Genomic DNA, 71,419 nt, shown 5'->3' on the forward strand with positions numbered 1-71,419 from the left:
CCGCCCCCCAGAATTTTGAAAACATTGTTTCTTTGCTTCTGGTTTTCAGCATTGCTACTAAAAAGCCCATATTTGATTAATAGTTTGGCTGGGTATAGAATTCTGGGGTGTAAACCAGCTTCCAGAGCTATTGTTGAGAAATCTAGTGCCATCCTGTAACCCCATCCCTTGCACATGTCTTGTTTTGTTTTTGTTTTTGAGACTTCCTTTCTGGAAGCTTTCAATAACTTTCCTTTATCCATGGTATTATAAAATTTCACAATGATGTGCCTTGATGTGGATCTTTTCATCATTTGCTGTGTTGAGCACGTGGTGAATTCAGTCAAGGAAACTCATGATTTTAGTTCTGAGAATTTTATTTTTGTGTTATTTCCTTAAATATTGCCTCCCCTGTGTTTTATCTGTTTTCCTCTCTTTGGAACTCTATTTGGATGCTGAATATCCTAGATGGATCCTCCAATTTCCTTATCTTTCCTTCCTACTTTCAATCTGTTTATCTCTTTGTTTGACTTTCTGAGAGTTCTCTTCGTGTTCCAAATGTTGTGTTATTTAACATGGTTTTTGGTCTGTTAATTTCAATTTTCAAGAGCTCTGGTTTATTCTAAGTTTGATCCCCTCCTTTTCTTTTTACGTTCTGTTTTGGTTTTTTGGAATGCAAAATCTTTTCATCTCACCCAAGATATTACATATAACTTTTTGACGTCCATTCACATTTAAGATGGGTCACCAGGAATGCCTAGCTGGCTCAATCCATCGAGTACATGACTCTTGATCTTGGGGATCGTGGGCTCAAGCCCCACGTTGGGTGTCGAGATTTATTTTTAAAAGTTTAAAAGCTTAAAAAATACGTAAACAAAAATAAATGGGTCACTAAAGATCAGATGAAAACCTCTGTGAGGTTGAATGGGGCTTATCAGTTGGTGAAATTCACTCCAGGGTAATTAGGTAGGGACCTAAGCATTTCACTGAGGGGACCCCCAACCATTGGGAAGATCCCCATTTTGTAGATGGGGAAACTGAGACAATAAGTAACTTGCCCATGCTCACACAGCTACCTGGAGTAGCTGAGATTCAAACCAAGGACATTTCCCTCCAGAAGAGGTGTTCTGTACCACATGCCACACACCCTTGCCGAGCCACATCAGTTGACACATATTAAGTGCTTTCTGTACACCAGCCCCTGCCCTAAGCACCTAAAAACACTAAATCAATTTAATCCTTGCCGCAGCCCTTTGAAGTAGGTACTATTAGTAGATCCGTTATTGACGAGCAATCTGAGACACAGAGAAGTTCAACAACTTGCTCAAGATCACACAGCTGGTAAGAGTTAGTGGCAGGACCTGATCTTTGGCAATCCGGCCCTGGAGCATTCTTGCTCAGTCTCCCACAGTCTCCAGTTCTCCCATCTGAAAGTGGCAATGTGTTTTCCAACACAGAGTTATTTTGAGGACGAAACAAGAGAACACATGTAAGAAATGTGTACAGGATAGCCCCTCGGCAAATGTTATTTTTATTAAAAGACATTCCCCTCTCTGGGGCTTTTAATGGCTTTAAAACCAGAAGCTACAGTTTGGGGCTCCCTGAGGCTTCCCTTGGCTGTGAACTTCATGGTTCCAAGAGCGGGCCAGGAGCGTCGGGGGGCCTAACTCAGAGGAGCATGGCTCGGAGGGAGTAGGAGTGGTGGTGGGAGACACCAAGACCTCACAAAAAAACGAGACGTGGGAGCCAGTGCACCATATTCTGGACTGTTCCATTTCCCAACTTGGGCCCAAAGCATCACTCCTGTGTTCCCAAATGGCTGTGAAGTTCAAATAACAGACTCCAACTGACACATAAAAAGGAACACATGTAACCACTTACAGGCCAATTAATATCGGGGCGGGGAGAAAGCCACGGGGCAGGAGGCCACTGGGGTTGCAGCGAGCAGAATGAGAGCCGTGCTTCCGGCCCTCTGGCTGAAATGGGCTATTATGTGTCATCAGGAACTTAAGAAGGGGGGAAAAACAACCTCTGATCAAAGTCCCTTTTGTCAACTTCTAACAGATTAATAGATGACAGATTTTGCACTTAGAGCTCTACTGCAAGGTCAAGGGCAGTGAAATGGGGCTTGTTGGGACTTTTCTCTTCTCTGGTTCAGCTGCTAGGCTGCAGAACTCATCATTCTGACAACCTGGCTGCCTGAAATGGGCCCTAAGAAGGTCTGCCTTCCCCGGGGTTTTTGTGGCGCAGAGTGGGACGGGGGCCCCTCCTTAGGACAGACAAGCCAGGTTTGCCTTCTGCCCACGGTGACTTCCCTCCTCAGTCTCCTGCTACAAGTCCTCTCTCCCTGAGGCCCCAAGCTTACCATGCCACTGCCCCCAGTTCCCTAGGTATGGCCTCAGGGTGGCCCTCCATGTGCCACAGAAGGAGGACACCTCTAAGCCTGGCCTCTAAGTCCCTCAGTCACTTGGCCTCACCCCCATCTCCTCAGTGCACTCGTGTTGGTCGCCCTGGATCACTCATGGCTCCCCAGACCCCTCTTGCCTTTCTGCATCCACATCTTGGCCTTCTCTGCTGCCACGTCTGTCTTCCTCAATGTCCTGCTAATCCAGCAAGGCTGTGCCAGGGTCAGCTCCTTTGGGAGGTCCTCTCTGACCCTCTGCCCTACCCTTCTAGCCCAAGGAGAGACTATCCTCTGTGACCCCTGTCCCTTCAAACATGCAGCCCGTGGTGTGTGCCTACTGTAGGGCCTTATTATCTGCTCAAAGGCCCATCATCCTCACTTGGCTGTCTACAGACTGGTGTGCATGCTCCCTGGCACGGAGCAGGGGCTCTCTGTTATATTCAGGTGGGTACATGCAGGACAATTCACCAAGGTGTGAGGGCTTGTGGAGGAAGACCCCAAGATCACCCAAATAATAGCCTCTCTGGCACAATCTGTGACTTGCTTCTTCCCAAAAGACTATGGTAAGGGTGACAGGATGTCACTGCCATGGTTAGGTTGTTATGAGGCAAGGGTGATAGGCTTTCAATCAGTATTATGGAGCTTTATATAAAACTCCAGGCCAGAATGAGTGTTTCTCCTCACTGGCCTGAGAAGTTAGCAGTCATGTCGAGGAAATCCATGTGGCAAGAAACTGGGGTGTGGTGGGCAGGTGGCTTCTAGGACCCAAAGGCGGCCTTCAGCTCACAGCCAGCAAAAAGCCGGGGATCTCGGTCATACAGCCACAAGGAAATGACTTTGGCCACAACCCCAGTGAGCTTGGAAGTGGATCTTTCCCCAGAGGAGCCTACTGATGAGACCCATCCTAGACCTTGGTTGCCGTTTTATAAGCTCTTGCACGGATCCAGCTAAGCCATACCTGGTCTCCTGACCAATGGAACCTGTAAGATGATAAACCTGTGTGTTGTTTTAGGTTGCTACATTTGTGCTAACTTGTTACTCAGCAGTTAAGACACTCATGCGGCGATCAATCTTAAAGATGCATTTTCTTAGGTATAGAAGACCCAAAGAGTCCCGGGGAGAGTCCTGGGAAGTTATACCCCTAAAAGTTGACACATTGGCCAGAAATTTTTTGCCAACCTATTCATAGAAGACTCTAGAACAAGTGTCTGAAAAGTGAACATGAGGTCAGGCCCTGAGAGAGCAACATAGGAAGATAAGAGGCCATAGTCAGACAGGCAATGGGGAGATCCTAAATCTGAAATCAGGTTCTGGGTTCCAGGCTCTGCAGATGATTTGCAACCACGTTTTGGACAAGCAGCCCCACTCTGGACCTCCGTGAGTTCATCCACGACCAACAACATTATGAATAGTGTGAGCTCTGCACCTCCCTCTGGCTTTGGCATTCTGAGTCCAAGATGGTTCAGTTTTACCGAAGAACTCCACATTTTAGAGTATATTCCATTTTTCACTGTTCACTCATGCAGAATAAGTTACTTCTGCTTTCCATAATTTTAGTATTGCTTATGATGAAAGATACACATTTACTAACTTCATTTAAAAAGAGAGAGAGTGGGACGCCTGGGTGGCTCAGCAGTTGAGCGTCTGCCTTTGGCCCAGGGCGTGATCCTGGAGTCCCGGGATTGAATCCCACGTCGGGCTCCCTGCATGGAGCCTGCTTCTCCCTCTGCCTGTGTCTCTGACTCTCTCTCTCTCTCTCTCTCTCTCTCTCTGTGTGTCTCATAAATGAATAAATAAAATCTTTAAGAGAGAGAGAGAGAGAGAAGAGCGAGAGAGACATAGAGTGATATAGGGGAAGGGATAGAAAACTATGCTAGAATCCCAGGCTAAAGTTGGCATCTACTGGCCTTGCTCTCCCACCCCCACCCCATATTTCCAATTAGGGAATATATTTCATATGTTTAAGGTAATGCTGATCTTGCCCTTCTTCCCACCAATAGGGAGGTTCACCACAGGCCAGTCAGAGTACCCCAAGTCTTTGGCCACTGCATTAGTTCAAAAACGAGCATGTGTGCCAAGCCTTTGCTGACAGAGCTGGTGGAGGAGACTGTCTTCTGGGGTTGCTGAACTCATAGGCTGTGATTTAGGGGACAGTTTAAGGTATGGGGCTGACTTACAGAAAAAGCCTATCTAAGATCTAGAAAGGGAGCCCGGGTGATATTAAGCCCTTGATCCCAGCCATTTCCGAAACCATCTGCTTTTACTTAACCTGATAAATTATCTTTTTATTTAAAGTAGTTTGGGTTGGTTTTCTGCCTCTGGTAACCAAAAAAATCTTAACTAATGTAGATAGTTATTCCAACTGAGCATATAATTTCGCCTGAGGTCTCTGGGAAGCCAAAGCGAAAAGGGCACCACACTGCATATCCCTCTCTGATATCACAAACCCCAAGCCCCATGAAAGAGGGCCTTTTCTCCAGGGCCCGGGCCATTTTCTCATGGTCTTTCACACTGGTGGCCCAGAGCAACATCTTCCACAGCTGCTTTAGAAATGACGCAGAAACATTCCTCATGTGGCTGGCTGCCTTTTGGACTGAACCTCGACCAAAAGACAAGCAACAGAAACGAAGCATCAGTCAGTGCTCATGAGGACCTCCTGGGTTTTCACCAGGAGAAGCCAACGGGCCATGGGGCTTGGGGGCTGGCCACGTATTGTCCCTGGTCCCTCTGTAGGGCCTCCCCAGGAGCACCTCCAAATGCTGTTCTGAAGTTTGACTAATCCGTCATCTCTTTGGTTGCAAGGTTGGTGTTTCCTTGCAAGGGACCACAAAGCCATATTACATTCAAAGTTAAATAAACAAACGTTTGAATCTGTGTTTTATTGGTTCCATACCATCTGCCATCTGGTTTGGGGGAGCAAGGAAAACTGTGGTTTTGTTGGTTTTGTGTGTGTGTGTGTGTGTGTTGTTGTTGTTGTTGGGTTTTTTTTTTTTTCCTTTCCCTGTGAAAATTCTCTAAGGTTGAACACTGGCAGCAGTCCGGGCTGGTTAAAAGCCACCTAGTTTCCCACATCTTAACTCTCTGCTAAATGTTGGAGGCTGGTCTGGGTCCCCATCTGCTAAGCAGCCTGTTGTGTGAAAATGAGATCTATGCATATGCAGAGCTCCACAGCCTGGCTTCCAAGATCTAAAGAATTGTTATGAGTGAACCACAAGAAGTGCTTATTTAATGTTGACAAGCTGCACCCAGACCAAAGGCTAGAGCGGGGCATATGGAAAAGGAACAGAGAAAACCTGGTGTCTGAGCACCCCGGGCTGTCAGGAAAGGCAGCTCCGCCTTCAAGCCCCTGGGTTGCTAGAGACGTCGAACTTGTAATGACTTGAAGGAGAAAATAGGCCCCAGACACTGGGTGGGAAATACGCCCCAGCCTGCCTGGAATCTTTAATCTGGAAATTGCAATGGCTGGAAGGGGTGGCGGGTGGAGGGGCACATTCCATGGTGGGGGTGGAGGTGGGGTGGAGGGGAGCCTGGGGGGAGGGCCTACATCTCTGCATCTCCCGTCCTCGTTGATCCAGCTGTTTTTGGCCAGCAGAGTCTGGAGCTGCTTGGAAAGGGTGGGGACACCCCTGGGGGAGTTCATGGGGGCGGGGGTGGGGATATCTAATAGGAAGCTGGGGGAAGTACTTGGATTTCCATGACTTTTAAACCAGGTCTTCAGCATCCTCACCTATAAAATAAAGACCGACCTGGCCAGGGTTGCAAATTCGCCTGCAGCGGGGCCAGGCAGATAAAAGGAGCAAGAGTGGTTGGCTTGGGGACCAAGGCAAACATGCTTTTGGCTGAAGGGTGGCGGGGACTCAAACCAGCTCCAGCGATGCTGGTCATGTGGGAACTCAGCCCAGTGTGGCCAGATTTCCCAAGTTCCCAAGAAAGGCCAGATTTTTTTTTTTTTTTTAATGTGAAAACGCGCAGTGTTACAATGCTGTCAGCTATCCCAGTCACTGAGGGAGAATCCCATCAACTGAAACCTGTCTGCAGCCCACACAGAGCCCGCAGGTCTGCAGCAGGTGACCTCTGTTGGAAGGACTAAAGGAGACAGTCTTGGGAGAGTCTTGGAAGGAGCTACGTCTTCCTTCGGTGTGGGAAGGCTGGTCCAGGCACATGGGCCTTGGACAACACGGATGCATCTCCAGGCTGGGTCTGCAGAAGCTGGGAGGCCCTCCCTAGATGTCCCTCCTCCCTAATCCTGAGCCTCACGCTGGGGGAATTCCAGCGCCAGGCCTGCCATTCCTCCTGGCCCACAGGGACACAGCCACAGCTCGGGGCCACTCGGGCTCTGAGCTTCCCGGGTCTCTCTGCTTTACAACTCATTGCCAGGAAAGAAATGTGTCCATATGACCATGTTCCTGTTGTATGTAACTCCCTCGGTCCCCACAGTTTGGTCCCCTTTCTATAGTGTCACAAGTAAGCAAGCTGGTAACCTGAACAAAGTGAGACACAGACATTTAATCTCTGGCCAGATGTCACCTCTCTCGGCACAGCGCAAAAGAGCCCTTGTAGTCTATTTTTTCCAGAGTTTTTTGGTTGTGTTTTCTTTCTGAGGTGTGAAAAAGTCTGAGGTTCAATGTATGCCCCTGATAAAGAAAACTCAGATTTTTTTTTGTGGGGGGGGTAATAAAATCTGCATATTTGTGTTTTAAACACTGTAGTCAAAACAGTACAACTTCCTCCTTCCCCCCCCCCCTTTGGCTTAATGAATATCATTTGTCCAGTAGGGAATCTTTATACTGTATGTCCCATGTATTAAAAATAAAGATATAGAAAATCTTAATAAGCTGTTCAAAAAAAAAAAAAAAAAAGAGGCAGGAGACCTGGTCTCCCATCGGCCACCATCTTGCTATGGGGTCTTGGTGAGTCATTCATTCCTCTGAGTTTCATTGGCCTCCACTGCCACACGGACAAGAGGGCACATAAAAACCCCTCCTGTTCTGCATTCCTGCAGAGGGAGCATGTAGGGTGAGAGCATTGCAGGGAGGAAGGGAGACATGCATGGTAAGAACTCCCTGGCCCCGGCGAGGTCAGAGCTGGGCTGGTGGAGAACCACACCTAGATCCCAAGTTTGTCACCTGCTGAAGAAAAACCTACCTTTCCAAGCAGTGACTCTCAGTGATTCCCAAACCTTTATGGGGGCAGAGAGTCTGGAAATGAAGGTGCTCCCTGAAGGACCTAGTGACAAAGGAAATGATTAAGTGGCTGATTTGGTGTCAGATCAGACCTGGACTTAGGCCAGGTTCTGACATGGAGGTAACAGCAAGCATCTGAGATTTAAGAAAATCTGTGAGAATCAAAATTAACATGAAGAGAGTTCTATTGCTTACGTGGTCTTATTTTCCGTGGTTTGCATCATTATTCGATTTTCCAGGGGCAATACCCACACCCTACTTCCACCCGTCTGCGGGATGTTCCCATTAGCACTCACCGTGGGATAATTGTACCTGGCTGGGTCCCAGTACATCTCAGCACGTTAGGCAGGTCTGAGAGTCCTGGGCCCCTCAAGTGGACATGAACCCTGCAGCCAGCGAAGGGCAGGTGACTAACACGCATACACACTTGCACGCATGCACACACAGGCTCACACACAAAGAGAGGAAACCGCATTTGGTCTGGGCTGGCCCCAAGCTGAGGAAGAAACTTCGAAGAGTGACTACACCCTCAGTAAATCAAGATGTGGGATTCAAACCACTTCCTCCCCCTGCCCCCGCCCCTGCTTTTTGTTAGGAACATCATATACTTGCTCTCAGAGAGTGTGCACCACCCTAAGAGGGAGGAGTCACTGCCACCATTACTTGGAGGCGAGAACCCACTCAGGTGCCACGTGACTTACCTGCAGACACAGGTCCCAAAAGGCCAGGACAGGCATCCAGACCTGCTTCGCCTCCTAGAAGAAGCCTCTCTGGACTCCAGCCTTCAAGGACCCTTGGATGCTGAGGCTCTTAGCTGAGCTGGTCTGTGAAGATGTCCAGGCTGCTGCCCAGAATTGAATGCTGGGCCATTTCCTGCAATTTCATCTGTCCCTTCACTTTCAAATGAGTGTTTGGGACAATCCCCACCCATTTCCTGGGCTTGTTTCCCCAGAAGGAGGTTCTGTAACACCCTCTAAGTGCTGTGGCCTTTCATCTACTTAGAGGCCCCTCGAGGGCTAAGGTTAAATGACAAGGCCCAGACCAACATTTCGGAGAGTGTCTCACAAAATCTTGGGTTGATGGCCAACAATGAGAGCTCCTTAGGCAGAAGGCTTTTTCCATCTTTGAAGCTACTTCCTCACCCCTCCCTCCTCACCAGCTCTCCCAGAAGCAAAGGCAAGAGTCTTGGACCTTGGGGACCTGGGTTCTTTGGGTAGACACTGAAGTCACTGAGCTCTTTCAGTCTGATCCCTGCTCCACACTCCCTTGGCGGGGGGAGGCGCGTACACAGCCTCTACTTGGTCATCTCCTGCCACGGGGAGCTCACTACCTATCAGAGAATCTTCTTGCCATTCAAACAATACTGAGCTTTAGGACGTGCTTCTTCATAAGAGCTGGCATCTGCCTCCTTGCTCATGAGGACCCACAGGAAAAGACAAACATCTCCTCAAACCTGCAGCCACAATTGTTGCAGCAGAGGCAACAATTTCTGCTCTTCGATGGACTGTAATCTCTGTGTGCTTGGGTTAGTCTCTGCTATCATTTCTGGCCTCCATGTGTCATCTCTAAAACAGAGAATGCCTCTCCAGTCTATGCCGTGGCCACGTGAGGGCTGGCTTAGGCAAGGACTCGAGGCCCCAGAAGGCGGCCTCGTGGAGACCACCAGCAGAACTTGCGATTCCTGGCTCCTGAGCTCAACCTAAGATGAGGAGGAACATGACACACAGCTGAAGTGGGAGCGACGAAATGGGTTCCAGAAAGTTCCAGTGAAGAGAGGCCGTAGTGCGAAGGCAACACAGCAGGCCAGAAATGGCTTGAGTGGAGACATAAGAGACAAGGACCCGCATCCCGGCTCAGTCATCCAGTAGCCAGCTGACCTTGGATGTGTTGCTTGACCTCTCGAATCCAGGATTTCTTCCTCCGCTGATGAGACACATTGGAACAATAGATCTGCAGCCTAAGAAGTCAGAGAGTCAATACAGAGACATCGAAGTGGGCAAAGAAAAAAAAATAGCTTGGAGTTTGGTCAGTTTTAGTCAAGCTGTCCACAAGGCTGGTGGCAAATGGCCCTGTACAAATGCCAGGGAAGCTCTGAGAAGGTGGGGACCACATGTGTGTCGTGGCGAAAGCCTGGCGCCTGGTGAAAGGAGGCTCTTCCTAAAGAGAGGAAGGTTCAAAGGCTAGGGTGGCAGAAACAAAGGCTAGACTCTGTTTCTAGGATGCACCATCGCTCACTGGGGCCTTGGGCATGCCTGGGAACCTCTCCCAGGCACGGCTCCCTCGTCCCGCACACATGGCAATCCCTCCCACTGCGTGGGGTCCTTGTGGAACTCAACAGGATGAGGTGCCGGGTGCGTAGTAGCTGCAGGCCACAGAGGTTGTAGCCGGCTCTCTGTGCACCTGCATGGGAGGAACAGCCTTAGTGAGATCCAGAATCTTCTTTAGTCCTTTAGCAGCCTGTAAAGACCTTAATCCTGCAATTGGTTCAGAAATAGCTCTCAGTCTCTGTCCCGGTCTCCCTCTGTCTCTGTCTCTCTCAGATACACACACACACATGCACACACATGCACACACACACACACACACACACAATAAAAGAAAGAGAAAACCGCAGTCAGCCCAGGGTGTTCCCAGCCATAGGAAAAACATGTGTGGAACAAGTACCCAACGCCATAAATCAAACTGTGGGATTCCAGTGTGAGCCGGGGTCCAACCTCCACCTCCAGTTGCGTCAGAGGGTGGGCAGTACTCTCTGTTCCTGCAGCCAGCAATGCCTGGAGGTTCTGGCCTTCTCTTCAGGCCACTCCTGAGGTAGTTGACCCTTTCTAGGGAGCTCAAGAGTGCCCAGAATGGGAGGGCGAGAGGAGAAGCGGGCTGTTGGCCATTGGGATGTTTGGCTCAGCCGAGCCAAGGAGATGGCTATAAAACCTGGCTGTGGCAAACTGCCTTGAGAGAGGCAGAGAGTTAATGTTGGAAGGGACTGTAGAAAGACACGGAGGGAGGTGTGCACAGAAGAGCCCCTGCGCGGGGAGGGTAGAGACTCAGACCCAGAGATATGCCTCAGCCCCTCGTTGTTGGATGACTCCAGGCAAGTTTTATCACACGAAACGGGGGGCTGAGGTTACCAGATATCCTTCAAGAGCCTTTTCTGCAGGGAGATTTTGCTGAATTTCTCTGATACCATTTAGCTAGTCTGCTTCTCACCGGGCTTCAATTCATTTCAAGAAAGCAGTTACTAAATGCTGATTGCATGCCAGGAACTTGTGCTGAGCACCGGTTGGGCCAAGAAGAAAAGACATGGCTCCTCTCTTGCTGCTGCCAAGGAGCTCACAGTCTTCTGAAGGGAAGCATAGATCTAATCGAATAAATATAATCCAAGACAACACACACCATAGTAGCAATCCATCCTCCCAGGGAGACTGCCGGAGGTTCCGGAAAGGAAAGGGATACCTGAGCGAACGCTTGCGAGATAAACAAGAGCTTTCCAAAACTCCTGAAGGCACAGAGCACAATCGAGGCCAAGTCAAAGGGAAGTGGCAGTGCATGTGACCAGTCATCCGTGTGGTTGAAGCATGGAGAGGGATGGGAGGACGGGAGACCAGAAAGACTAGCTGGGGACAGAATGTGGAAGAGCATGAACAGGAGCCAAAGCGTTAGTTCTTTAGCCCATGGGTAATGGGGAGCCATTGAAGATTTCCTGGCAAGGGAGTGACAAAATCGGATCTGCATTTTAGACTCTGCATTTTGGCAGTAATGTAGAACCTCCACAGCAGCAAACAATGGCCCATGAGCCAAATGTGGTCCACAGCTTGTTTCTGTATGGCCTGGGAGCTAAAAATACCTTTTTACTACAACTTTACTGAGAAATAATTTGCATACCACATAATTCACTCACATAGAGTACACAATTTAATGGCTTTTCGCGTACTCACAGACTCCAGCAACATTCACCACCGTCGGTTTTGGAACATCTTCATTTCTTCAGAAAGAAACCCTATACCCTTTGGTTACCGCCCTTCACCCCCATTTCCCCATCTCACCCCAGCCCTTCTTCCTGTCTCTATGGATTTGCCTATTCGGGATATTTCCTATAAATGGAACTTATACGGCCCTTTGTGTCTGGCTTTTTTCACTCAGTATCGTGTCTTCAAGGTCCGATGACATTATATCATTGCTTTTTGTGGCTAAATAATATCCCATTGAATGGACATACCACATTCAGTTTCTCTGTTCAACAGTTGGTGGACATTTGGGTTGTTTCCACCAAAGAAGAATATGCAACATAGAAGTGTGTGGCTCACGAAGCCTAATAGCCACTCTCCAGCTCTTCACAGACCTGATGCAGATCCTGCCTAACAAGGAAGCAAGACTGCAAGTCAGAAGCTCAACTCAGGGGATCCCTGGGTGGCGCAGCGGTTTGGCGCCTGCCTTTGGCCCAGGGCGTGATCCTGGAGCCCCGGGATCGAATCCCACATCGGGCTCTCGGTGCATGGAGCCTGCTTCTCCCTCTGCCTATGTCTCTGCCTCTCTCTCTCTCTCTGTGTGTGTGTGACTATCATAAATAAATAAAAATTTTAAAAAAAGAAGCTCAACTCAGGGATTCCAACAGTTCCCAAGGGATGATGTAAGATGGTGGCCTCAACTAGGGGGTGGCATTTTGGGTGGTAAAACCAACTGGACTTGATTGGATGCTTTGGTGAAGGAGAGTGTTATTGAGGGAAATTCGCTTACCATCAAGAAACTGAAATTCAGACAGACAGAGTGGGTAGTCCACGGTGAAGTCACTGGTGGATGGCAAAGCTAAGCTAAGAATCCCGCTCTCCTCTTGAATACAACACATGGACTTGTGTCCTTTCTGACTATTGTTAACAGGGAAGCAGACCAAGCTGGTGGTCCTGACCTTGCTATATGAGGTTTTCACCACTAGGCTAGCCAGCCACAGACACTCATCCCGCATAGGCATGGTGCCTTATGAAGAACGGACAGTGTGTCCTGGAGCCACCCAGAGCGTGAATGACTCCTGTGTCCCTCAGAACAGCTTTGCGGCTTCTCCTGATGAAGCCCCCGTCCTTCTAAGTAAATGGACAGGTTGCTCCTCTGCTCTCTTCCTCAACCCCTCTGGTCCTGCCTCCAAAGCTGTGAATTGAAGCTGTGCTCATCTCTGTGCCAGGGCACACTCCTGCTCGGGTACAAAGTGGAAGTGGCTGCAGTGTCCCTCTCAAGGTTGCCTGGGAGACAGGACCTGTGCCTCCTGCAAGCTACAGGGTGCCACCCGGTCCTTCAGGGGTACCGGAATGAGCAAGACAAGGAGCTTTCTCTGTAGGACTTGCCTCTGGTAACTATGCCTTCCAATCTCCTTCAACTTCTCTAAATTTCAGAAGAATCCGGGCAGCCTGGGTGGCTCAGTGGTTTAAGCCCCTGCCTTTGGCCCAGGGCATGATCCTGGAGTCCCGGGATCGAGTCCCACATCGGGTTCCCTGCAGGGAGCCTGCTTCTCCCTTTACCTGTGTCTCTGCCTGTGTCTCTGCCTCTGTGTGTGTGTGTGTGTGTATCATAAATAAATAAATAAATAAATAAATAAATAAATAAATAAATAAATAAATAAATAAATAAATTTCAGAAGGATCCAACATCTAGCTTGGCAAAGAAGGCTCTTTCTAAGCGGGCCTCAACATACCTCTCCAGACACACCCCTCCCCTTCCCTACGTCTACACTCTCTGCTTCTCTCACTCTCTTTGCTCTCAACATGCCCCTCTCCTGGGCTTTCCTTGTGCTCCTTCCACTCCCAGCATCGTCTTCTCGCACTCCCTTCTCCACCCAGAAAACTCCTATTTATCCTTCAAGACCCATTCAAATATTCTGTCTCCAGGAGGTCTCTTCCCAGGTCTTGCTCATAACATTGGCCACACTGAATTGTGACCTTCTTGCTCTTGTGTCTTTCTCCTCCACCAGGCTGTGCCTTTTGTCTACCTCCTAGGGGCTAGGGGCGGTGTAAGGGAGAGACCAGGCCTGAATATTTGCTGAATGGTGAGAGGGGGAGTGGGTGAGTGAGTGAATGAGTGAGTGCGCAGGTGAGCAGGTGAGTTGGCAAACATTCTTGCCCCTCATCCTTCAGGTTCAAGGGGAATTGCATTCTCGAAGCCCCTCTGGATCTTTCAGAGGAAGCCACTCTCGGCCTCTCTGCTTTCCCTTCTATTGATCCTGGGATTTATGGCACTATTGTTTCCTTTTATTAGGCTGTAATGGCCTCCGTTAAAACATGTTACATGGAAATAGGCTAATTAAGTGTGTCAAATAAGTCATCATCCCACAGAGTGGCCAGGCCTCCCCGGGCAGCACTGTGGTGACGCACAGTGGAGGGAGGCAGGCAGGGCACAAGGATAGCGTGTCCTCCTAACCCCTGTTTCTCAGAGCAGTGGAGATTCCCCAAATGAGAGAGGCTCATCGCTTTGCTCTGGGTGCCTCCTGCGGTCAGTGACTCTGTTCACCTGCACGAGTTGGAGTTGATGGCACCCATCTGGGAGACTCGCTTTCTGCTCCTCTGTCTGTTCCTAGTCTAGGTCCTCACAGGCAGAGGGAAAGTTCTAGTAGCTGGCCTGATGATCGACTCTGGTGGGAAACATGCTTCACCCACCTCTGTCTGCTTCCCTTCCAGTAACACTTCCCAAATCCATGCCTGTTTGCTGGAAGCCCATTCGGCAGGAGAGGCTCCAGTTCTTGGATGAGAGGTGAGCGCCTGCCTTTTGAGGAATTTCCAACAGGCCCTTGGGCTGGTACAGACTGGACTCCCAGACAGTGGTGTTGGCTCTTTTAGACAATAAGGATTTCAGTCTGCGGTTCTTCTTGTTCATGAGGGAATGGAGTATTTGATAAAATTCTCATGAGAAAGAGTCCCTTGAGGAAAGGGACATTTACTCACATGAAAAATTTTCAGTTTTGCTCCAATGGTGGTAAAAGCCTCATCACTTGCTTGACTCCACTCGTCAAGGCTCAGTCAAGCCCATTGTCTTCTCCTCCCTTGAACTTCATGAGCCTGACTCAGAATATTAACCCTGCAGGATAATAGTAGGGCTCTGTACTCCAAGAAGCTTGAGGAACACTGTGTGAACAGTTAGGCTTATTTACTGCAGGACTTCTCAGAGCTGTCCGCATGTTAAGATGTACCACGAATCTTCAGGGAAAGCGTGGCAGGTCCCAACGATTTACTACCCCTCCCAAGTGTTAAACTCAGACATTCCTGCCCTTTGCTATGTGATTTTGCAGTGCCTCCCACCAGAGCAGGCCATGTATAGTTCCAGTTCCCAGTGATGTTCAGCTTGACCACGTGACCCCTTTGACCCATGGAAAGTGGGCGGAAGTGTAGTGTCTCAGAGCTGAAATGCCCACGGACATGGCAAGCGTCTGCAAGTTTTCTCTCCCACTTTTGCTGTTGACATGAAAACAGCACGCCCCTAGCAGCCCCCATCCCTGAATGCAGGTGATGGGATTTCTTATAAGCAGCCTATTATCTGAAACAGAGTTGCCCCAACCTGACCTCTTCCTGCCAAGGAATGAGAAAGTAGCACTTAGCAGTCACGGTCTGCATCAGTTTCTTTTTTTTTCTTATTTTTTTTTTATTTATTTACGATAGTCATACAGAGAAAGAGGCAGAGACACAGGCAGAGGGAGAAGCAGGCTCCATGCACCGGGAGCCCGACGTGGGATTTGATCCCGGGTCTCCAGGATCGCGCCCTGGGCCAAAGGCAGGCGCCAAACCGCTGCGCCACCCAGGGATCCCCTGCATCAGTTTCTTATCGCTGCTGTAACAAATGATCACAAACTGAGTGGTTTAGGGCCACACGCATGTATTCTCTTACAGTTCCAAAATCTGTCTTTCTGGGCTAAAGTCTAGATATTGACAGGGCCAGCTCCTTCTGGGTGCTCCAGGGGAGAACCTGTTGCCTTGCCTTTTACAGCTTTGAACGGCTACCTGTATCTCTTGGTTCAGGACTCCTCTCTCTTCCTTCAAAATGCATCACTTCAACTTTTGCTTCCGTTATCCATCGTACGACATCTCTTACTCCTCACTTTGACCATCCTGCCTTCGTCTTATAGGGGTCCTTACATTGGGCCCACGTGAATCATCCGAATCATCTTCCCAACTCAAAATGCTTTTCTTAATCACATCTACAACGTACTTTTTGCCATAGAAGGTAGCATTCATAGGCTCTAGAGATTAAAATGTAGATAGATGTATTTGGGGTCTGTGATTCTGCTGACCTCACTGGCTGATACAAAAAAAAATGAAAAATACATAGGGTTTCCCTACGTTTTTTAGAATTCTTTTTTCCCGCATAGAGCACCTCAGAATATCTCCTCCCTCCTTCTAAGGATACCACTTTTGTAAACTGGGCCCTACCCCTATTATTTAGTATGTCTATTGCTAATCTACAGTTATTAGTTAACCCATATCCCAGTGCCTCCCATAGGATTATAAATTCCTGCAGATTCAGTTCAGCCACTTATGTTGCTTAGAGATTCTCTTACTTTCCTAATCTGTAAAAGAGATATGACATCTGTCAGGGTCAAACTTATCGAATCCCCCAAGGTGATTTTAAGCATATCTGTACAGTGACCAGCCATCATTTCTCAGTAGACAGCATTGGCCTTCCTTGCCTGCCTTCACCAGAATGGAGAGTTGGCTGCCACGGTGGGAGGTAAATGCTTGTTGGCTGGTAGAGGTAAGGTCTCCCTGATAACTGTGTTCCTGCTTTCCATCCTCTGTCATTCCTTCCACAGTGTCAGGCGTGCAGCGTACACGGGCCTGTGTCTATCTGCCCTGTTGTCCCCTAATGTACGGAAGTCCCCTGGGGAGGTGAGCAGGGACTGTGTTGCATGAACAAATGAGCCTTATCAGCACTCAGTAGCTGTGTGGCTTTTCGAATGTTCCTTCTTTCGTAGAGTCTTCCGTTCCCCAACTTGCTAACATGAGACTAGATTTGGGGCTCTGTGGTCTCTCCCCGCCAGATCTGAAGACCTTGAGTCTGGGAGTCTCCCTTTTCCCACCATTTTGCCCAGCACAGCCTTGGACCCCCCTCCCTCCGGTACCGAATAAAATAAACATTTGGTGAGTTGACCATCGGCGCCCCTCTTGATGCCATCTTTTCCTATTCTGTGTTGCAATGGGTTCTTTTAACCAAAATACCCTTCCAAAACCAAAAGGAAAAATGGCAAATGACCCAGACTCCAGGGCAGACCTTTGGGACATAGTCATGATTATTGGGCCTTTCTGGACCCGTCAAATCCCCCACGTGAGGCCAACGCTGCAGAAATAAATGCCCCCCGTGAGTTCTGTGTCACAGACAGAATGGCAGGTGGCAAACCCACTGGAAAGCTCAGGTCCTGAATCCCACAAAACTCTTCAGTGGTTACTGATCTTTTTACGCTCGAAAGAAAGATCTATTTCGTGAGAGGAAAATGACCCAAAAAAGGGTTAAGTCCCAAAAGGTTCATTTCCTCTTCTCTGCCTGCCCTAGAATCTGGGATAATTCCTGCCATTAATATTTTAAGCAACTAATTTGACATTTTTCCATTTAATTAACTTGCATACATATGAGAACAGGGCTTTGAGAGTACCATGACATTTAAACAAAGTCATTTAAGTTTTCCCATTTCTGGCGGAGCCCGGCTTTCTTCTTCGCCTTTTTTTTTTTTGCCCTTGCTCTCCATTTCTGTTTTGCATTCCTAGTTCTCAGGCTGGCTTATTAGCCCAGAGAAGTGACCAAATTTCCCCCAAGCCAATGTCCCACAGCCTCAACCTAGGTGACGTGGGTGGGCCTGGAGCTCTGGGCTGCGGCTCTTTTAAACTCGATTCTCCTCTTTTCCAGGCCTTTCTACAAATGGCGTTTCAATCAGAGCAGGCGCGTCACAGGCTCATGTTTTCCTGTTGCCACACCAACCCCGGGTGGGAGTGGGGGAGGCGCGGCGGGAATGCAAAGCATTTATCAACTATAACCATCTCCGCAGAAGAGCCGGGGTTTCGGGAGGCGAACAATAGCTCCGTGACGATTTTCTCTTCCAAATGACAAATAATTGCTGTCATATCATCAAATGATTAAGAAATAAAGGAAAACAGACAAATGGAGTGTATCCATTGAGGGATGGTGTGGGGGTCTGGGGAGAGGCTCGCTCAATGTTCCGTAATTGAAAAATTGCACCCTAATTAGCTCCCACCCCGGAGGATTCATGAGTTCTACGCGCCATCCAATCCGCAGCCCGCCAAGTCACAGAACTTGCAGCCATGAAAGTTTACTGCTGGTTTCAGAGGGGGCTGTGCAGTCTCCAAACACAACCAGAGAGTGAGGCTCTTCAGCTTGCCCAGCCCTCGAGAAGGAGTCATTACTTCATCCTTTCATCTGCCATAATTAATCACAGATTTGCTCTGCCTATCACCAGCGCCAGCCGCTCTCCCCAGATGAACCTGGGCACTCATGCCTCTGGCTTATCGGTGGTGGCCAGCACAGCCCGGCTCCTGCGAGGTCACAGAAGCTGTATTCCCGGGATGCAAAGTGGTGCCCCCTCATCCCAGGCGCCGTAGGGGGCAATGGGTCCCGCATTCCAAATGAAATCCTGCTGCAAACCAAGCTCAGGGGACTCTGGACAAATTGCACGTCTTCATTTCCACCCACGTTTGGGATATCCTTTGGGGACTTCTAATGAGGCTGTCAGGAAGAATAGTACTGGAAGAGAGGCATGTCCCCATTCTCTCCATTCCCTCCCCCTGGACCTGGGTTTAAATCCCCACTCCATGACCTCATTAACCACACGACCTTGGGAAAGTGACCCAGTCTTGTCTGAGCACGTGTCTTTCCTTTGGCAAAGCGGAGATCATAGTACTTACCTTTCAGAAATAAGATGGGGGCCGGAGGACGCCACTGCAAAGGATCTGGGGTATGGTTGCTGGCAGTGCCTCGTGATCCCTCTATGTAAGGCGGGGGGGACAATGATCTTACCTCCCCTCTAGGATTTTAATGAGGATTGAGTAGCGAATGCATTATATATGTGCAAAGTGCCCGGCACCAAGTTGGTACCCAGTAAATATTTGAATTGAACTGAACTGAATCATACATAATTGGTTCACTCATTCATTTGATCCATCAGCTAATAGTCGTTAAATGATTACTTTTTGTCAGACACTTTGTTAGGCATTGGATATACACAGGGGAGTGAGACACACTTGATTCTTGTCCCTTGGGAGCTTGTATGCTAAGGGGGGGCGGGGAACACAATGAAAATCAATTTAAGAGAAACGACATGCAAGTTGTAAAATGTTCTCTTAAAAAATGAGACAAGAACTAAGAGCTGGCGGTGATTTTTAAATGAAGACCGAGAGGCTAAAGACACAAGCACGTGAGGAGTGATAGGGAAAAGCATTCCAAGCCGAGGGAACAGCCTGGCAAAAGAAAGATGGCTCAACATATTCCAGGAGCTGAGAACAGGCCAGGAGTCAGGCCAATAGACACACAAGCCCGAATCTCAGTGATTTCAGACAATACAGGTTCATTCCTTCTTGTTTCTACCAATCAGGCGTTTGGTTGGTGGTCTTTATTCAAAACCAGGCTCCCTACTGTCCCCTACGGTCTCCTTGGAGTGGTCCATTATATCCTCTGCGTGCAGCCAAGAGCAAAAAGAAAAAGCTCTTGGGATACTTGGGGGGTCAAGGCCAGAGGTGGTGTATGTCACTTGCACCCACATCCCATGGACTGGAGCTCAAAGATCTGGTCGCCCCTCACTGCAGAGGAGCTGGAGAACGGCGTGTAGCCACGTGCACCGAAGGACAGCAACAGGTTGGGAGAAGGCACAGCAATGTCTCCAGCTCACAAGGAATGTAAGGAGAAAGAGAAGCCGGGCTTTACGGGGCCATGGAAACCAGGGGAAGAAGCACAAGGCTTGTGCGAAAAGAGTGAGAAGCCATTCCAGGGCATTCTTCACATGCCTGTTTAGATCTTACTTGGTGAGAGTGGGAAGCCAGACAAAATTCACTGGCTTGACCAAATTTACACCATAAGAGGACTTCTCTGGCTGCTATGAGAGCACATCTCAGAGGGCAATACCAGTCCCTTGAAGGTAGGGTGATGAAGGTGATGACGAAGGGGGGGGGGATAGAAAGTGACAGATTTGAGAGATTTCATCGAACTGGCTTCAGCCTCACTGGCTAGCCAGCTCGCAGGCACCTGCCGACCCAGGGCTATCGTGCGAGGCTCCAAAAGATGAGAGAAAACACGAAGGCACTGGGCCGAGCAGCTGGCTGTGCAAAGCAGAGGAGTTCCAGACATTTCCACCTGAACTGAAAGCTGGATCTGTCTCCTTGCTGGCCCCCTGGCCCGGGGCAGGAGGGGACCCTCCAAGCCCTGCTTCCATTGCAGGGAGAGATGCTGAGACTCAGCCAGCCTGGTTCCCACCGGTCCCAGGACAGGCAGGTGCGGGCAGCTGGGAGGAGGTGGATAGTTCACACGGACTGTGACCACTCACCGAGCACAGGCTTCAAGCTGTTCCATTTATTCCGTCTAATAGATGGAGTTACTGTTGACTCTCTATTTCACAGACAAAGAAATAGACTCATGTTGCTCCTGAGACTTGCCCAACGTTGCCCTATTAGTAAGAGCACCAGGTTTGCACACGGGTCTCCCGTTTGCTCTGGTGCAATGAAGCGGAGTGCTCCACTGGCTGGCTTTGTCTAGACTCACACGGAGGCCACAAATGAGTGAGGATCTGCCCTTTACGGCCCAAGAGGCCTCCTCACGCTGGGTGCCGCCCAGTCTCGGGGTACACCCGTGTCCCATCCCGCGATGACTTTGGACAGGCTATGAACCTGGCTGGTCTTCAGAATCACCCGCCTGTCTTTTAACACGCAGCATCCCGAGCTACCCCAGACATAGGGAAGCAGAAGCCCAGAGGTAATGGAAACGGGTCAGCTATAGTTCAAAATCTCCCCAGGCACCCAGTGACCTGGCGCTCAGGTGAAAGCACCGTGGTGATGTCATCGTGCATCAAGGAGGGCTAGGTGAGGCACGGGGGGGACTGTTACTACCTAGAGAATTGGCGACAGAACCAGAAGGAGATGATGGGTCGCCTGCACTTCTAGTCTCTTTTCTGCAGGACTGTCCTGATGCTCCAAAGAGGTCACAGGGAAGTCCATCCATATCGACGACCCGAAAATGTCAGAGTGGGGGCATTTAAGATTATCTTTCCAACCCAGCGGTCTCCCGATTTCTCAGACCGACTGCACTGGAGTCACGAGAGCTGCTCGGTATAGCACGAGCTCCTGGCCTCACTCCGTATCCTAGGGTATCAGTGACTTTGGAGTTTATGTTTTCTATAGTATCTCTGGTGATTCTGCTATCAACCATGTTTGGAAACCACTGGTTCAGCCTTCCCATTTTACAGTCCATAAGACGGAAGCCCAAAGAGAAGTGACCTGCCTAAGATCGCCTGGCCTAAGAGCTAAGTGTCCTGGCTCAGTCTACAGCCCCTTCCACACTCATCAGAAAGCCCGTCCACTCATAGGGGCAGGGGAGGGGGCGGTGGGCCAACAGCAGCGAGAGGGGCCATCGTGTTGAAAGACCTGCCTCGGAGAGCCACGTAATTAGCTGACTATGACAGGCTTCCTTCCCCTGGTTATCGATGCTTCTTCTCCCTTCCTTTCCTGGTACTTCCCCTGCTCATCCTAACAAGATCAATTACTCACAGAAATAAATTACGCACACAGCCTACAGTCTATTAGGTAATCGGTGATGCGCCGGCTCAGGGAGCCAACGGGCAAGACAGGCCGTCTGGAGCGAGGGCCAGTAGAAGGGACAGTGTGGGAGGAGTCTCTAAACAGAAAAGCCCAACCCTCCAGCAATGGTTGAACCGTCTGGGTCCCCAGAGATGGACGTGCAGGCCAAACTTGAAAACAAGTTTTGGAACAACGGCTGCTCTGTCTGGGGCTGCAGCTTTGCAGGCCGACCACCAGTCACCCTCCCCAGGCCCCAGGCCCCGAGGAGGCCTGGCTTAGATCCAGCTGGAACTAGACCCTGCCTCTCAGAACCTGGGGTTCATTTGAATCGCCAGGGATCCTGTCAACATGGAGGAGGTCCAGGGGACCTGAAATTGCGTTTCTCCCAAACTCCTGGATAATAGCAGAGCTGCTCGTCTGAAGAACAAGGCCCTAGTGATCAGTGTGGGCAAAACTGAGTGGCCGGCCTGCTTGTCCATACGTAGGATCTTTTGCCGGCCAAGTCCACCTGCATGTGCTGTGTCCTCTGCCTGCATCATCCTTCCCTTCTGGGTCCTGCTTAGAAAACTATTCACCAGGAGCACCTGGGTGGCTCAGTTGGTTGAGAGTCTGCCTTCGGCTCCAGTTTTGTTCCCAGGGTCCTGAGATTGAGCCCCACATCGGGCTCCCTGCTCAGTGGAGAGTCTGCTTCTCCCTCTCCCTCTGCCCCTCATGCCCACTCACACTCTCTCTCTCTCATTCTGCTCTCTCTCTCTCAAATAAATAAATAAAATCTTTTAAAAAAAAAAAGAAAAAGAAAAAAGAAAACTGTTCACCATTCACATTCTGGCTTGGGCACACCTGCTCTCTAGAACTCTTCCTTGACCCCCTCTGGCTCCAGCTTAGAGCAGATAATGCTTTCACCGGGCCCTGATCACACTCCATTATAGCGAAACTTACTCTTATGAGAGTAGTTTGCCCATTTGTCACTCGATGGCCTGGGAACTCTGTAAAAACTGTACCAACTCTTTCATTTCTCCGTATCCAAGCCTGATAGGGCTCTGCTAGCCACTGGGCACTGGGAACTTTTCAGAGATCCCTAAGAGAGTTTGAGACCTGAAAACGAAATTATTGGAGCCGAAACTCGAAGGAAAAACTTTGCAATAGAAATTAATAACATTTTAATGAAACATCTCCAAAACAAAATATTACATCAACCGCCATTAATGGTTTCATTTAGCATTCATAAAAATTCATAAAAATTTCATTATATCTGAAAACGATGTGCAGGTTAGGTTTTCTCACTTTGCAAGAATTCTTTGAGTACCGCCATTAACTGCTGACAAATCAAAGCCAGGCATAGATCGAATGAATTGCTTGTCGCCAAATAATTCCAAAAGCAAAGTTATAAAAATAATCTTTATTTTTCTTTACAGAAAAAAAATACACTTAATATGGAATCTGGGTGAATTGCAATATGCTTGATCTGTGTGAGTTGGAGCTTCCAGAGCAAGGGTGTCTAGGTCTTTGAAAGTCTGAAAACAGTCTTGATGTCTGGCCTGGGGGGAAGCACGCAATAGATTTCTCCCAAATGAAGGATGAATAAATGGCAACCCAAAGCGATTCTGAAAAGTGTAGAGGTGGGAGGAAGGGCAGAAAAACAGGCAAAAGAGAAATATATAAAATGTTAGCCAAAGTGTTAAGACAACAACAAAGGAAGTCCTTGTTAGCAAGAAATCCTGGTCCCACCTGGATGGCAGAGGCAGGCGATATTGCCCCCTCCTGGCTGGAGGAGTCGTCCACACACACTGGCTTCCTTGATTGATCTGTCATCGGTGCTTCTCCAACACCAAGAACTTCAAAGCCCTTTGGAATTCCCTCAAAGAGAGAAGTCAGTGGCCCCTGAGAATCAGCCTCTGCCTCCCTCTCTCCGGGGAGGCGGCTCGAGGGGAGCTGTATGACTGATTCTGTGTCAGACATCCTGAAAGGGATCCAAACCCATCTTGAACCTATTTCTACCTTCCTCCTGAACCACCTCTTGGTTAACACGTTCCATATGTTTCTTCCCCTGGTGGAAAATGGGCTCTGCTTTTATTTCCAGGGGCATCATTGAAAAGCCTAGGGGACGGGGCTTTATTCTAAGACGAGCAAGATTTGGGGAGTCCTTCTAAGGAAGCAATCAGAGATAAACAGAAAGATTGATGTACAAGATGTTCACTGCAGCATTATTTATAAGAGCGAAAGAGTGGAAGCAGCCTACACGCCCAACAACAAGGGGCTGGCTCAACAAATTATAATCTACCTACACAATAGAAGGCTACACGGTCATTAAAAGTTGTGTTTTTGGAGGTCATTTTATAGAGGTGTCCAACCTTTGCTGAGCCCTCCAGAGGCACCGGGCGGCAGCCTCCATGCTTTGTGTGTCTCGTAACAGCCCCGTGGACACAATATTCAGCTTGCATTATCTCCATGTGACTCACAAGGAAACTGAGGCATGGCCAAGCCAAGGTCACACCACTAGAGCTGGGCACTGTAGGGGCACCACAGAGCTGCACCAAGACGTGATGCGCTGCAGGACGCCGCCTCCTTCTCCCACGGAGTCCTGGACATTCCGAGCCCGGGGACTGGAGGCAAAGTAGTGAGTCCTTTCTCAGATCTGCCCCCAGCTGTCACGAAGGAGGGCAGATGGGGCTGCAGCCTGCGGAGCGGCGAGGTCTTGGCAGAGCAGCTCTCACGAGCACTGCGGACAGAGGAGGAAAGAGCCCAGTGAAATTCCAGAAATTGCAGCATGGGGGGGGGGGGTAAGCACAGAGAGAGTGGGGACGGCTGGCACATCAGGGTCGCTCTAACCGAACATGGAAACCAACGACTAGAGCACCCGGGACCGGGTCGAGGCCCTGCGGGATGTGCCAAAGCGGGGACCCTGGTAGCACTGGGCAGCCCACCCTCACCCCATGCGAGTACATCTCCGGGTGCCTCCGTAGATCCTGACCCACCACCTTTCTTTGAGCCGTCATTATACCCCTTGCACAGGCGAGAAAACTGAGACCTGGCAGGATTTAAGGCATTTGCCTGCGATTTCCACCCGTAAGCAAGAGTGCCGGGAGTTGAGGTGTGTGTGTGGGGGCCAGAGGCCTCGGCTTGACCCCTGCGAGGCGTCCTCCCTCCCAGGATGTGGGAGCCACAGTCAACCCCCAGCAGCCCATGCTGCTTCACGTTCCACCAGCTACAGCTGGCCTCCGAGCAATCCAGGGAACCCCGTTCTGCATGAAGATGACGCCAGAGCCTCCCGGGGTTACGAGAACCCCCGGGAAGCCCAGGTTCTGGCAACACCAGAGGTGGGATAGGGCTAAGGTCCCTCCACACTTGGGGAAAACAACCACACGGTTTCTGGTTCTCAGGCTGCTGCGGTGTGAGGTCTGCGGGGAATCTGAGACAAAGGAAAACCGCAGCCCCCACCCCCACCCCTGCCAGGGGTCCCGGCCCCTCCGCAGCCCCAGGCTGCTGACCCCTCACCGGTCAGCCTCCAGCCCAGGGCCTCAGCTGCCTCCCCCAGGAGCAGCCTCCTCCTGCCAGGCCCCTGGGCTCTGAGCCCGCTCCGCAAGCCTGCCGCAAAAGGCCCAGCCCTCCCACACCCCACAGACAAGCTCCTCTCAGGCTCTTAATTGTCTGCGTTCAGCATCCACAAGAGCAAACATGAGGATTTTTCTGGGTTTCACTTTCTTGGTCGAACTCCCTTCCTGCAGAGGTAAACGGAGGTGTCTGCAGACTCTGGCTACTCTGGCTACTGTGCATCTGGTGGGCAGGCTCGCCCAAAAGCCCCATGACCCACCCTAGCCACCCCCCACCTCAGGACAAAGGTCTCCGCAGTACAGCACCTGGGGTCCAAGGCAGCGCCAGCAGCCCCCACGCCCGAGCACACCCCCAGCAGGTGCACAGGAGCGGGTCCGAGGAGTCTCCTAGCCACAGGCCCCTCCCCGAGCCCCTCCTCGGCCTCTCCAGGGCAGCCGGGGTGAGGAGTAGGGGCCCTGCAGCCGGACACTCCCCTGCCAGAGAGAGATGGCCCGGAGATGGGAGGAGAAAGAGGAAGAAAAGCCGTGAGAGTGAGACAGGAGCCATGGGCACCACTCCACAGTTCCTGATTCTAGTTCCTCAGAGGCGGAGCTGAATTTTCACCCCTGGGTTTAGTGAAATACCACCATATCCTTTCCACAAGGTCATCATTTTGCTCAAGCAAAGTGTCACTTGCAGCCACATGGGCCCCAGCTGGAGCAGCCTCAGCTGCGACCACCACGGCTAGAGGGGGCTGCCCCACAGAGGGCTGCTCTGAAGACCTGGGCTCTGCGGGAGACTCTCAGGGCTGGGGGCCCGTCCTCCCTGGAGCAAGGGACGGCTGTGTGGGGAAGGTGGCCGCTGAGTCCGTGGAAGCTCGTGGCGCTCTAGGCTTGCTGTATCCGGGCTTACCCCCCAGACAAGCGCCTTTCACCGTGGCTTCAGGACTTCTGCAACCTGCCTCCACTGGGCCCACTTGCAATTCCCATACGGGTGGCAAAGCCCGATTAATATTTTGTCTCGTGAGATAGCGCCCTGCTGCATATGGGGAAAAAGTCCAAGTTCCCTAGCACAGTGTTCAAGTTCGCCATTGACCTCCCACAGCCTTCTCCTTCCTCACTTCAGATTCTGTCTTCGCTGGATAGAACGGCCCTTGGCTTCCCCTTCTTGCCTTGCTCATTCTGTTCCTCCCACCTAGCGTTCCCTCTGCTTGCGTCTCTGCTTGGCTAACTTCCATGCTAACTTCCCAAGTGGGGTAAAGGGGCTCACCCTCTGGGCTCCCCTGTGGGCTGGCCTTGCTCAGCCTATCAAAGCTCAGACCAGACTGTGCGGTAACCGGCTGCTTTCTTACCTTTCCGCTGTACTGTGGACTCCACAAGGGCCAAGATCACAGCCTATTCTCTACTCTCCGGGGCTACGTTCAGTGTAAATTGGCCTCTATCCACTCACCCACCCCATCTTGTGGCTACTCCTTCTGGCCAAAGATGAAGAGTCCCAAGAGAATGTTCAGGTCACCTGTCCCTATTTTAGAGAGGATGAAACTGAAGTTCAGAGAGGTTCACAGTGACCCAAGGTCACAGAGCTAGGCCTGAATTAGAAGCAGGATTCTCTGCTTCAAACCCTGTGCCTTTCCCGCTCTGCCCGCCATCGATCAAACTGCCCCGGCCCTGCTCCGTGTCGACACCATGATGAGTTTCTTTAAATGTGTGTATCCCATTTAGGGCCATCAACTTTTCTGAGCTCCAAGAAGACTTCCAATGGGATCAAAGTTTGGAATTGGGCTCCCATGCTTCCCTGATGCCCTCATATGGGTGAGTGACTCACCTCTATGCCTTTGTGGGTGCTGTTCCTTCTGCACAGGTTCCTCATGAGGATCCCGCTTCTCACCCCTGCTCCTTCATCAAGAGCCTCCTCAAGTGTCCCCTCTCTCCGAAGCTCTCCTGCAACCTTCCTGAGCTCGTTGCTCATTGCCTCCTTGCCCGGTGTCCCTTGAACGATTCCATTTCTCTAGGACAATCCCTGGCTACCAAACAGAGCTCGGTACCTACCCTTGTGCTCATGCCTGTCTCTTAGTAGGCACTGATCACTACAGTATTCAGCTCCAAGCCCAGAACCTGGCTTATAATAGGTGCTTAATCAAAGTGTGTTCAAAGGAAGAGGCAGGGAAGGGATGATGTTTGCAAAGCATTTCATATTGGGAAACCCCACTGTCCCCACAATGGAGGAACAAGACTTAACCCCATTTGATTTCTCTCCAGCTTCTAACAAAGCATTAGGAACACAGTAAAGAATCAGCTAGCACTTTCAGACCAAATTCTCCACACCACAACTTTCTTCTGCATTTGTGTTCATATTTACAAAGCATTTTTGCAACCATTGACTTACTTACTTTTCATAATAATCATTAGGGGCCTTATAATTTTTTTTTTAATTTTATATGGAGGAGTCACTGGAATCAGCCCCTACTCCCAGGCCGCACCTCGTGGAAGCCTTAGCCTACAGCACATACCATATCTGAAGTCAGAGTCCCGCTGCCTGGACCTGTCCACGTATGCTGCAGGCATCCTTATTCACCCATGGTCCATACCCCGCATGGTTACATTATGCTTATGGACACAGGAAATCCTTAGCCGGTCAGTGGTCTTGCTCCCAAGATCAATGGTCCAAATCAGCTAGTTCGGCCACCCTCTGCCTTGTAATTCTGCTCAGTGGTTCTTCCCCTCCCCCCAAGCCTCCCACTGCAGAGAAGGTCCCATGGTTCTTTGTGAACCAGAGTGGAGCATCAGTGTCTCTCAGATATCAGCTGGCAGGCAAGCCAGTACCACATCCTCTTTTGCTTTACTTCTCTATTAGGCCTCCACAGGGCTACTCAGCTGTCACCTCAGCCCCTCCAGTGTCCTTGAACGGATCCATGCTGCCGAGCCACCCCAATCATTAACACAGGGCTACTGCCCCTGAGGTCTGCTCCAGAGAGCTGCCAGAGAGATGAAGATGGGGTCCCCAGGAGCACCTGCCCTTGTCAGGTCAGCCCAGGGCTAGGGAGGCATGGCAGATGGGCACAGAGGGTTGAGGCCGAGAGGGGTGTAGTCACCTTTGGGGGACCCTGCTCCCACTGAGCAATGAAACAGCAATGTCCAGAGCATCCAACTACTCCCAACCAACCCTCTCTTTCTAGCTTCTCCTGGAATTCACTGACTTCAGAGTTGCCCTTCCCAGATGGTGAAGGTGGAACACGACAAAGCTCAGTGGTGGCCACACACCAGGAGCTTCCAGCCCTCCCTCATCACAGAGGCCAACCTTCCATCAGCTGCCTCTTCTCTCAAGGGAGACACTAGAGTGGCTGCCGGCAGAGGGAGAGGGACTGGCCACTGAAGACATGGGTTTGAAGCCTGGCTTTGCCACCAAACTGCTGTGTTTGCTTGGGCAAGTGGCCTCATTCCTCCAGGCTTCAGGTGGCTCCCCTCACAGGGAGGGTGGTGGCTTCATAGAGCTCTGCATTTCCTCTTATCTTCCAGGCCTCTCGATAACCAGAAACTACAGTACTGGGGCAGGCATGAAGCTTGGGGCACTAACAGTAAAGGTTCCTCCCTTTCTGCAAAAATAACAAACCAACAATAAAAATAGCATATTTCTATTTAGTAAGTGCTCACCCTGTGCCGGACGCTGCTCTAGGCATCTTTACTTCCACAATCTCATCTTTACAGAAATGCTGACATATGCTGAGTATTCCTATTGTTCCCATTTTAAAGATGGAAAATAAATTCTCAAAAAAATTCTGTGTTTCGTCTGTGGACACACCAGTGGAAACAGATAGATGCTAGACCTAAAACTGGGCGATTTATCTGCAGACATCAATCCGACCAGCTCAGCCTTTCCTTTCCTATAGAATATTTATAAAAATTGGATCGCATCCTTGGACACAAAGGCAAAGGTTTTTTTAGTTCAAAATTAGAGATTTTATAGGTCACAACATCTTACTGTAATACAGGATTTTCTTTTTCTTTTTTTTTTAGGATTTATTTATTTATTTATGATAGACATAGAGAGAGAGAGAGAGAGAGAGAGAGGCAGAGACACAGAAAGAAGGAGAAGCAGGCTCCATGCCGGGAGCCCGACATGGGACTCGATCCCGGGACTCCAGGATCATGCCCTGGGCCAAAGGCAGGCGCCAAACTGCTGAGCCACCCAGGGATCCCAATCCAGGATTTTCAAACAAAAAAATAACGTGGCTGACAATATTCTTAACTGCGTGGGAATTAACAAACAGTTCTAGACAACCCATGGATCAAAAGAAATATTAAAATAAAAATTAGGGGTGCCTGCGTGGCTCAGCCGGTTAAACATCTGACTCTTGGTTTTGGCCAGGTTGTGATCTCAGGGTCGTGAGATCGAGCCCTGTGTTGGGCTCCACGCTCGGTGGGGAGTCTGCTTGGGATTCTCTCCCTCTGTCCACCCCAGTCTCTCAAACAAATAAATAAATCTTTTTTTTTTAATGAAAATCAAAAACATCTAGAAACATGAAAAGGGGAACATTTTATTGGGATCCCCCAAAAAAAGCTCAACTCAGAGGGGGGTGGAATTATGGCCTGAAATGCCTCCTTTATTGAAGAAGGAACACTGAAAATAAAGGAGCTGAAAGCACATCATAAGAAATGGGACAGGGGATCCCTGGGTGGCTCAGCGGTTTGGCGCCTGCCTTCGGCCCAGGGTATGATCCTGGAGTCCCGGGATCGAGTCCCATGTCGGGCTCCCTGCATGGACCCTGTTTCTCCCTCTGCCTGTGTCTCTGCTTTTCTCTGTGTGTCTCTCATGAATAAATAAATAAAATATTTAAAAAAAAGAAATGGGACAGAATAAGCAAACAAAAAAAAAGGAAAGTACAAAATGGAAATTGATCAATAGCTACAATTAATAACACGGGAAATAAGAGAAAGGGACACAAAACACATGGAACAGGTGCTTTGAAACCGGAGCTGGCGGGAGAGGCCAACGGTATCTGGGGGCGGCTGGTGGGGGGGGGGCGCTCCATGTGTGTCCCCCAATGCCCCGATGCCCCGCAGCGGGCTCCCGGGTTTCAGGGCCCAGCCCCTGGGCCGGCAGCTTCCTTCCACCTGGCCAGTGCCTGGCACGGCCCGGCGATGTGACTGCCCACCCGAGAGATCCTGGGGCTGCAGTCCTGGGCATTTCCTCCCAGAAATAAAGCTCCTCCGTCTGGGCCTATTAGGCAAACGAGTCAGTTTTGTGTTTTCAGCAATGAAAGCTGCTGCGGTTTTGTTTTCTCTGTTGCCAGGAGTCAAGAGGAAGTCTGTGGTTAGACATCTTCGGGTGGAGACGTACACAAACGCGGCGGCCAGAAAAGAGCTCCTCGCCTTCAGCCCGCCCTGCCCGGTGGTGCAGGAGGCTGATGAAACCCAACGTATGGTGGGGCGGGGGGGCAGGACACACACCCGGGAGCGCCCAGACCTGCAGCAGCCCGCACCCTTCCCCTAGGCCCTGGTCGGCCTCCACTTCCCCTCTGACAGTGGGGCCTGTGGCTCCATTTCTTCTTCCACGGATGAGGCAACCCAATTTGCCTTCACTCAGTCCAGAGACTGAATTTAAAGGATCCCCGTGAATTGAGTGCGGGTCTCAGGTGACCTTTTGGTGGCAGAGCCGTGGCAGGTGCTGCCCGGCCACCTGCACTGCAGGTCCCAGCCTCTTTTCCATCACAACCTGGCCACAAGCACCCACACCTCCAGCCTCCCACGCTATCTAGAGGCTGACCACCTGATTGTCGTCCTGACCACCGAGCTCCTGAATTTCCAAGAAGACTTCCCCATTTTTTTTTTAAGATTTTATTTATTTATTCATGAGAGAGGCAGAGACATGCTCAGAGGAAGGAGCAGGCTCCCTGAGGGACTCCATCCCAGGACCCCGAGATCCTGATCTGAGCCAAAAGCAGATGCTCAACCCCTGAGCCACCCAGGTGCCCCAACTTCTCCATTCCTAATAGAGGTGCCAACTCTTCCTCTGTCTCTCTGCTTTGTCCTGCCTGGGACTTGAACACAAGCTCGGAGGTGCAGCCCCCATCTTGGGTGTACAGGGTAGCAGCTTGAGGATGAAGGTAGAGCAGAAAACCAAAAGAGGCCAGGCCCTCAGTGATGTAATGACATCACCTCCTGCCCTGCCTTGTGCTACCTTGGGCTCCTTCTGTCAAGGGACAGAGAAAACATTAGCTGTTAAAACCACTATAGCTGGTGGTTCTGTTACTTGCCCCTGAATGTATTCCTAAACAAGAACTGTAATTCTGTAGGGTTTTTAAAAATGTTTTCACCCCATCTTCCTATTGGGTTCTCACGGAAATTCTGCAAAGTGGATCAGCGTCTTTCTTCCCATTTTCAAATGATGAAACGGGCTCCGTGGATATGGTGAAATGAGTCGGACAAAGCGTCAGAGCCCCAGTCCATCACTTCCCTCCGCCTCCCAAAAAAATCCTTCTTGCCTGTAAGCAGCTCAGGGTTATCTCCACCCTCGGTATACCTCACCCCACACACACCACACAGAAAGTGGAAGTGCCTCAGGAACCAAGGAGCAGGTGAACTGAGCTGAACTGAGCCTGGCCCCACAGCTAGTGCCGGGAGTAGACATGCTCTTTTAGCTGAAAATCCATCACTTCCAATCAAAGGATCTGGGTTCAAGCCTTGGATTCCCCCCTTAGCTTGGCTGTGTGCTCCTGGGTGGGAAAAATCTCTGAAAATCTCCCCGCCCATCTATACCATGAGAATGGCAGGCCTTCTCCTCCAGGGGCTGTGATAATAAGTTCAGAGATATATGATAATATATGATATATGACAATAAGCTCAGAGATAGTAATCTCGAAGCACTCAGGATGTCAGGGAGAACACTTTGTGCACGATAAAACACTGCTGTCCTTATTACAGGGCTGTTATCATGATGACTTTGGTCTGTCTCGAGGCCGTGACTCCTCCCTCGGCTCAGCCCTCCGTGTGGCTGCCGTGTAAATTATAGACATGCTTCACCTGCCTTCGAGCCCACGGGTCACCACTGGGCAGCCCCTCGACGGCTGGGCATGTTGACCTCATCGCCACGTACCCTTAAGAGAGGGCAATGTTAGTGTTCTGATACTTACCTGCTCGTTAAGCAAGGCTATTTTATTTCATAATTCTTCACTTTCTTAGTGACCAAACTTTATCCACTCATCCACTTTCCAAAGAAAGAGAAAAAGGAAATAAGAGAGTCGGGATGCCTGGGTGGCTCAGTGGTTGAGCATCTGCCTTCAGCTCAGAGCGTGATCCTGGGGTCCTGGGATCGAGTCTCACATTGGGCTCCCTGCATGGTGTTTGCTTCTCCCTGCCTGTGTCTCTGCATCTCTCTGTGTGTCTCTCTCATGAATAAGTAAATAAAATCTTTAAAAAAACGAAATAATAGACTCCGTGCTGGAGACTCTCAGTGTTGGATGAGACTTAATCATCTGGTCCACCCTGTTGTCTCACACCAAGCCCTCCCCGATCCCTCCCAATTCAGCTGGCATGTCATCTTCGTGCCCCATCCCTCCCCGCCCCCCCATACACACCCCCAAATCCCTGATGGGCATCTAACCTCTACTTGCTCACTTTAGAAACAGAGTTTTCTGCCTCCTGGGACGGTCCTTTTCTCCTCTGAACATTGTCTTTAGAATACTCTTCCTCCAACAGACACTCCTTGGCAGCCACAAGGATGTGTTCTTGGCAAACCTCTAATACTGTGCACACTTGACTGTGTAGGATGGTGAGTGGTAGAGTCAGCGGGGGATGAAGAAGCCCACGTGAGGTGTTACCAAACAGGAAGTGCCATCTGTGCTGGATGATGACAGTGAGGGAAAGCGTCAATCAGCGGCCCTGGGTGGCTCCAGAGACAGCTTTTTCCTTCATCACGTTAAAGAACTCAAGAATAGCAATTACTCAGTTAATTCTGATGTTCTGAGTATTCACTGGGACAGGACGGGCTATGCGGCAGTGACAATGACATCCCAGGGGCCCCGTAGAAGGGGAGTTGGGTTCTCGCTCATATTAGGTGCGGTGGGAGTTGGGAGACCCTTCCCCAGATTGCACACCGCCATCTGGAACACGGTCGGGGAGAGGGGAGTGGGGGAGGCTCATGGAATGTGTGGTAAGCGCTGTCTCTCTGGCCTGCCTCCCCCCAGTACATCTCGGAATAGCCCATGAAAGAAATGAAAGTCAACCCTGTGCAATGCAGCCCAGAGCAATGGGAATGAGCCACATGGGTGAGGGAACACTGTTGGGGAAGAGCTCTAGCTCCTGCTGTTCACTGCAAGCAGCCATCACGTGGCAAAGCGAAGTGGGATCCATATGCCTGGGTGGCCAGGCTCTCTGCCCCACAGTGACCACATGCTAATGTGATGAGGACAGGCGTTGCATGTGGAGCGTTCCCAGCTGCCCCCTCACCCCTCCCACTGCCACATTGGCCATGCACACCCTCCAAAACTGTGGCCCTGGTCCTCTCTGCTTCTCCTCTGCCAGCCCCCGTCAGAGCTCCATGCTGGCCGCCTCTGTTCCCAGGGGGATAGGAAGGGACAGGCAACGCTGGAGAGACCCAAGCAACCAAGGAGCATCCTGCCTTGCTCAATCAAGTCCTGAGCCCCCCACTTTGTAGGGAGGCATTTGGGTCAACGGTAAAGTGGAAAGAGAACTAAAGAAGAACGAAGAGGGGGAAGAGAAGGAGGGATGAGAAGAAGAAGACATGGATGTTCAGTCCATGTGGGCAATGGAGATGCACAAAGTCGAGAGCGTTGGCATATCTGGTTGACTGGATGCTGGGAGGGTTCGTGTCACCTGGATAGAGTGAATCTTTTTTTTTTTAAAGATTTTATTTATTTATTCATGAGAGACAGACAGAGAGAGAGAGAGAGAGAGAGAGAGAGAGAGAGGCAGAGACACAGGCAGAGGGAGAAGCAGGCTCCATGCAGGGAGCCCGACGTGGGACTCGATCCCGGGACTCCAGGATCACGCCCTGGGCTGAAGGCAGGCGCTAAACTGCTGAGCCACCCAGGGATCCCCAAGAGTGAATATTTCTAAAGAAGATTCAAAGCATAAGACACCGACATAGAGAAGGAAACAGGGACTTCATCCTTTTTCATCTCTCTGAGAGATGTGCAGAGAGTCTGAAAACCCTTTCTTTTGCTCGCTGGATTGTGCTTCTTTGCATGTGACTTCATGTAGAAAGTGGGTCACGAGGAATCCCCACATTTACTCAGGTTACATGAATAAAAAAATCAAAGTTGAATGAGTAGTATATTCTGAAGGCAGGTAAGGCAATTGCATGAAGGTCAAGAGGGGGTTATAATCCCTCAGAAATGCACCACTACACTTTGGTGATGCCAGAGGATGGGGATAGCGTAGAGCAGCCACCAGGAGCTGCTCCCCCAACCAAAGCCCTGTGTCGGAGAGCCTGGAGGTTGTCAGCACCCTTGTCCCTGACCTGGACTAGGGTCCCAGGCCTACACTCCAGTTCCTGGATGCAAACTGTCTTGGGGGTATCTACTCCCTCCTCCGTTCATTGCACCTCCGCTTGTGGAGGCTACGGTGACATTAGCTTTGCTGGCTGCCACCTCCCCCTGTTGACTCATCCGAGACTTCCTGTCAACTAGAAACCCAGCATCTTTCACTTGTGTTGTTGACCCAACTATCCCACATCCTGTGTGTGTCTCGTGGGATTCTGAGCCCGGTGCAAGCCAAGGTCTCTACTGCCCTTCATCTTGGTATGCGTTAACTTGGGCCCAGTGTTCATTAGGGCCCTGCTGGGTGGGTCCTTTCCAAATCCTGCCTCTCCCCTGTGCTGAAACGTCCACCCTCCCCACTTGCCATATGCCCCTCGATGACGAGGCAGCTCAGTGCCATGGGTGAATCAGTGCCCCACGTTTCAGAGTCTGACCTATCTGGCTTCCAAATCTTATTATATCAATGGCTGTGGAAAGGGGCAGGTCACTCACTCTCCCCTGGTCTGTAAAAGGGGTACCACAGCCTATCTTACGGGGCGGCTGTGAGTGGTAATTCCATTCTAGTTATTAGTAAGTGTTGAACAGGATGTGGCCAAAGACAGGGTCCCTTGGCCTACCCCAGCTAGGCTGCTCAGCGGGGCTCATGTAGCTAGATTCATCCGTTCTACTTGCACATGTGGTTATATGGTGGGGGAAAGGCCAATTCTGCTTGAATTTTCAAAACAAATCTTAAGATTTCTGAGCTCTTTCCTATCTACCAACCACTAGCATAGGATCCTCAAAGCTGCTGGTTCAAAGTCACTCTCTGCCCTTTGAAAGCTGACCCTACTAGACCAAAGAAGCCCAAGAGGCTATTTGGATTCACAAAGACGAAATGGCACTTCTTGGCTCCCTTAGCACTCCCAAGGAAGAAGTCTAGCCACCTTGTGTTTCAAGAGCTGCCTCTGCCCCTGGGCCACGCTGCTGCCCACACCATCCTCTCCCCAGCCCCAGGAGCTCTCTTGGTGGTCAGAAGGGACATCCCCAGCATCCAGCTCGCTCTCTGGCACAGTTGAGGGCCTACATTGCAGCTCTCCAGACCTTGATCTTTGGCCCCGCTCCTGGGCCGGCAATGCAGGAAAAAAGCACAAAACCTGGAAAAAGACAGTCCTAAACCCAAATTCCACTCTTTTTTTTTTTACCAGCTACCAGTCTCACGCAAGTCACCCATCCCTCTGTGATCAGATCTACAGGACAGCAAATTGGGACCATAACAGGACCACCCTCACTGGTGGCTGGAGAACTGACCGCGACAGACTGGCTCCCCCTGTGTCCTCAACCACTCTCCCCCACCACCCCCCATCTCTGCCTCAGTTCCTCCAAAATGTTACATTCTCTTTCCTTCTCCTTTTCGTCCTGCAGGGCACAGCATAATGAGAAATGAAAGTAGCCAGCCCTTAGGTGGCCTGACTTTGAGTCCACCCAACTCACCAGGTGCTCATCAAATCACTCACATGAACTGTGCCTTGGTTTCCTTATCTTTATAATGAGAGCTTGAGTTAGAGATTGATGATGTCAGCCTGCCAGTCACGTCACAAGTGTCACTTGTTTACACTAATCCAGTCGCTCAAGGAGGCATTATTACATGAGAGGGAGCAGGTGCAGCCCTCCGGAGCATGTGCAGTGGCTAAGTCTGCTCGACCTCATAGATAGGAAGTGACTTATTCAGTGTCACATAGTGATGCTTTCTAGTCTCAGAGCCAGAACCAGCCCTAGGAATCCAACCCTCCACTCCCCGCTCTCCCTTCAGCTGCTTTGGGCTCTAAGACAAGTAACTCAATGTCCCCATGCCTCAGTTTCCTCCTCTGCAACTAGGGTGGTGATGAAAATTAAATCAGGTCCTTCATGCAAGGGCTTAATCCAGGACCTGGCACATGAGAAGACCAGCGTGAGGAGCTCCCCCAGAGGATGTGAGGTGTCAGAAACCTGATTAAGGTATCCAGTGCAGGACCATGCAGCTCCAAGACTGTGCCCCAGGACTGTCTGTACACGACCGTGGAGGGCCCTCCAGGAACATCTCTGGTGCTGACCCTGGAGTCGGTAGGCCTGGTGCCTAGGAGGGAAGGATGTTAAGGGAGAGGCAGCAGTCTCTGGGGAGCTAGTTTCCTCCCACACTTGGCAGATCACCAAGGCCCCAGCAGGCATGCCCACAGAGCACGCACACATACACACACACACACACACACACACACACACATACACTCAATGGGAGTCATTTCCTCAGCTCCATCAGCTCCAAGGCTCCATCCCAGATTCCAGGGTTGCTGCACACAAAGCTTTGAAGCAACAATCCCATCCGCACACCTGCCTGGGTCCCAGCCTCTGCTGGGTACTGCGATGGACGCATGCAAGAACACTCTTCAATGCCATGTTCACAGAGCACTTGCTGTGTGCTGGGCCCTATACAAGGCGCTGTGACTTTGGAGACAAATACCCCAGGGTCACCAGACTCATGTATGATACTGGCTCATGACACAGCTTAGAATACAGACCAAACGGTGGGTTCAAGAAACTCTTAGTAGTACAGGAGACATAGGCTGAGTCTTAGAATTCTAGGGTGTCATCATCATGGGGACATGATGGGGCACAGGCTTTCCAGGCAGGAGAAACAGCTTCAGTTCCACATGGAGGTAAGAGAGACCCTGGCCTACCTGGAGCTGGGTAGGTGGGAGGGCAGTGATGAGGACATAAAAGGCTAAGGACCTAAGCTAAAGGTTTGGCCTTATGTCAATGGACAGACACTGAAGCGTGCTAATAAGGAGCACATGGAGAGAGAGTTTTGAATTAGATGCTGGGAAGACGTCCTAGAGGAGGTGGCTTTCGGGCAGGCCCTTAAGCCAGAACGTTGAGGGATAGAGATAAAAAGTGAAGCCTTCCAGTGAGAAGACAGTGAGTGAGCCAGGGCATGGAACAGCAGGCATGGGGTCACCTGGTCAGGCCAGCAAGAAATAGTGGGGAGATGTCACAAGAGATGGAGTGAGGCCACATGGAAGGGCCCCAGAAGGTCAGGGAAGAGAGAGAGCACTTTGGGCTGGTAGGGGTCAGAGGAAGCCTTATAAAGACAATGAATCAATTAATGCATCAATCAATCCATGAGTAGGCCTTGATTTGAACCACCAAGTTGGATAGGTTCGTGTGAGCACAGGTGCCATACTCAGGCAGGCCACCCCTGCCCGCCCCTTCCCCATGCCCCCTGCCTCTGCCTTCACCAAACTGACCCATCTGGATCACACCTCTTTGGAACCCACCAGGAACCTCAGAGTTGATCTTTTGAGCTAATCAAAATCCTAGATTCCACACAACCTAAGCCCTTAATTTTCTGTTTGAGAACGTGGAAGCCTAGAGATAGGGAGTGACTTATTCAATGTCACATAGTGATGCTTTCTAGTGTCAGAGCCAGAACCAGCCCTAGGAATCCCAAGTGTATTTCCTCCTGAACATCAGCCATCAGGGGTTCAAGGACTTCTCTATCCCAAAGACATGTCTTTTATCGCAGTAACTTCTTTCTTCGAGGGGAGTTTACTCATTAGAACCCCAAGGAATGAATTAGTGCAGTGATGCTTGAAGCGGTATGACCCATTTTGGAGAAATGCCAGGATATTGCCTGTACCGCAGGTAGACCAGGTGGGTAACCAACCTCCTTCCCCAGATTTGAAGGTGGCCTGAGCCGTAAGTACAGAGCAAGGAGGCACGTAGAACTATAAATTTTACCTGCTTTGTTTCAGTTTCCATAGAAACCTCATGGGAAAGGCAATATGAACTCCATCTGGCAGAAACTGCAGTTTCAAGAGGCCAAGAGGTGACCCAAGGCATGAAGGTGACAGTATCAAGGTCCACCCTCCAGCCACTCCCCCCCAATGCCCCCAGCAAGAGGACACTGTCCCAGATGGCTTGCCTGTCGCTAACTGTCCCTTCAGGGCCTGGGCAGGCTCGCAGGGAACATCTGTCCTTTGCCAGGTCAGTAACAGCCCATCAGAAAGCCCTGGTTTAATAAACCATCCGTGCTAAATTATTGAAGGGATAAGGAAGTGCCAGGAAGATTCAGGTCAACAGGAGTCAGGAGGAGGTGGACGATAGAGGAATATTAATTGAAGGCCCGTGAGCTAGACATCCTCTTGGCTTCTACAGCAACCTCACACTAAGCCATGGCCTCTCATTTTACAGAAGGAAAAAAAGGAGGCTCAGAGGGGTTTATCAACTGCCAGGGACAAACAGCCACTGAGTGGAGTCTAGCTTAGGTGGGGCTGACTCGTTGGCACTGTGCTGCCCCCAGAGCAGTCAAAATGGAGGAGATGGCCCAGGATCTGCTGAGGAGGTTGTGGGGGGAAAGCAGGAGGAGTGAGGGTGGGGTCAACCAGGTACAGGTAGAGGGCTGGGGGGAGGGTGGGTTGGGGAGAATCCAGAAGGCTGAGGTGCGGGGACTGGCAAGTCTGATTCATAGGAGTGACTCAGTTTCCCTCATGAGCTTCACTTTCCTCCTGACAATTTTTACCAACCCTACTGTGGCATGAAGCTGATCCTCGGAGGCAGGGAAGCTGGTAGCAAAGGAAAACGTGAGCAACCTCTCTTCTCCCTGTATCCATTTCAGGGCTTAGGACTTTAACCTATGCATTTGGAGGGATTCAATTCAGTCCATAGCACCAACCAAGGAAGGAATTTAATAACCACATCATAGGAGGCCTCCCGCATTTAGCATTCCTGTCTAGCACACCTGGCAAAGGCTGCCCCTTCTTTACTCCACCTGGGAACCCCTTAAAGAGTAATCTGCCCTCTGAAGACTTCCTGCAGAAGAAGGCCCTGTGAGGGATTGGAGAGGCATGAGCCCCCTGCCCTGGTCTGTGGGGAGAACACTGCCTGAGAGCCCCCATCTTCTTGGGTCCTCTCCCTGCTATGAGACCTTACTCCCACCCCCAGTCTGGGCTTTGATTCTGCTCTCTGCAACATGAGTGGGGAGAAGACATGGTTGATTCCAAGAGCCTCCCCCTACTCTTGCCTTACCTATCCACGGGGAAAAGCAGTTTCATGGAGTCAAAAGTAAATCAAGAGTCAAGCCAATAAAGAATGCCAGCTTCACTGCAAACTGCTAAGACACCTCAGACAAATGACTTAACCTCTGAATTTCCCTTTCTCCGTCTGGACAGTAGAGTTATAACATGACCTCCTTCATGCGATTTCCAGAATCTCTGGGATAGACTGCATTCTCCACCCCTTCCTGTCCCTGCTGCCTTTGCCTATGACTTTATAATTCCTCTACAATAGAGACATGGAGTCTATCCCTGTCTTTGATTCAGAGTAAGGCCATGTCACCTTTTGGCTAATGGGCTATTAGCAAATGTAAGGCAAGCAGAGGCTTAGGAGAGCACTTGAGTGATTGGTTTCCTTGCTTTTGCACCCCACCATCACCATGAGAATATGCCTGAGCTAACCTGGTAGAGGACCAGAAACCTGTAGAGCGGGGGCTGAGTCGCCCGAGTCATCCCAGAAGAGGCCAGCCAAGATCAACCAACAACCAACTCATCCTCACCCCTTTAGGGAGCTCAGCCGAGGCCAGAAGGAGCTCCTGGCTGGCTCCATAAATTAAGGAGCTAAAACATGCTTATTGTTTTAAGCCACTGAGTTTGGGCTGGCTTGTTACACACAACTGGTAACCCATAGCTGACGCGATTCACAAGGTAGCTTGCGATTGGTGTCCAGTCCCTGTTCATTCCCCCCCCATTCCCCCCCATCCCTGCAGATGCACACATAATTCTCACCAAGGTAGTTGGGAGATGCCAATGGTGGTCTTGGTGGATGCTGAGCTTCCATCTCATTGTTACTCCCGCCTCAGATTGATTACAGACGCTGACTGCTCAATTTTGATTAAATACTAAATCATAAGCTGCTTACAAAATGCCTGCAAAAAGCTGACATTTATGAAGTCCAATAAACTACTTGTAAGAACAGGAGTGCTAGATTGGGAGAAAAAAATAAAATCTTCATCCAAACAAACATCGGTTGACAGTAGACAGATGGTCAGAATCCCTTACTTGTAAACTAGAAAAATTAAGATTTGGCAAGGGTTGTCTGAAAATAACTAGCAAACATCAAAGTTTCCCCTTTCTATGCTGGTGTTTTTCTGGGCCTGACTTCAATATTTGCACAGGCTACTGCACGGAAAAGGTGTTGCAGGCCTCCGCGTTGCTGGCAAAGGAAGGCTAAGACATACCAGCAACGATTTATAGGAAGTGAGGTTGCCAACATCCCAAAGAGTGAGCGCTTAACAGCCAGCAACTGCACATTCCCATAAATCCCCAGAACTCAGCATCGGGCCTTCCCTTAATCTGCTGAGGTGGGAGGGGAAAAGAAGACAGAATTTTCTAACTCGATTTTCCACTCGGATCAACTTTCACAGGGGTGACTGTGAGTTAATCTTATGGGGCCTTCAGCGATCTTAATAGAAATGGAATCCAGCCTTAAAACCACAGGGCAGGGCTCTCCTCACCTTTCTTAAATCAAGGAATGCGGGTGCTAAGAGGGGCTTTGGCTCAGGCCCAAACAGGCCCCATAGGTCCAGGAGAAATCCAGGCATTGGCTGCCCTGGTTCTCGTTTTTGTCCTGGCCTCTCCACGACCTCCAAAGGGCTCAGAGAGCAAGTGTGTGTGCCGCTGAGTTGGGGGGGATGGGGGGGGGCCTCGTGTGCTCGTTTGGCTGTACACAAGGGATCAGCAGAGTTCCAAAGATGGTCCGTGTGTCTCCCCTGATGGCATGGCCCCTGCTGCCTCAGATACACGGCTGGCACACAAGCATGTGACCTCACGAATCACAGAATTTGGGCCCCCTGCTAGGAGAGCAGTACCTTGCGGTGGAAAGATGGTAGCTATTGGGCCCGGGAACCAGACCTCCTACTATCTCTGCCTCCGTCTGGCTTCATGGGCCAGATCTTCGGTCATGCTGAGCCTCAGGCTCTCTACCCTCCAACATGGGGAAACCACATGTACTCTGCAGGGCTATTGAAGAGTGATGCGGAGAAGAGGTAAAAGAGACAAACTCAGAAGCAGATCATTGCACTGTATGGTGAGTATGATGGCTAAGTTATACCTGGGGCATCATAGGAGCATAGAGAACTCCTGGTCTACTAGGAAGTGAGGCCCGAGCTAACTTCAAGGTTGAATAAGAGTTAACCAGAAGAAAAGGATAGGAAAGAACATTCCAGAAAAAGAAGACTGGGTGAGCAAATTATTGCCATTCAACTTCTGTTCAAACCTTCTGGTGATAGGTGTTTGATGGGTATTCTGTTGGAACCCCTTTAGTAACTCACAGCCTACCGAGGAACCCATTCTAGCTAAGAAAGCTCAGACTATTGCAAATCCTTCTCTACAGAGTCTCTCTATGGCTTCCACCCCTTGGCCTTATTCCCTACAGGGCATATACTGAAGGTGGGTCTTGTATCTTTACCTCTTTGGGTAATAGGATTCAGCCCCATTAGGCATTGCCTGTGCATTGGGAAGTAGAGTCTGCACCATTCCTTATGTATCATGGTCCATCATTCAAGGAAAACAGGGGTCAGAGTCCCAAAGATGCTCAACAAACCCATCTGGAGAAAAAGTGACCCTGGGATTGGGGCTGAACTTTGGTGTAGTGGGCTCAGCTCAGGGTAGGAGGTCTAGGCTCAGCTCTGCTTCCATGGCCCAACACAATTGCAGCCTGAAGCCCTGAGTGGCAAGAAGAGTCCATGGCTTCTTGGAGTTGATGGTGAAAAGGAAGAGAGGCAGTGAGGGAAGGTGGTTCACCCTGACCTTTAGGGCCCAGCCCCCAGGGAGGCTCTGAGGAGACCCCGGGCAGTCCCCTCTCAGGGAGCAGTGGATGGGCCAGCCATGTGTGGATGCATCAGGAGGCCCGCTTGACCCTGTAGAAGGCTCACCCAGTGGTGTCACGGCTACCGTTCCCCTCAGAGATGAAGGATGCAAACCTGGGTGAATATTTTTTAAAGACTTTATTTATTTATTCATGAGAGACACACAGAGAGAGGCAGAGACACAGGCAGAGGGAGAAGCAGGCTCCCTGCAGGGAGCCCGATGTGGGACTCGATCTCAGGACCCTGGAATCACGCCCTGAGCTGAAGGCAGATGCTCAACCACTGAGCCACCCAGGCGTCCCAAACCTGTGTGAATTAAGGGGTCCTCGAAACAATGCCCAGCCTTAAACTGTCTCTTCGCCTGCCTGCCACAGCCTGGACTCCACCAGGAGTTGTCCCTTTATGCAATACGGGAACAGATCTCCCCAACAGGGCCAAGTCAATACCTCACATTCCTCCTTCAGGCAATGGAAATGCTAGCGCCTCACTCAGAGTGCTCACCTCCTATGACAATGAGATGAGTTAATCAGAATAAAAGCACTTACAGCAGCACCTGGCACTTAGCACTATATACATGTTATTATTATTATTATTATTATTATTATTATTATTATTATTATTATCACTATTACTATTATTCCAAGTACTCCAAAGATGAGTATAGCTACATCAATCAATCAATCAATCACTGAATCAAACAGAGTCACAGCGTGTGATAGCTCAGAGGGAGCCCCAAGGTCTGCTTATATACCCGATACCTGGAGAACCCGGTGAAAGAGCTCCGTAGAAAGGCAAGGTCTGTCCTCACCTCACAGGACGCCGGCCTCAGTTCCAGTCTGACGTTCACCGGCAGCAACTGCTTCTTCTTTGCCTCCCCCTGAGAGTTGCTCATTGTCCCTGGAAGCAGATGAAGGAGCAAAGCTTGGTGCCAGGTGACTTCCATTCCAATCCCAGCTCCACGGGGCCCCTTTCGGGTGCTGCCCCTCCTGGGTGAAGCCACCACTGGTGGACGCAGCCACAATATCTAATCGCATACATAGTGCGATTCACCTTCCAAATCCCTCAGTAACGTCTCCTAATTAATCACCCTGTGTACTGCATTCTAAATTAATTAAATTAAAAGTCATTAAATGCAGGAAATTGAAATTAGTCTAATTAGATTAGAGGCACATCCAGTGACTGTGGTGAGGGGTATCATGTAAATTGGCCAATTTCAGGGTAGAAAAGATAAACTCAGATTGCAGACAGGCTGTGAAGAGGGAGGAAGGCAAGCCTTGCAGAGAATGAATGGAGGTCAGTGCACCGGTGTTGGCAACAACCGAGCGCTACCCTGAGCCCAGCCGGCCCGGGCAGTCTGCACGGAGCCCCTCGGAGCTGGCCACTACTGTCACCCCCGCTTGACAGATGGGACAGCAGAGGCTGTGCGGTGGGGAGGGTGGTGGCGGAAGCCCATGTGGCTTCACCCCAGAGGCCCCAGCCTGCCCTGTCCCACCGGCCTCCTGGATCCACTTGCAGAAACGGGGCTCTATGTTCCAAAGAATAGCATCAGAAGGTGACCCCGCACACTCCAGCCAGTGAAGTCCGGAAGAGTCCAGCGGGGTGCTCGCTCTCAGACTTTTACCCTCCCGGGATGCACACGGTGGACAATAGCCCGCTTCACGCAAGGCTGGTCCAGGCCAAATCACGGCTGTCAGGAACTGTGAGGTGTCCGAGATTTCCCCTACTCACAAGCTAACAAGCTAGTTCACTGTACTCTCAAGATGCCTGGGTCAGGGACAAAAGACTTCATTCTTCACAGAAATCACAAGAGCCAGAAGACCAGCATTTTCTTGCCTCAGTTCCCCAAGCCCCAGATCCCACGAGGCAACACGGAAAGGGCCAAGTGATGCCTGTGCACACAACCGGTTGCATTATAGGAGAGAAACCCCAAGCTTAGGGAAAGTGAATCTCATATCAGGAGCAGCCAGACTGCCTGCCCTGCGCTCCGGAGGGGGACACTCTCCTGCAGGGCTATTTGCTACACAACATTCTTGAAAAGATAGCCCGGAATAAAGGCCGACAGTGCCTCTGCTCACAAAACAGGCCAACTCCAAAGGCCTGCAGAGAATTTTCTCCCAATCACATCCACCCCTTGTTTTTAGTCTCTGCTTCTGGCAAATTCTCCCTTGAGCGGACCACTCCACCAGCCACACGGATTCATTTGGCTGACCAAATATGTTCCATTTTTTAAAATTTTTTTTAGGATTCTATTTATTTTTCACGAGAGACACACACACACACACACACAGAGAGAGAGAGAGAGAGAGAGAGAGAGAGGCAGAGACACAGGCAGAGGGAGAAGCAGGCTCCATGCAGGGAGCCTGATGTGGGACTCGATTCCAAGACCCCAGGATCATGTCCTGGGCTGAAGGCAGGTGCTCAACCACTGAGCCACCCGGGGATCCCTGACCAAATCTGTTCTGTTAGTGTCACCCAGCACTTAACTAAGGCAACTACCAACAGGACTCGGAGCAGCAAGATGAGACCAATACCGACCTCAACCATGCCCCCTGACCAAGTCCTGGACCTAGCCACCCGAACAGGGGCCATAATAATCAGGGTCTACCTGAGAAAGCTGGGCACATTCTGCATTATGGTTCTGTACTGACCTTTCCATTTGGCCCAAGGCAGTGATCCAAGTAGACAGAACATATCAGGGACTGCCCACGCTCCACCGTGGCCTGCCAGGAGAAAGCAGAGGGTAATTCCATTATTTAGAACAACCCCGGTCAGTGAGCAGAGATAGACATGAGTGCCCTCCAGGACCCAGGGCAAAGGGAGGTCAGCTAAAGCCAGGGACAAATCCCATGCCACCTTTTCTAAGTGAGGGACTCCCATGATGGGGATAACTAGGCATGGGCACACGCAAGTAACGAGTCAGTTGTCTATCAGGGAAGCCCCTTCAAGTAGCCGCAGTCATCTGGGGGTTCATCAATGTACCAGTGGTGTCTACTTAGATACTTGGAGGTCTCTTATGATGACTCCTAAGGTGTAGGTCACCGTGTTCCTGGAGGGACACAAGTTAATGTCCAGCTTCTGCATGAGCAGTACAATCCCAGGGACGCATACAGAGCCCCTGGAAAGAAAATATTCTTTACAATTTTGGGGATTGCCCAAGTGGGGATTTCATCAGTCAGGGGACACCGGTGGACAGTGGCCCTTCAATGGGGGGGCCAACCACGGGGTTCCCCACTCTGATGCAACCAGTCTAGTCTATCCCTTGATTTGGGAGACTGTCTCAACTTGTTCCATCCGCTCCCCTAGTTGGGTGACATTCACCTGCCTCACGGAATGATTGAGCAACAGCCTTGAGAACGGGGTGGGGCAGACATCCAGAGGAGCCGACAGGTACTTTGTGTGGGAGACACAGGAGCTGGGGCCTTTCCTATAGACTCCTCAGGAAGGTTAAGGACTCTGATCATTTATGGTCAGAGCTCCCCGGTGGGGGACAGCAGACCCAGCAGGCCATTAAGTTGAAGACACTTCAGCAGTTTGGGAGAGTTGCCCTAGGGCATTTTCTTTGGAGAAGTCTCTAGAAGCCATTCCGAAAGACAAATCCCATTAACGTCCCTCCTTCCCCAGTAGTTTACCTCTGAGCACAAATCTAAGGTGCTTCCTCCCCAGGAGCTGGGTGGGTGCCCTCCTTCCATTGCCATTCCAGCAGAGAGAATCATCACCCTTTTCCCAGTAATCTCCTACTCATACTCCATCCAGGAGGTTCAGGTGCAAGAGTGATGAGAGCATTTTCATAAAACGTATAGAGACCCATTATATCCCCCACTCTGGCCCGTGTGGGCCACCCTCGGAGGACTTGGGGAGCCAAGTACTCGTCCACATGGTCACTATCCTAATGCTCCAAGATCATGACAATTCGACAAGAGAACCCAGGTGCTCGAGCCCAAATTAAGTCTGACCCTTGGGGTCGCTGTTGGGAAAGCAAGCTACATCCTCCCCAGGAATGGTCCAGATGGAATCCTGAAGTTTCCAAGAATAGCTATGAATAACCTCCCACCCTGATCATTACTCAGGAAGCAGCCAAGGGGAGAGAGGCTTCCTTTCTGGGTCAGCAGCATTTAACGACCAAACTGCCTGCCTCAAGTATGTGGACCAGGGGAGGCAGAGTCAGCAAAGAGAGGAGAGGGAGCAAGAGAGGCAAAAGGAGAGACCCAGCGCGGGCATGGCCACCCGCAACAATCGCATCTCCCATATTCCCATCTCCAGCATTGACATTCAGATTACTTTCCAGTTTCCCCCCCTGCAACAGAGGGAGGAACTCACTTTATGGACATAAAGGTCCATCCTGATCGTTTCGGCGGCACAGAGGGAACACTTGCCCTACAGAAGACAGCCTCTACCTCCATCAAGAGAGGAGCCGCTCACGGTTTTGAGATGACCGTCCTCCCACCTCCTACCCTATCAGGAGGTCAAGCCCCTCCCTGGTCCCCCTCCTGGGCACCTGGCATCCCACCAGCACACTGCTCATTAGAAACAGCCCCCCACTGGGGGCCCCCCAAACAGCACAGGCGAGCTTCCCAGGTAGCTGCTTGCGTGGGATACAAAGGTACATTCTAGACCTTCCAGAGAGAAGCATATACGGCGTATTCTTCAAGGAAGGCTCCATGATATTAAGTTTACAGCTGAGCTGATAAGGATAAAGCAACAGTGGGGGGGGGGGAGGCTACCTCCCTCCGCCCCCCATCCCTGCGCTGCTAGTGTTGCAGATTAAGAGCTGGGGAATAAGGCGGCTCGGTGTGGGCATTAAGGTTTGCTGCCCCAGTGGGCCCTTCTGGGCAAAGGGCCATATCCCACCTGCTTTGTGTCCCCCCCCCCCCGATGCCTAGTGTGGTGCAGGGGCCTCTGTGAGGGATGAAAGCCCGCGTGGGTGCCCGGCTTTGAAGATGCCAAAGGGACATGATTGGGAGCACGTTGAAGCAGGCCTGCGCGACTCGCCTCATCTCTATTAGCTCCTACCCGACAATTAGCCTGACCTTTCCCTCAGAAATTATACCAACTGCAACCTCCGCTGCTGCTTTGCCTAATTTGCTTCACTGCTGGGGGGAAAACAAGTCCTGAAGAGGAATAAAAGCAGCTGGTTTCTTTCGAGCATCAAAGGCAGAACTGGATGCTGCGTGGTGATTTTCAAGGCGATTCAAAATTAACTTCAAATTACCAAGAGCTGACTCCCTCCCCGCCTCTCTCTCATGCTCGCTCGCCCTCTCTGCCTTTAGCCTGACTTTGTTCCCCAAGCAGAACGGTTCCCAGCATCCCTGTGCTCTGCTTTGAAGCCAGCCCATGTTTTTCGGCCTCACCCTTCATCCTTCTGGGCAGCTGTCCCCACCCCTTGGGGACCAACAAGGAGCCTCAAACACCAAGCATTTGCGTTGTCCAAGCAGAGGTTCCCAGGTGCCAGCGGACTGCGTCTGGCATGTGCTTGCTGGAGATTGTGACCCATGGGCCAGGTAGGGTGGCCCCTGGAGCCTGCCAGGGGCCCAGCAAGTCATTCCTGAATGCGCCCCAGCAGGGGGAGGAAGGGGGGAGGCAGGGATAGGAGGCAGGCAGGGCTGGGGAAGAGACAGGGCGGACGGGCCTGCGTCTCAGCCCCTCGCGGTGGCACCCACAGCTCTCCGCGGGAGCCACCCCTGCAGGAGGTCCTCTCTCACTGCCTCTGCCCACCCCCCAGAGCTCGCCTGCAACCCTGCCTGCACGTCCACACTCGTAGCCTGCCCAGCCTGTCGACTCCAGGTGCCCCCGGCCTGCTGTCTGTTTGGCTGGGGCTCTGGGGGGGGGGCACGAGAACCCCACGTGCAGCCAGACAGCACGCCGTCTCCATGAGGCTTGTCCCGTGCCCCTCTTCCTCTCCTTAAAGTAAGCTCCGTGACAAAAGGGACCGTGCAGCCCTCGGGGGGTCCCAGTGCCTCGCCCAAGTCCTCCACGTCTTAGTCACAGAACCAAAAAACTGCTTGTAAATTGGATGATGGTTTCCATAAACGTTGCAAACGCTTGTTATTCTCTTTAATGACCGAAGGAGATACACATGTTAAGAACGTTTCCAACCTCCTCTCTGTTCCTACTTGCCCTGAGCCTGTAGATGGAGTAACTGAATTTCCTCCCAGCTTTGGACCAAATGGCGGGACAGTTTCCGGTGCAATTAAAAATTCTGCGGCGAAGGGCCTTCTCTTTTCTACCTGCTAACTGACTCGGAGAAGCTAGGCCGAGCTAGAGGTTCCTGAGTTCCTCCCGCCTAGGGGTGAGTCTGGCTTTGCCACAGCCGGGCCGGCGAGGTCCCAGACAGCGCTGGGATCCTGAAAAAGACCACATGAGAACTTTCTTCTGAAGGATACACCCCACCGCCAGGTCAGGTTGTACAAAGGGAGATTTGATCTGTTGCAAGGGGCCCCCAGGCTGCAAAAGGGGTTGCCTGGCCCTTTCAACCAGGCTCGACTGATGTCTCCAGTATGAATTTAACTAGGGCGGTCAGGGAAGGCCTAACTAAGGAGGTGACACTGGAGCTGAGGCTTGGGTGACAAGACCATGTCATGGCAGGTTCTGGGGAAGGTCGTTCCAGGCAGAGGGAACAGCTACTATAAAGGCTCGTTATGTGCAAGGAATCCAGAGAAAGCCGGTGTGGCTAGAAAATGGTGGGCTAGGGAAAAACAGAGGTTGAGAATGGGAAGAGAGTGACTGCATGGGTCCCTGCATCCTGTAGTAAGGAGTTCAGGCTGTAATTTCAACAAGAAGCAATTAAATGGCTTTACAGAGGAGGACAAGACTTGGAGGTCATTCTGGCCGTAGGATGAAGAATGGGTAGCAGAGCAGCCAGGTTGGGAGCAAGAAGGTCTGGGAGGCTGTTCCAGGTGACCAGGGAAGGCTTGAAGGCTTGGCCCAGAGAGATGGGGATGGAGGGAAGTGGGAGGATTCAGGATAAATGTTGGAAATGTAGCCATGACATCCTACTGTGGGGAGGGGGTGGGGAGAGGGAGAAATGGAAGGACCAAGGGTGGCTCCTGCTTTGAGCAGTGGGATTGGATGGCAGTGCTACTTGCCCGGGATGGGGAATACTCGGGGAGTCTCTAGGCAAGGCTTCTAGGTCTCTGTTGGTGACCAACAGGTGCCAGCTATTGCCACCTCCTCACTGTTTTGGTGGCCACCATGGTGCTCTGCCCAGATCCCTTTTTCAGAGCCAACACACCAATCCAGTCCAGCTGATGGGAAGCTCACAACTCATCCCTCATCAGAACCTTCCTTAGACCACAGTGATCCGCCCCCCGTTACGGGGGCCTGCAGCCATTGACCGGCTGATGTGTGCACACAAGGCCCACCCTAAAGGGCCATCCCACTGCAGAGCCCCCCGTGGGATGGGCTGGGTCCTCCTTCTCAGCTGTACCGTGAGTGTGCTTCCCCCGCTCCCCCTGCCCAGGCCCCTTCCTCACCTCTTGATTTGTGCACACTTACTCCCCAGTTCCTCACACAGCCCTCTCGGAGTCTGGCTCCAGAAAACCTAATCTAAGACAACTAGTATTATCATCATTATCATTATCACTAGATCATTTCTAGGGTCCCATCCAATTTGAAGACTCTATTATGAGGAATTCTGAAATTGCCTCTCAAACTTCTCTAATGCCTGCTATCTGAAGACTCCCAGCCCCCACATCTCCACTTGCCACCACCACATTGTCCCTTAGAAACAGCTTCCTGTCCTAGATTTGCTTCTATTTTCTAGGCCTTTGTCTGAGGAAGTGTATTTGCATCATTCAGACCCTGGGTCTTACGTTGAGAAGGTGCAGTCCCCAGGGAGCTAATATATAAGATAACACTAGGGAGCCTGAGGGGCCTCTTGATAACCCATCCTCACCCCCGGCCCCCACAGAGGCTGGGGAGGAATGAGGACCAGAGCACAATAAACCCCTTTCCTGTTCAGGCAAACTGTCTCTACATGTACGTCTGCAGTCACGTATATACTACGTTGGCAAAAAACATGTTTACCTCGGCATGCATGTAGGCATGTGTGAGGCCCACCTAGAACAGAACACACCGATGTTTTCACCAGACAGGTGCAAGACTGCCAGACTTGACGGTCCAGGCTGTACCCCGTACAAGTAAGTGCACCCCGGCAAGAAGCCCGGAGGGGCCAAAGCCCAGCCCGTGTGTTTCTGCCCAGACATACACCCTGGAATGGTTTGCATCTTCCTGGGGGCACCGCTTTTGAATTCTGCTCACCAAACCATGCACCCTGACATAGGGCCAGCCCTGCCCAGAGCAGGTGCTTTTTTCTAATTTGCATAGAGGCCAAGAGTAAAGAGAAGCAAGGCGTCCCGGTCATTATATGCTTGTCTCTTGGCTCCAAATCCACCCTTCTCTTCCCTACTCGGTGCTGCCGGGGCAGGAACTCTGTAAAGTGCACTCGCCCTTCACTGATGGCTTCTGGACCTCCCTGCCACTGTCGCTGTCACGGGGGGAGGGGACTTGGTCTATCCCATGGGCTTCCCCTTCCAGGTGGATCACCCCAGCAGCCACGGCTCATTCCAGGTCCCCCCTCCAGTTCCCGACCACAGCTGGTGGCACCAGCCAGCCAGCTCCCCCGCCTGCAAGTCTGCAGCCCCAGCTCTGCAGTTTCTTCTCCAAGCTCTGGGTTCTAACAACCCCCATCTCCTTAAGGCACCAGCTGCCTTTCTGCAGTTCCCATCTTCATGAGTCCTCAACGAGCACTGTCTGGCTTTCCTGTCCCTCAATCCCTGTGCAGCAGATTGGAAGGGTCCCGGGTACGCTGACTTCAGTGGGCTCCATTGCCTGGCTGGCCTCCATGGATGGCGTGGCTGACAGTAACCTCTACCCACCTTTGAGCCGCTCGTGATCAGTCTCCCCTTTTGGTTTCCAGCACTTGTCTATTCATTCAACAAACATTTGTTTATACTAAAATCCCTTTATATATTATGAAGGATTTCATCTACACACACACACACACACACACACATATGTAAATGCCATTGACACCTTTGGGATTTGTAGAGAACATAGGCAGGAGAATACCCAGGAGGAGGGTGGCTGTAATTCCCGGGGAGTCGGAGCTATGAGGCAGGAAAGAGTACTTTCCACATCACCTTCAGAGTTTTTTAAAAATAAGCCACTTATTACTCTTCTACTTGAAAGGCCGATTACCACTCATGTTGTTCAGAGCCACCTGAGTGCCCGGTGGAGGGGAGGCCCTGCAGATAACCAGATGTGTTGACCCTCCGCGACTCTCTCCTTGCTCAGCCCAGGCTGACACCACAAACTGGCACTGCTGCGTATCTGGGCTTTCCATCCCCATCTCAGAGGCAGAGGAACATTCTTGGAAGATCAGAAGTGGATGGCACGATCCCCAACAGTGGTAGCAGCCCCCAGACTGTGTGACTGTACTGAGCTAAGAAGGTGGCAAGGAGGCAGGCGGGTGGGAGGGATCACTTGTGATGTCATGTGCCCGGAGTGGAAAACTGGAAGCAAAGAAAGATCGAGTAGGAAAGGACCTCGGAGCTAGTAGAAGACACTTTAGTGGCAGCCCTGTGTGCAACCCCCAAACCTCGTCACTCCCACCCCTCACATGGGAACCATGCCGAATAAGCAGAACTGACCTCAGTCAGCCCTAGCCCTAGGGCTGAGGCTATCCTAAGCCCCCTGCCATGGGGCCTGGTTCTGGTAACATAGAATTAAGCCTATCAGCTGGAAAATCCTGGACTTCTGCTTAACGATTATGAGAAATGACACTCTTTCCGGGGGTGATGCTCAAAATATTTAATAACCTCTAGGACAGGCTCTGACCCACTGGAACCAGCATAGGCTCAATCAGAACAAAACTGGATCTCAGCAATCCGTTTGGTGGCTGTGCTTAACGCCTTTACGTGGCTCCACCTGGTTGTGAAGCATGTGGCTACAGTTGCTGTTGGCAGCCCTTTTGTGACCATGAGGCCAGCCACTCTGGAGATTACAAAGGCTACCCAGAGGAGGCCTGAATTAAGAGCCCAGGTCAGCCTATGCCGAGGACCATGGTCCTTTATCGTTTAATCCTACTGGTGTGAGTTTTCTCTACCTCATGACTGATGGTTCGACTGGGGTGGACGTTTTTTGCATCCTTTCATCTATTATGGACTTCATCCATGGTGAAACTGAGGTCCAGAACAGGAAAATGCCTTGTTCAATCTCTTGCAGCACCAGGATCTCAATCTTTTGTCTGGCAGACCAGTGTGCTTCTAATAAACCATAAAACCTCTTCTACCGCACTGTCGGCAGCAACCAGCACTCGGCAAATGTTTGTTGAATGAATTATTTACTGAACGTGAATGGATCGGATGAAAGGGCTGGCGGGGGCATGGGAAAAGCAAGGGTTTGGAGTGAGGGAGGGATGACACGGTGGGGGACAATGAGGAGAACCACCCACGAGTTTATTCTCTTTTAGTCACATGAACACATTTGCAGTACAAAAGCCCTCGTTAAACTCGAGGCTTTCTGTGGATAAATCTCTGCTTGCCACTATGTCCAGAAACAATAAATACCCAAAGCACAGAAAGCTTTTTGAAGTTTATTATAAAAATAACTGAGAGGGCTCTACAAAGATCTCCACGTGCCAGCTCCAATCAGGGACTTGTAGTTGAGCGGAGGGGCAGTACAGGGCCTCGGTATTATGCCCTTGTTCTTAGAGGGTTTAAAAGGCTGCCACAGTACAATTAGAAAACATGATGGTCCCACCCTCTGAATTTCACAGGCCCTGTTCCTGGTGGCTGAGGGTGCAGAATGGACCATCAGAAAGCCCTGGGTTCAAGTCTGCCCATCACTCAGGAGCTTTGTGGTGTCAGGCAGGGTGACTGATTCTTCCCAGAACCTGAGTTTTCCTTGTATATAAAATGGAAATAATATAGGCCCGCGATAGTTGATCTTAGGGCCAGATATCTCAACATTCAGGAACGTGGAGTTTCAGAGAAGGCATGTAGTACGTTATGTAACACCAGTAGGTTCTGAGGAACACCCTGTAATCCAACATGTTCATATTTCTATAGGGAAAACATATAAATATTTATAGTAAATAATTAAGTCATGCAGTAAATAATTAAGACCATAAATTAACCTCACATCACTTTATCCCAGGACTTGCCACCAAGTGAGTTATAAAAATCATCAGCTGTCAGGGAGATTTGGAGTTTGGGAATGGGGTGCGGGTGGGGGTCAAAGACTGAGGACCTGAACCAGCAGGTACTTTATTGGGCTGTCAGAGAACTGAGACAAAGCCCCCACCAGCACCCATCTCCAGCCGGTAATAGCAGGTAAAGCCAGGGCAGGCTCCATGGCAGCAGGCTATTTCCATCTGGCTTCTTCTGTCTCCACTGCAGATGCCTTTCCAGGAGTTTGCAGGGCTGCATGGACACCCAGTGCAGCATCTCCTCTGAGCCCAGGCAAGGGAAGAGCACGCCCATCTGAACAGGTCCTAAGGCCCATGTCTCTGGGCTAAGCCAGTCATGCACCCCCACCCTGCATGGCCAGCCTGGGGAACCACTCCCTCGAGCCCCATGGCAAGCCTTAGAGGCAGAAGAGAGGCCAGGAACACGACACTGGGGAGCCGCTCCTCCACCATCTGCCCCTCACTAGCTCCGCAGCCATTATGAACCTGAGAGAGAAGAACCCACTTTCATTTTTCCTCCAAAAAACCCTGGCTCTGCTCTTGGCATCGCCCTCCCACCGCCCTGTAGCTAACAGCTTGGCTGGGGCCGAAAGGAAAGAGAATACCCAGCTCTGGTCCCAGGTACTGGGACTGTCCATTTGACAGGTGCAAACGCACCTTCTTGCCCTGCTGCTTTAGTTTACACTTCCCTGTTTTCTGTTCAGGTGGAGCATCTTTCAGACATGGGCGTATGGCTCAGCCCTTTACCAGGTGCTCCCAGTTCAGTGGCTGGGAGCCTTGCTTTCCCTGTAGAAGTGCAGCTCTCCCGGAGTATCTGACCAGCTGGAGTAGTGGAGAACTCTCCCCTCCACTGATCTGCACACCATGCTTCTGTTCATCGAACCTGATGACTGGGTACTGGGTAGGAAGTGCTTGCAGAGTAATACCCCACACTACCATTGCCCCCGAGGTGTCTGATGAGGGTACATGGATGTGGCCTGGTGATGCAGCTAATTAGACCCATTTTAGGTTTAGGGCTGAGGGTCCTCCATCACCCAGTAAGCCAGGACAAGGATGGCACAGCAGAGGGAACATGGAGAGACTTTGGGAGCCGCAGCCTCACAGAGTGCAGGGCAGACTGGAGAGCCCTCCCAGGAGCTACTGACACACTGTTCTTCAAGCCACAGCGTGTGCATGTGTGTAGGCTGAGAAGTCTCCTCACTGAGCACAGAGGTGAGCCAGGCACCCAGGTTAGAACTGCAAGTGGGGCCCAGGATGAGAATGAGGCATGGGAAGCATCTAGGGTGTCAAATGTAAAGGGGTGCTCTCCCTGGGGACCAGCCTACACCTGCACGACCTGGGAAAGAACACCCCCTTCGAAGTTGGGGCCAGGGGCCTTTGTCTGCCAGCCTGGGGCCCAGAGCAGAAGGGACAGTCCCATCGTCTGTGAGAATCTGAGGAAGAAGTGCTGACTGGAGCCCCTCTCCACTCTTTGTGGCTTTCTGAACCCGCACATCAGTCCAGTCATTGTCGGCAGGGCCTGTGGTGTCTTTATAAAGTCTTCTGTCAGCCAGTAGGAAACAGAAACCAGTGTAGTTATTTGAAACAGAAAGGGCTCTAATACCAGATTGAAAACAAAGCAAAACCCAGGGAGGTCTGGAGGGGTGGCAGGCTCCTGCCCCGGCCTCCAGGAATGTCTGCTGACACCGCAGAACTGACCACAGGGAGCTGTTACCTCCGGCTCAACCACGAAGGCAGAGAATCAGGGACTCTGTGCCTTCAGTCTAGGGATCAGAAGCCAGGGTCGCAAAACCGTTGCCACTGATTGATTTGGCTTCAGCAAGGCAGGTGCTTAGACACCGAGACACTGCAGTGGGGGAGCCCACATCTCCCAACCTTGTTTACCCACAGAAATTGGCTAAACATGACAACAGGAAGCTCACTTCTGCTTTCAAAGCTCAGCTGGATGGTATCTGATTGGCAGCACCAAACTCGCTATTGGAACTCTAGCTGCAAGGGAGTCTGAGAAATTTGGGGTTTTCTTTTTGCTTTTGTTTTTCTTATCTTTCTAACCTTTGGGGCCAAGGAAGGCACCCTAGAAGAAGGGGACAGTGGATGCTAAGGGCCAGGAGACAATGCCCAACCTAAGTCCCCAGGTAAAAGGCCCTGCAGTGATGAGAGAAAAGACGTTAGGGGAACTCGGCCTGACTATTTGAAGTGAGGACCTGATGCTCAGCGTGGGCTGAGCTGGGCAGGGACCGCCTGACAGAGCTCTGTCCCCACAGGCTGCTCACACTGCCCAGGGAGGCCATGTGGCTCACCGACAGCCCCCTGGAGCACCAGCAGCAGAAGTAGACAACCCAAGGCAGTGTGTGGCCAGGTCACACCTCCTCCTGCCTCCATTCCACACTCTGGAACGTCAAGGGCCTGAAAGTTTGAACATATGGGATCAATCTCAAGAACTGGCCTTCCCTGAATTGCTAGTCCCATTGACGCAACTGCGTCTAGACACCCCTAGGGAATTTGTGTCTGCCTCAGATTCTTTGCTTTGTTTTACCGGAGTGCTTTTCCAATATCTCTGGCATGAGGGTTTGGAACTAAGTTGGCATCTGGCCTAATCATCCAGGGGAATTTATGCAGTGTCCCAGCTGTCAGCTGGAGCTCCCCAGCCAACCTTAAACTCTAGATCTGTGAGGCTGAAACCTTGAATCCCTGTCTTATGGGTGCGCAAGGTCTCCCCTAGACCTCGCTGGTTCCTGGGGGGTGGAACCAGTCTCTGCCTCCAGGCCTCCCTCTGGCCACCCCCCTGCTTCCTGCTGTTGTAGATGTTGCTCTGGGAACCCCAGCCTCTTCCCAGGCTGCACAAACCAGCAGCGGACGGGAGAGATGTCCTAATATGGTTCTATGGTTCTTAGCACACTGCATGACAAACATCCCAGAGCCATGCTCGTCTTTTTTTTTTTTTCCCATTTAGAAAAATGGCAAAGTAAGTAGTACAGAGCCACACTCGGACTCCTTAAGAGCCCCCTTTGACTCCACCCCCGGCCACACATTTCCAAGGATCCCTGCCAACCTAAGAGGTATCCAGCATCTCATGTCTTATCAGTAACTCTCTCTCTTTTTCCCTTTTTTTGTCTTCTATTTTTTTCTACCCCTCCCCCAGAAGCAAAAGTTAAAGTTTTTCCATTTTTTGTTACTTGGGGGTCCAGCTGACAACTTTGCCTTCAGAGTCTCTCTCCAGCCCACTGGCCCACCAGGGAAATTTCTCAAAGACAGTGCCTGTTCCCTGTGGAATTTTGGTGCTAGCCACTAGGGTAGTAAATGTTTGACCTCATTACATGTGTGTACAAATTTATACATGTATATAAATATTTTACATCTAGCTATAAACCCAGGAAGGTATCTTGATGTCTTCATCAATAGACAAGCCATACCTAAGCAGCTCTTTGGGGGCGGGGGGCAATGATTTAAATAATGTGCTAATACCCAGATCTTCATAAAACTCTACGAAGACTTGTCTTCTCCTCTCCAGTTCCCCTTCTTCCCTTCCCCTTTACCTTTCCCCAGGTGCAGCTCCAGCCCAAGTGTGCCACACACACGTTAGGTGTAAATCAAAGGAGAAACCAGCAGGACAGCTGTGCCTGCCTCCACATGTATTCTTAGGAATGCAGAGGCTGTGTCTCCTAAAGACCAGGAGGTCCAGCCTCTCTCTGGCCTGTGACTTGTGTTGGTTTTTTTTGTTTTGTTTTGTTTTGTTTTGTTTTGTTTTCTAGATCAGTTGGCCAAAATGGGGCAGTTAAACAAATCAAGCAGATGTATCAGGGATATACTGAAGAAAGGTGCCAGTATTCTGTGTCCTTCACACACACTGCCCCAGACTCCTGCCTTCAGACCTACATCTCTGCCAGGATCTCAAAGCCTCAGCACTACTGACACTTGGGCCAGATAATTGGGCTATCCTGTGTATCACAGGATATTTAGCAGCATCTCTGGCCTCTACACACTTGATGATAATAGCACTCTCCATCCTCCATCTGGGACAGCCAAAAATGTTTCCAGATGTTGCCAATGTCCCCTGGGACACAAAACTGGCCCCTACTTGAGAACCAGTGCTCCGTGTGACACAGACTGTGCATACAGAAATGTATATATACATACAAACAATTAAATATTTATATGTCGTTATTTTAAGTTGGCATCTGGTATAAACTTTTCATTCAATCAGCATATGCACAAAACAGAAATGTAACATATTTTTTTCCTTTTCTCTTAAAAATTAATGTCATCTGTGATAATAGTGACATTTGTGCTGATTAAATAAATATAAGCATCTTATATCTTTCTGTCAAGTTGGCGTTTACCTTACCCAGCAATGACAAGTGGCCTTGGAAATCCTTAATTTATTTCCCACAATCCTTCCCACCATGACTCTCGACTTCCTGAGCTCTGAGACTCCAGATAGACAAATCCAGTGTCCATTACCATGTACACTTGTCTTTCTCCAACCACAACATCCCAGAGATCCCTGTGCAAACCAGTTCAAAAAAAAAAAAAGACAAGTGGAAATACAGGAAATCCCCAATCCACAAGGTTACTTTGTAAATCAGCCCAAATCCAGTACATTAGTCAGGATAGGCAAGACCGTGGTGCAGTAACAAATACCCATTTTATAGATGTGGAAAGTAAGACTGACAAAAATGGAGTGATTTCTCTACCCTGTGCAACTATTAAGCAGCAGAACTGGTATTAGAATTTAGGTGCCCTGACTCCAAAATTGGTTCTTTCTGATCCCCTGCAAGAAATTTGGAAGGCCTCAGGGAGCTGAGAATATCCCTGATGCCACAGCAGGATCCTCCTGCTTCCCACACCTCTGTATGTTTCTTTAAAGATGCCTTTGCCTTAAGGAAGATTAGGACTGTTATATCAGGAATGTGAAGTGTGAAGAGCAACAGTCAACTCTTTTCATTTCAAAACAGGTTTTTGGTACTCCGAGCAGAGACAAGCTATTGAAAGACAAGGTTTTTTTTTTTTTTTTTAAGATTTTATTTATTTATTCATGAGAGAGAGAGAGGCAGAGACACAGGCAGAGGGAGAAGCAGGCTCCATGCAGGGAGCCCGACATGGGACTCGATCCCGGGTCTCCAGGATCAGGCCCTGGGCTGAAGGCGGCGCTAAACCACTGAGCCACCCAGGCTGCCCGAAAGCCAAGGCTTTTGATCGCAGGAACTGCTTTTGAAGTCCTAAATGCCTAATTTTTAGCATCAAAAGCATCGCTCCAAAGGAGATGAGGCATACAATGTAGATTGGGAAAAAGAGAGACAGGAGGCAGACTGCCATAAGGTCAGAGGTTACCTAGGGATATGCAAGGTGGGTGGGGGTGGCTGGGAGGCAGAGAAGAGAGCAGGACAGGGCACCACCAAGGTTCAAGGCTGGTAGATGGAGCCACATTCCTGAATCCTCTTGAGGTTCAAATCTCAGTGGGAGAAGAAGCAATAGAACCAAGAGTCTCTGACAAGTTCAAGGAATGAAGAAGGAGCCTTTGGATGATAGGGACTTTAGATAGGGACACCAGTCCATTGGAGGATCCCAGACATATGGAGCCAGACTGGTGCAGAGAATAGACGGGTGTCCACACCTCTAGAGAACAGAGGGGCTATCTGAGAGGCAGAGACTCCCCAGGGACTCTCAACAATAGGAGAGGATGTCCTGTGGGATCAGATGAGGACACAGTTGTGTCCCAGCCCATGTCAACAAGGAAGGGAACAACTGTCCAAAGACCAGACTGGATGGCAAATCTCAGTAGGGAAACAGATGGTGACAAGTGTGCCTTGCCAGTGCAAAGATGCATTGATGGATGACAGTGGAGATGGAGAACATGTCCAGCAAATATCCAGAGACTCCTTCTGATTGCCCCAGCCGGTGTCACACGGCTAAACCCTCTGAACCTCTGTGGTCAGAGGAGGGCACGTTCCAGTTGGTCGAGGCTTGCTTTGTATGTCCACTCCAAGAGCTGTAGCTGAGTCTCAACCAGACCTGTGAACCAAAGCGAGGGAGGGGAGCATGCTAAATAAAACTGGGACTGTTATTAGAGAAATGGGACCTAGAGAGATGAATGAGTTTCCACAAAAGATGGTATTTGAAAAAAAAAATCTCAGGGGGGATGCAAATATTACAGTTGCTTAGCAAGCCTACGTTCTCGTATCCTCCTTGGGCTCACATTATCCCTAAGGGGAGCAGGTGCTTCACTGCGTTTTCCATCGGAGCACTGAGATGTGCAGTGGAGACATAGATCTACCTGTCAGGTTTGCCCAGATGAAATGTTGCATTCCTCCACAGGCCGACTTCCCTTTTAAGGCGAGCCAGATGAGGACAGATTTATCCTGGGTGATTGCAGACTTTGCCACCAACCCACCAGGACTTCACACAGCAAGGCTTTGATTGGCAGACCCGGCCTGGAGGCCTATTTCAGTCAGGGCTGAATCTTGGGGAAGCCAGCTCTGTGACCTCAAAAGGAAAGAGAAAGGGCAATGAGACAGAGCCCACATCCCTCTCTCTCTTTCAGAATTGCCTGGGCTCATGCTCATTGGGCACCTAGCCAGTGTCCTAAACACTGAGGCTCAGGGAGATGAGGAAACTTGCCTAAGGACACAGTCCTCTTACTAGAACCATGACTCGAAGCCATAGCTATGTGGTTCTCTTTCTACAACTGCTACTGCCTGGGGCATCACCCAGCCCTGGAATCTCAACCCTACTCAATTTTATGGAATGCTGTAGGGATGCCCCCTCACCTCATCGCACAGCTGACTAGTAGAGCCAGGTGGTCCCAGTAGAACCCAGTGCTTCTCCTGTGTGGTCCGGTGCTCTGTCCTCTGCCCAGGGCTTGTGCAGCATCCCTGGCCCTGCACCCCGAGTGGGCCAACCAGCTAGGGCACTGGTCTGGAAGTGGAAGCTGAAGTCACAAGCCAGGTATTGGCATTTCTGTTTTTCCCATCACAATGCCAGATCCCAGGCCTTACACACATAATTCGGAGTGTACTTCTTAGAAGGAACCCAGTCCCCATCCTCACTACCCAAAGTATGGTCTACAGACCAGCGGCATTAGCATCACCTGGCCCCGTTTGCAAATGGAACATCTCCGGTCCTTCCCAGAATCAGTCTTTACTTTGACGAGAGTCCCAGGAGATTCTTATTCTTATTCATATTCAAATTTGAGAAGTGCTAGTCTGCACACCTTCTTCTGAGCACTGGGACTTTTGCCAGCCTCAGAGGTTTCCAATTCACAGACTGTCCCTGCACTTCGCTGCTGCCCTAAATACCCTCATGACTGCCCCAGTGGGTTTATACTTGAGGGTTCCCAAACACATCAGGCTCTTAGGTACATGAAGATGCTACCGACTTTCCAGTTTCCAAGGGAGTTCAAAAAGCCACGGTACTTTGTTGTCATCAACGGCCAGGAAAGGGGACATGCAGAGGCATCTTGGATGTTTCTGCTTCTATTCCTCCCTCATCTCCTGACACTCGATGCCTGCTTGCCTTTCCCCTTAAATACCATGTTTGTAAACACACCCACATGTGAACCCATCAAGGGGAAGTCAGGGCAGGAGCCCTGCATTGCCAGGACCTGGCACCTGGGTGTTCAGGAAAGGCTGCCCTGCTAGAAAGAGAGTGCTTCCCCGCTTCCACTGTGGTTCTCCTCCAGGACAATTTTGCTTTTTTTAAAACAAATATTAGTCCCCATTTTTCGGTCAATGGTAAAATCCTGGTTTCTCTTCTCTTTCCTCTTTCTTGACTGAGTTTCTAACAACTGGTATGCACATATTATGGAGAAGAGCAGGTACCAGTCAGAGAAAATCTCGGTGAAAAATAAGAAAGAAAATAGAAAAGCTTTCATCTTCTCACCATTTAGCACAAAACTCCAATGGTGGGAATACTTTCTAACTCCTCGACAAGGGAATGTTCCATCCCCACCATGAGTCCGTGGAAGTAGACAGATGTCTGTTGACATTACTTTGGTGGAGGGTAGGCCAGTGAGGTGGGTGGGAGGAGGTAGGCCCATCGGAGCATACGTGCTGTCATCAAAATATTAAAATTAAAAAACAAGACAAAGTACGGTGCCCCCTCGTCGTGTCTTTATTTTTTGTTGATGGGATTTAACATAAAATACTGCTGACCTAGCTGAAATTTTCAGAATTGGAAGTCGGCATCAGATCCCCATGCACCATATTTTTGACTTGCAAATGCCTTCCAAGAATAGCTGGAGTGTCCTTATTAAGCCTGGCTTGTGATGCATCCGTACTTTGCGCCGTCTGCTCCGGCACTGTATAATTCATGGACTTGCCTTATGAAGTTCGGGAGGGATCGAAACCGTGACCAACCCGTGAACTCAAGCTGACACTTCCATTATTTTAAAAGGAACGTAACGCAGGCTGAAACCTGACCCACCTCTCAGCCCCCTCGGGCAGGGATGCCGAGCAGGCCTAGCCTGAGCCAGGTCCCAAGCCCAGGTGTCCACGGGGACTCCGGGCCCCCGGGATTCAGTGAAGAGAGACCTACTCCCAACTTCTGCTGGGTCCTCCCTTGCCATCCCTGCGATGATGGGCAGCACAGAGAACCGGTCTGTGGGCCCAAGGTGTTTGGAGTTGGATTCCGTTCATTTCAGCAAGAAAGGGCAAAGCCCAGTCACGATCATCATCACCATAGTTACTGTATGTGAGCTCTTCCAGCCTGCCAGGCCCTGAACCCATCATCTCCTTTAAGCAAAGTAGGATTTATTATCCCATTTTACAGAGGGAGAAACACTTTAGGTCTAGAGGCTGGCCCTAAAGCCACACAGAATGACCACAAAAGTCTGGATTCAAACACAGGTCTGTTGGGCTCCAAAGCCTATGTTCTTAGTCTATGCTCCCCAAAAAGGGTGTGTAAACCCCAAAGCTGGACCTGGGACCTGGCCCATGGGAAGAAAATAATATGATCGTTTTTTACATTTTAAAACCTTTTAAGGGACATCTGGGTGGCTCAACGGTTGAGCATCTGCCTTTGGCTCAGGGTCCTGGGATCGGGTCCCACATCGGGCTCCCTGCGTGGAGCCTGCTTGACCTTCTGCCTGTGTCTCTGCCTCTCTCTCTCTCTCTCTCTCTCTCTCTCTGTGTGTGTGTCTCATGAATAAATAAATAAAATCTTTAAATTAAAAATTAAAAAAATAAAAACTTCTGTACTTGTGCGTTTTCATTGTATACATAGCATAATAATTACATTTGAACGTGCATAATGAATAAACAAATACATACGCATATGTTGGTAACTGATCTCTTTTCCCTTGTTAGTGAGGCCAAAGTTGAAATGTTTAGAGCCACTGCCCTTGGCTCCTCTGTGCGCTGACCCCTGCCCAGGGGCTCCAAAAACAAACTCTAGGCAGGCAGCCAGGTCGGCCGTCTCTCTTCAGGACCCTTTTTGAGATCCTCATCTGAGACCCCACTGGCATCACAAAGATACCTGTAAGCTTCACTCCTCCAGCCTGCCCACCCCACTTGACAAGCTAAGGAACTGATGGATATGAAATCCAAAGGCCACTTCTAGTTTGCAGGGTGATCTCTGGCCAGCCAGGGCACCACCCATGGCCTCAGTTCCTTATCTGTTGGCCTTTATTATTGGGATTTATTATTATCATTTATTATTGCCTCCTTAGGGGTTATGGTCTTGAGTTGGGAACCTAAGGCTCCATTCCCAGGTGGAAACGTGACCCCTTTGTGCACTGTTGCATAAGCCCGATGCACCTACAGGCCAGGGGGACATGCACCTGCTGCTGCCCCTTCAGCCAGCGGTGTCATCTTGCCTGTGATGCTTCTCTTCTCTGGGTCTCAAGAACCTTCATTTGTGCAGGGGATGGGCCTGGTCCTGCTGCAGGTTATGCAAGGGATCTAATGAGCTGAGTGTCGTGAACACCCCTGGAAGTCAGAACTTTCTTAAAAAAAAAAAAAAAAAAAAAAAAGGAAGAAGAACTTTCTAAATGAACCTCCTATTCCTCTGCTCCTGCCATTACTTATTCAGCTTGGCCGGATGATGGGGCCTACCACTCCCGTAGAGGAGGCTCACTGAGCCCCTCTGGGGCTAGGCACTGGGGTCCCCGCACAGATGAAAAACCCACAGTCCCTGTGGAGAGGTTCCCAAACTAGCAGGGGAGACAGAAAGAAGCAAGCAACAATCTAATGAGGGTAATTCCCTCTGGAGATCATAAAAGAGGCCCACCTGCCTGGGGAATGGAGGCCCGCACATAAAAAAGAACATCCGTCATAAAGATCAGGCTCAGAGCCCTGCTTGGGGGAGTAAACATCTAGCTATAGAACCTGCAGTTGAGAAGAATCTCTGACCCCCTCCTCACCTCTCTCCAGCTGACGATTCAGTGCAAAGAAGAAAGCCCACAGCTGCCAGCACTCCTGTCTCAGATGGGCCCCAACTCCCCTCTGAGAGGTCAACTTGGTTTGAACACCCAAGGGAGCCCCTGCTACCTAAGACCAAGGTTGGAGGAACCTGCCAGAAGCCCAGATTGCATAGACAGGCCCTGCCCATCACACCTCCTGACGGCTGATTGAGTGGCTTCGTCTCCCTCCCCCAGCCCCCTCTTCCACCAAACCTGGGGTCTTGGTGGCCACCATACTGAGGATTGAGACATGACTGGCCTCGGCCTACAGCAAGTCTGCATGGCTGTTCCCTTGACAACCACCCACCACCCCACCCTGGCTATGAAGCCAGGAGACCATCTCCCAGGCTCCTCCCCAGCTCCCCAGCTCCCCAGCTCCGGGCAGGCCAGGGGAAAGCTAGCAAGCACCCTCACTGAGTTCTCCATCTCCCTCCGGGCAGCTGGAGGCACCAAGGAACCCCACCTGGCTCTCCAGGTTAACAGTCGGGAGGCAGGACAGGGGCACGTTGGAGTGGCAGCTTTCACAGCTGCCACCCACAGCTAGTGACACAAAGGCACACAGGCCCCTGTGTGCCCATAGCTAGATCCAGACCCCCGCACAACATGGGGAACAGAGGAGGCAGGCTTCCTCCAGGATGGGGGGCACCCAGTGAACCCTGAGAGCTGATGGCAACAGTAATTGCCCTGTATTGTGCACCCACTCCATGCCACGCTGTGTGCTTGACACTCACAGCTCGTTGCCTCCCCCAAACGTCACAAGGCGAGCCTGAGACTCAGGGTTATTACCACCACCACGTTACAGATGAAGCTGAGGCCCTGAGTGGAAAATTGAGAACCCCAGGTCACGGTGCTAAGAAGTGACAGATGGAACAATTTGAAACCCGCCTGCCTGCTCCAGGGCCCATGCCCCCTCTGCCTTCTCAAAGCCTTGAGTCTTTGCTGACTGCCACCCAGGCCGGGCCAGGGGTCCCCCACAAGGTCACAGAGGCAAGCCCCCAGGAATCGATTCCAGAATAACAAACTGTGAGGTTGAATAAGCGAGAAAAGTGCCCTGAACTTGGGCGTTAGACAGCCCTGGGTTTGGGCCTGAGCCTTCTGAACCTTGGCATCTTCCTCTGCAAAATGAGCCCGGCACAGGGGTGGTCCAGAAGGACCCCATGGACACCTGCACTGGACTCGGCAATGACTGAGCGCCTCGTGAATGTTTCCTTCCTGCTTTTCTTTTTCTGTCCCGCAACGTCAGCCCACTAAGACTTTGGAGAGGGAAGCACTCCCCGTGGGCTTCCTGGAGGAGCCGACATGTGGGCCCCCACCGGACCCGTGGCGTCCGATCTCCGTAGAGATGAAAGTGTGATTATTTGCCCAGTATGTCGCTGTCCTGAGCGTCAGATTCCTCATCTGCAGAACCGGGATTATCATGGCTATTTTATAAATAATCGTGCACATGAAGGTAGCGGCAGAGTGTCCTGGAAGAGGACTAGGAGCCCAGAGATGGGCATTCCGGGCAGAGCTCTGGCCGCTGCGGCATGACTCGGTTTGGCAGACTCGGTTTCTTCATCTATGAAATTCAAATGTTAAGTCACCGGGTGAGTCACTTAGCCTTCTGGGACCCCTGCCGGCTTGTAGCTCTTCAAGGTTTTCTCTCGTGTCCAGAGCCCCCAGAGGCTTGGTTCTAAGCTAGGCCCTGTCTCAACGGACTCCTCACCCAAAACATGCCATCTAAGACCCTGCAGCACTGGGGAAGAGCGTTCGGGTCCAAGGTGGGAAAGGACGTGCTCCTGGGCCATCTCCTGTCCCCACATGGCCTTCCAGAGAAACAAAACAAAACAAAACAAAAGGACAGAGAGCAAAGATGAAATCTGCCTTGAAAATAAAATCACCAGACACAAACTCTTCCAGCTAGCTGACGGCAGGGCAGCCCTGTCACCTACAGAGGGGGACCTCAGGGCCTTCCTGCCTGTGCGAAGGGCAGGGCTGGCCAGGATGTTGGTGAAGACGAGCCCCAGGCAAGGCAGGGTGCTCTGACCACGTGCCAGGTCACACATAGGGGAGAAACGCCTATTTCTGATCAATGGTTAAGAGTTAGTGGCAGGTGACAAAGCCAGGTGAGGAACCACACATGGGCCTTGGGCTCCTAGGCATAAAAATCTTCCTACTCTTGGGTTTCCCACTTCCGGGGTACATTATTCTCAACAAGCCACCCACACCCCACCCTCACTCAGTGGCCTGCTAAACCCCATCCTTCCTAGACAGGGCTCTACAGCCCCCACACCATCAGTTGGGCTTGGGGATGGGGTGGTCTGCCAAGAGTCAGGGCTTGGGGTGCTCGGCTTCGAGTCCCTGCTCCTGGCTGGAGGGCTCCTCAGAGTAGGGGGTGGGGGGAATGGCAGTAGAACTTCCTAGTCTCTGGAGTGTGGCTTTGCTTTGCAGGAACCTTCCTCTAGGGTCCCTCCCTCTCATCCCGTCCAGGCTGTCCTTCATCGGGAGGAGGAGAAAGGTCACTGAAGCAAAGGGGAGGGCTGGGCCGGAGCCCGCTGACAGGGCTGCCCTACCCAGCCTGACCCCCCTCTTTCCCTCTCCCCCCACCCCTATAGACACCACAAGCACCTCATGCACACCCACCCTAAGTGACTTCCTACATGGCGACAGGTGACACACAGCCGTCTCGCACTCCAATGCCACACCTGGGCCCGATCTTCTCCTGAAGCACGGACTCATGGAGGGCAAGAGCACACAGGGCTCCTCGGCCTGTGAGCCCCCATTTCACAGATGTGGTCACTGAGGGCCAGGAAGGAGCCTCGCCCCGCGGCGCCCCTTTGAGACCGAGCCTTGTGCCTTCTGGGACTGAGAGGGTCCCCTGTGGGCACATGGGCTCCACGCAGTAGACACCCCCGGGGGCACCCGCTGCATACCCCGCACGGTGTCAGACTGTGGGGTTGGGGGGGCAGGGGGTGCACACACAGCCGACTGGCTGGGCCTGCTGCTGCAGGGGCTGGGGCAGGCGAGAGAGCAGCCTGGGCTCCCTTGCCCCAGGGGCTGCTCCAGCCACACTCCAGGAAAGCCACTGACCTTCACATCTCGGAGGACACGAGGCTTACTGTTTGCTCACTGTCCCCAACCCGCATGGTGACATGGAGCCAGGAGCTGATGGGTCGGGGGCGGGTGGCGGTGGGGGGGGGCCTTCTGCTTCTGAATCGTTGCTCCAGAGTTGACAGAGGGAAAGAAGGGGAGGCTGGGACCCAAGACACTTGTCTGATCCCTGCCTCACTCTGCCCCCGCTAGCACCCTCCCGCCTCCAGCCCCCTCCCTTCTGCTCCATCCTGGGCTCCTGTCATTCAGGGACGGAAGGAAGGGGATGCTTGCAGTGGCATTCCAGGGCAGCAGGGCAAAGAGGAGGCTCGGGATGAAGCGAGCCCTGCAGGGTCATCCCTCACACGACAGTCCAAGGGCACCAACAGGAGTGATGGTGAGTGTCCCAGTGCTGAGGCCCAGAGAGGTGCCCCGCCTTGCCCGACGTCACACAGCAAGAAGGGCCAGCGCTTGGCCCGGAGCCCGGGTCTACACAATCATCTCAGACTTCATCGCCTCTCCCGAGTGGGTGGCCCCCTGCTGGTTCCACTCCCTGACTGATGTCCAGGCCTGGTGGTGTTCCTGCAGTTTGGAGAGAGAGAGCCGGGGGGGGGGGGGGCGGGGGGCTGGTGCAGGGGAGAAAACAGAAAGTGCCAGCTGATTCATATTTCTAAATGTCATGTTATTCCAAGACGTTCTCACTTTGCCACCACCTTCATCCACCCCCCGCTTGCCATCTTGAAGGAGGGCTGCGGAGCGACCAGGGAGGCGGGCTGCCGTGCCACCGTGGTCTGGGGGGCTGCGTCGCTGCCCTGCCCCCTGGGCGAGTGGAGGGGTGGGCACTGAGCCGGGAGCCCGGCTTCGAGTTCCGTGGGGCACCGAGCCTGGCCACGCTTCCTTGGCACGCTTCCCTATGCAAAACGGGGAGGGGCTGTGCTCCCCAAGCCCCGCTGCCATCAGATTTGCCACAGAAGAACACAAAACCAAACAGGCTCTCAGGCTGCACCCCGAGACACTTCAGGGAGCCAGAGGTGAGGCTGGGAACCCGTATCCAATCCGCAGCCCCTGACCCCTGCCCGACGCGGTGGTTGGGGTACAAGCGGTCTACAGAGGGGTGTCGGGAGAGCTCCCAGCAGCACACTTCCATCCGGATTCTCATTCCTCTCCGGTGCTTAATTACCTCCTCCGGAAGGCCCTCCCTGATTTACCCACCCCATCTGCCACCTCCAGGGCTCATCATTCCTGCCTCCTCACCCACGCTCATCTTACTGCTCCCAAAAGGCATTTAGTCATTTGCGCCTGTGCGTGTCATGCCCTGGTGGGTTCCGCGACGTGAACTTCCCACACGGCACAGAGAAAGGCACTCAGCCCCGGAGCCAGCTGCTCCCAGGTTCGTGGCCACCGTGGACTCCCCCGAGGTGAAGTGTGCAAGCACGTATCGCAGGGCTTGGTGGGAAGGGGCGGTCAGAGGTGCGACAGGACAGCTGGGGTAAGGCCAGGAGGTTCCCAGAGAGCCCCTGACTCCCTGGGTGCCCATGGGAGACCTGGACCCCTGCTGCCCGACGTGCGCCTGTCGGCAGAGGACTCAAGCAAGCGCAGGTCCTCCACAAAGAATAGGTGTTGCTCAGAGTCCTCCGGAACCTTCCAGGGGACACCAGGTGCTGTCCTGCAGGAAACGGAATTCCCCACACACGGTTCAACGGGACAGAGGAATGGAAGGGCTGCTGACAGAGGTGGGTGGCATCTGGGGGACCCGAAAGGATCACGAGGCTCTGCAATGACAGGCGATACTGGGGCCCCACACCTAAGGAGGCAGGGGCATGCAGAGGAGAGCTGGAAGAAAGAGGGGCTGCCCCCCAAGAGCGCAGTCACAGAGGGAGGGGGCCATTCCCGGGGCCACAGCATCACGGCGGGGAGAAGAAAAGGAGAAAAAGACCCATCTTTCTCCTCCCACCTTCCCTTCTCATTCTGGTACCTTCCATCGGCCAAGCCCAGGCTGCAGCCAGAGGCCCCAGCAGCCCCGAGAGGTCCCCCTCCTGGGGCACAGAGAAGGGCAGAGAGGGTTTTGCAGGGTGCAGGTTGGGTAGGAAGCAAGCAGAGAGCACCCAGCTACTCAGGCAGCCTGGCAACCTCCCAGCAACTCCACACCCCCGCCTGCCCCTCTCCACCCCGCGGGGCTCGGGGGGGGGTGCCCATGCCCCACACAGGCGTCGGAGGCCGGGCTTGCAGCCCCATCTCTGCCACAAGCTCAAAGGACGCCGGCAGGAAGTCACCTCCCCGCCCCAGGCCCTGGTCTCCCCATCTGCAAACCCTACAGGCTACAGGAGCCATCCCTTTGCAGGCCTGACCTGAGATGTTCCTTGCCCTGCCTCTTCTAGAAGGGAGCCCTGCTCGGGCGGCAGGAAAATGGGCTCGGAGAAGAAGAAGGAAGCCTAGCAAATGGAAAATTAATTCTGGACGGTAAAGAGCAGAGGCTGTTGTTTGTGATGTATAACTTACTCTTTGTGTCAAACTGTGTACTGTGAATATCAGTGGGATGGCAAGAAAACCGAGATCTATTGCTTCGAGTGTAATCTGTTCTCGGCGTTGGAGCAGGGAAGGGAGGGGGAGGGAGGCTACCACTTTAATCACAGGCCCAACTCGAGATGTCAAGCTGCTCTCGGGTGTGTTAGTGAAATGATGTTGTATTACAGGCTTCCCAGACAGCACCCCACACTGCAGCTTTATCTGCCGAGCCGTAAATTAGCACACCTACTTTACGCTCTTCAGGTAAAACCAGTAATTTAGCTGAAAAACACACACGCACGCACACGGAGCTTGCAAGGGGCGGGGGTGGTGCTTAGGAGATGGGGCTGCTCCCCTCTGAGCAGGGAATAGCTAAAAATGTGCAAACTGGGATGAAATGACACGTCGGCGGCGGCTGCACCTCCTGTCATTAGTGCGTGGGATCCTGGTGCAAGGCCCGGAGCCGACCCACCTTCCCTTCTACCTGCCTCAGTGCTTCCCACCACCCCCCACCCCTTTTCGCCATGAACCGTAAATTACATGCTGACACCTTTAATTTGTGCAAAGTATGCCTGGCTGCGCCTGGCATCAGCAGCCGGCTGCTATAATAAGGTCAATCTATATTCATTGTCGCAGCACTTGATGTGCCAGATAATACAGGGAGGCAGCGCCGTGGTGGCTTCTCCGGGCTGGGGGGCGGGGGGTGGGGGTGCCCGCTGCCGCTCAGCGCGGCCTGGCACCAGTTGGTTCATCACTTATGCATGGCATGAGCGATGTTATGATTTAGCTAATCACCATCAGGTATTCATCCTACTGCAGCCTGTGCCAAGGAGGGGGGCCCCCCCACCCAAGAGCAGCATGGAGAGACCGTTCAGTGGGTCTGACCGTCCTTTCTGGGCTGTGCTCCCTGGTGGGGGATCCTAGGATTCAGGATTATAGACCCCTAGCCCAGTGGAGGAGAGGCTGTTGGGAGCTCCCCGTGGACAGGGGCACTAACGTAGGGTATCCCCGGCTCCTGGGGTCACACAGCATGAGCCTAGGCACCGGAGTCATAGGGTTCTGGATTCCGATCCCAGCTCTACCTCTTGCAAGCTGTGAGAGCTTCGACAAGTCACCGGACCTCTCTGGGCTGAATGGAGAGACGATTCCAACCCTGGCAGGGAGACTATGAGGATACAAATATATGAGTAATTGTTCCTGATGGGTCTGCACAGAGGACGTACTCGGTCCACGGCAGCTCCCCTTACTCATCCAAGTGCTGCTGGATGAAGCTCTGCTTTCAAGTGGGGCATTCAGACCCAGAGGTTGGCTAAAGGATGGGGCTGGGCCCAGTGGGTAAGGCCGACCTGAGTCAAACCCCACTTGCGTGGGGATTTTGCTGAAACACTTGCCAGATTCTGAAAGGTTTATGCGGAAGAAGATCCAGTGACCCTGAAGACGCATTAATCCGTGGCCGGGAAGGGTCACAGGGGCAGAAGCGAAGCAGGTTCTCAGCCTCAAACAGGCTGGAGGCAGCAGACGAAGCGCGGGCTTAAGGACAAGGAGGCAAGGCCAGCCAGCCCCTACCTGCTAGCTGCCGTGAGTGCAAAACAGAGGCAACGGATCCACCCCAGGCCGTCCAGGCAGTGAGCTGGGGTCCCAGCCGGGCTTCTGCTCCCATAGTTCTGCCTGCAGGACAAATGACAGTTGGTCCCCCCGGGGGGGCTGCCCTTGGGATGACAGGGCACCGTCTCCTCTCTTCATGGTGCTTCGCTAGGGGTGCACGACATGTGTTCCCCACTGCGCCCACAGCCAGGTGAGCTGTAGGAGGCCCACGATGAATTCAAAGGCCGCTGGCCTTATCCACATGACGGAGCCAGTAGCACCTGCCCCTTGGGGCTGATGAGGAGACTAAGCGAGCCCACCTGCACACCTGGGCCGGCCAGCTGAGGACCCCTTTTCCCTCCCATCAGTCAGCTTAAGGTCTAAAGAACAGGGTCCCCTAAGTCCAGCTACAGAACAAAGGTTTCTGTGATCTGGAAACATGCTAGCTCATCCTACC

At 51.5% G+C, this 71,419-nt stretch overlaps 1 long non-coding RNA gene across 1 annotated transcript; it reads right to left on the reverse strand.

The window, feature by feature from the left end:
• Window positions 1–22,691: 22,691 nt before the first annotated feature.
• On the reverse strand, window positions 22,692–25,276 carry LOC129506402 (uncharacterized). The gene is made up of 3 exons (XR_008663760.1): window positions 25,181–25,276; window positions 23,052–24,042; window positions 22,692–22,927 (listed from the first exon to the last, which is right to left on the reverse strand). It is a non-coding gene; the product is annotated as an uncharacterized LOC129506402 (long non-coding RNA).
• Window positions 25,277–71,419: the final 46,143 nt, after the last annotated feature.

Source organism: Nyctereutes procyonoides, unplaced genomic scaffold (genome assembly GCF_905146905.1).
Source record: "Nyctereutes procyonoides isolate TBG_1078 unplaced genomic scaffold, NYPRO_anot_genome, whole genome shotgun sequence".
Classification (NCBI taxonomy): domain Eukaryota; kingdom Metazoa; phylum Chordata; class Mammalia; order Carnivora; family Canidae; genus Nyctereutes; species Nyctereutes procyonoides.